We start from the raw sequence: 72,089 nt of genomic DNA on the forward strand, positions 1-72,089 counted from the left end.
TTTCAAACAAATGATTTAAATATTCTCGAAAATACTACTTCAAGTTCTGAAGATTCTGATATTTGCGAGTGTATTGGTAAATGTCACTGTAACAATTTAATGAATGTAATTACTAGTAGCTCCATTAATGTTCTTTCACAAGATGATAAAGATCTTTTAAACTCTCTTGATTCTATAAAAGATAAAAATATCCAAGAATTATTAATAAAACAGATGCTTAATAAAACTAATAACATAACTCTTGCTAATAATGAAAATTTTAATTTAAAAAATATATACGAAAGATTTACTGAAGCAAAACCAATTTCTATGCAAGAACTTCAAGAAGAATTAAAAATAGTAAAACAAGAAATAAAAGAAATAAAAAATAAAATTTTTATTTTAGAAAAGGGAAAACCTTCTACTTTTAAAAACAAAAATATAGAAATTAATAACGAAGAAGAAAATAAAATTGAAAATGTAACTATTGGTAAACTTATAAATAATCAAGTTTCTCAAAAATGGAACACTCGAATCACTTTAGTCAAGGATAATTTTAAAATCAACTTAACTGCTTTAATTGATAGTGGTGCTGATATGAATTGTATTCAAGAAGGAATTTTTCCTACACAATTTTATGAAAAAACTACATCTAGACTTACTGGTGCCGGAGGTACAAAATTAATTGTAAATTATAAAGTTTCTGATGTTCATATTTGTAATGACCAAGATTATTGTTATAAAACTCACCTAATTTTAGTAAAAGATCTCTCTTCTCCTTTAATTCTAGGAACGCCTTTCATTACAAAACTATATCCTTTTATGGTTCATGATGATGGTATAAGAACCAATGTCTTTGGAAAGGAAATTATATTTAAGTTTTGTGAACCTCCTCTATATTCAACGATTAATGTCCTTAATTATAAAACGCAACAAGCCAAATATCTTATTAACGAAATAAATAATGTTCGAATAACTAATCAATTAAATGATAATAATATTCAAAATAAAATAACAGGTTTAAAATTAAAATTTGAAAAAAATGTTTGTTCTAATATTCCTAATGCCTTTTGGAATAGAAAGCAACATATTGTAAAACTACCATATATAAAAATTTTTAATGAAAAGGATATTCCTTCAAAATCTAGAGTCATTCACATGAATAATGAATTAGAAAGTCATTGTAAAAATGAAATTCAGGATTTAATAAATAAAAAACTCATAAGACCTTCTAAATCACCATGGTCTTGTTCAGCATTTTATGTCATGAATGCCGCAGAATTAGAAAGAGGATCACCAAGATTAGTTATCAATTATAAACCTTTAAACAAAGTTTTAGAATGGATTCGTTATCCTATTCCTAATAAACGAAATTTGCTAAAAAAGCTTTATGATTCAAAAATATTTTCAAAGTTTGATATGAAATCAGGATTTTGGCAAATACAACTTCATGAAGAAGATAAATACAAAACTGGTTTTAATGTTCCCTTTGGGCATTTTGAATGGAATGTAATGCCTTTTGGATTAAAAAATGCTCCTTCTGAATTCCAAAATATTATGAATGATATCATAACTCCTATAAGTAGTTTTGCTATTGCTTATATTGACGATGTCCTAATTTTTTCAAAATCAATTGATCAACATTTTAAACATTTAAATCAATTTCATGACTTGATTTATCAAAATGGTTTAGCTGTCTCTGCAGCAAAAATGCATTTATTTAAAAATGAGATTCGTTTTTTAGGACATGATATTGTCAAAAACACTATTAGACCTATTACAAGGAGCTTGCAATTTTCTACTAAATTTCCTGATGAAATTAAAGATAAAAAGCAACTTCAAAGATTTTTAGGATGCTTAAATTATATCCATGATTTTTTCAAAGATTTAGGGATCATATGTAAACCACTTTATAATCGATTAAAAGACAATCCTGAACCATGGACTCAAAAACATACAGATATAATTAAATATATAAAACAAAAGGTCCCTACTTTGCCATGTTTAAATTTACCTCATCTCGATGCCAAAATTATAGTTGAAACCGATGCTAGTGATATTGGATTCGGAGGAATTTTAAAACAAAAAATTGTTAGCTCAACTGAAGAGCAATTGGTTCGATATTATTCTGGTGCATGGAATGATACACAGAAAAACTATTCAACTGTCAAAAAAGAAATTTTAAGCATTGTTTTATGTATTAAGAAATTTGAAGATGATTTATTTATGAAAAGTTTTTTATTAAGAATAGATTGTCAATCTGCAAAAACTATTTTGGAAAAAGATGTAAAAAATATTATTTCCAAGCAAATTTTTGCTCGTTGGCAAGCCCTCTTAGGTAACTTTGATTTCGAAATAGAATTTATAAAAGGAGAAAATAATTCGCTTCCTGACTTTCTTTCTCGAGAATTTTTGCAGGGAAAATGAGTTCGTCGTCCTCTTCCAAACATGATGACAAGAAGCCAATCTCTCAAAATCTTGTTCCAGTCTCTCAAAAGCTAGTTCCATTTCAAAATCAAAATCGTTTTTCTCCTTTAACTCCTACTTCTAAGAATTCACAACTTTATTCTAATATCCTTCAGTCAAAGCTTGTTACTCCAAAAGTTACTTCAACCAACACAATAAGCCCTTTTGCAAAACCTATAACTCCTCAAACTCAAAAATCTGTTACTCCTAGCCCTTCTACAAAAACTCCTTATGTTCTTAATCCAAATTTCCTAAGAGTTCAAATTCTTGAAGATTTTCAAATCCATAAGTTACACCAAGGTTTTCATGTTCTCACAAATCATCTCTTTGGACAAGGGAAAACCTTTTATGTTGATTCGTATAAAACCCGAGAATATTATCAAGCTATTCTGCAAGAATCTGGTTCAGTCAATTTTGTTCATCGTTCTAATTCTAAAGAGGGAAACATTGATTTTAGCAAAGCTCATATTATCAAAATCATTTCTCCAGAAAGTTGGGTTCCAAACCTTCACTCTGAAAAACCTCTTATAAGTTATCCTGCTTATCCCAAATTATCTCTAATTTATAATAAAATGATTTATCTCTAATTTATAAAATGGTATCCCAAATTATCTCTAATTTATAATAAAATGGTATCAGAGCCAAGAAAAGTTTTTGGGGTGGTTATGGATGATATATTTACTTCAAATTTATTTAATTTTGGTTTAGTATCCTATAAGAAATTTATAAGTTTTAATAAGCATGATTCAGAGACAAGACCAGTGATTGGTTGGATTAGCGTAAAGCGCGCAGATAAGGACGTAAGTCGCGGTGCCGGACCACAATCATCGTCGGGACGATTCCCCTCTGCTCACCATTATTAAAACAAGTAAGTTTTCTTATAGAATTTTAAAACAAAATTAATTAAATATGAGTAAATTTTCAGGCATACTATCTAAAAAATATATTCTTGGTAAAAATATCAACAATGAACAAGATAATGATGATAATAAAATAAATTCTATTGAAGAAACCATTAATAACATAGAACAAAGTTTGAATAATTGGACAATACCTAAAACTAATATTAATACAATATATAGAATAGGAACTTTTGATTATTTTCAAGGTTATTCTATTAAAATGACAGAACAAACTTTGTCTATTGGTCAAAACCAACAAAATTTACATTTGTTATCATCACGATCTATTTTAGAGCATAGAACGAAATATAAATTTTTACATGTTGGTTTGGTCCAAATTGCTATCAAGCCTCTATTTAGAATTGGAATAGATGCCCCTGTTCTCCTTATTCTAAGAGACAAGAGACATAAAGATTTTCAAAATTCTATTTTAGCTATGGCTGAAACGAATATTGCTAACGGACCTATTTATTTCAATTGTTATCCAAATTTCTCTGTAGGATTATTTGATAAAAATATTTTAGATACTTTGGTTTTAACTATAGAAACAAAAAATTTAGAATTTAAAGATGATACAAAGCCTTTAGCAATAATTTATCGTGTTTGTTACAAAACTATGACAACTACACTTGAACCAAAAACACGTTTATCAAGTCCTAGAAATGAAACAATTATTTTTGAAGCAAATACTAACCATACCAAAGTTCATACACCGAAAAGATTAAAATGGTCTGATATAACTCAATCATGTAATTGGAACTTACAAAATGTTATTGATCCAAAACCGTTAGACTCTTCAAAACAAATCTCAAATATTATTGAATATAATGATGGTTCTGTAGATATAAATTTTTCTTCCTTAAATATTTCATCATCCAGATTATCAACTTCTTTTATCGCAGAAACAGGCTCTTCATAATCTTCATTATTAAAGTCGAGATCTTTAAAACTAAAAACTGTTGACTATACTAATTCTATTCCCAAACCATTATATCAAGATGATCAAAATAGTGAAAATAGTCTTCCTAGTCCTACTAAATCAGATTTTATTGATGAACTTCAAAATTTTAAACAACAATTATGAGTTCTAAAATACAAATTAATTGTTCACAAAATAATAAGCTTTGGGCTAATATGTTAAAAAGGCATTGGAAGATAAATTCTAATATATGCAAAACCATTCAACATTTAGAACAAACTATAACTCATGAAAATTATAATTTATTCAAAATACCTCCATATACTAATAAATATAATAAACAAATAGAAAAAATTTCTAGGCTAAAGATAGGCATAAAAAAATATGAAAAATCAAGAAGTCATAATTTAGAATCGATAAAGCATATTTCCTCAATCCTAACAAAAACAACCTGTTAAAATGAATTTCTCGAATTTAGAATATCAAGTTGATTTTGATTACTTAAAAGATATTGAATATTATAAAGATTATAACCATAAAAAAAGAGTTTGGCATGAAGAAAATTTTTCATACTACTTAAGATTTCTCCATTTAGGCCTTTGGGAAGATTATGTTTTATCAAATAAAATTCATTCTCCTTTTTTTCAATGGTTTGAATTAATTTATGCCCCTAAACATAAAATAAATTACCCATTTAAAAATGATTCTATCACTCCTATTTTTGAGAAAAAATATAAAGATATTATTTCTAATAAAGAAATTATTGCTAATTTTCCACCAAAAGGAGAAATTATTATTAACGATATGTTTATTGCAACTCCTTTAGTTCAAGCCCCAAACCAATTAACTACTGAAAATGGTCTTCAAAAAATTATTTACCAAAATAATTATGCAAATGAAACCTTATCTAGTATTACCGAGCATTTAGTTAAAATTGAAGAAAAAATTTTCAAAGATAAAAACGTTAACAAGCATGATATGGCAAGCACTAGTAATTTAAGTTTTGTTCCTTGCCAAATCGATGGTAATTTTAATCTAGGAAATACAGATTTAATTAACGAATTAGAAAAAAGACTTTCAAAACTTCATATCTCAAACACTAATAATATTAATACTCTTACGAATGAAGAATCTGAAAATAGTGATATTAATAGTGAAACAAATTTTGAAACTCTTGCTCAACAATTTGATACAAATGATGACATTAATCAACTCACTAATGACTTTTCAAAACTTAATAAAATTCATCAATCAAAGCAAAGCACTTTCGGAAAAAACCCAAAACCAACCATAAGAAATTATTGGAATAGACCCTCTCTTCCAGATGTTCAACTTGAAGAACGAACTTTTCAATTTGATCGTTCTCAATATGATGGTAATTCTATTTATGAATGGAATATTGATGGCCATTCTGAACATCAAATTATGAATATTGTTCAAGAAATGACTATGGCTGCTAATGCTTATAAAACTCATAATAATACTCAACTCCAAATTGTTAATATTATTACTTCTGGTTTTACTGGCAGTCTTAAAGGCTGGTGGGATTTCTATATTTCACAAGAAGAAAAAGATTATATTTTATCTGCTAAGAAAACTATTATAAAACAAGAAAAAATTCATTCTCTAAAAAATGTTCATCTCATGTCTAAAAAATCTCCAAGAGTCTCTCTTTCTACTAGTAGATGTTCAAAGTCTTTAGATTTTCAAATAATTCTTTCTCCAGAAGTATGTACTGATTGTAATTCAAGCCTAATTCAAGAAGGTATTATCTAAAATATTTTATCGTTGTGTTGTTTTTATTTTTCTATGATAATTTCATTTCGAGTTATTCTAATTATTAATTCTACAAGATTTGAAATTTTTGTTAAAATAGTACTCGTTTTTAATAATCAAATTCATGCTTAAATCATTTAATTATGTCTAACCAAATCTTGATGAATTGCATTCCTAATAGAAATATTCTTTTAAAAATACAGCAAATCCAAGAATCTATAAATAACTCTGAGCAAAATCTTAAAAATTCTTATAAAACTACTAATCAAGGTACAAATTTAAACAATAATCATATTCATGATGTTAGACGGTTCATAAGAGCAAGTATAAAAATTCGAAACAAACAGATACGTTATCTAAAAACAAAACTATTTGTTTTCTAAATGACCAAAGACCAAATTATCTCTAATTTATAAAATGGTATCCCAAATTATCTCTAATTTATAATAAAATGATTTATCTCTAATTTATAAAATGGTATCCCACGTTCCTAGTGAACTCTTTGCTTGCTCTTGTGTTGTTTGACTCGGGTGCGAGTCGGTCCTTTGTATCTAGATCATTGAGTAGGGAGTTTGATATGCCTATCGGGGAGTTAGAGTGTCCGTTTTGGGTTTCTATTGCCGAAGAACATGGGGTTTTTGCATCTGCATTATATCAACGCTGTGTGCTAGAGATCTTTAGGGTGCCTTATCCGATTGATATTATCCCTATTCCTATTGGGGATGTGTGTGATAGGGGGTATGGATTGCCTAAGCAGGTTTGGTGCCATGATTGATTATAAGGGCCAGCATGTGGTAGTTCGGACCCTAAGTGGGGGAAAACTAGTTATTTATGGAGAGGGCACCAACGTCGGTTCAAGGTTTTGTCTGGTAGCCAGGGCTCGACGGTATATTCAGCATAAGTGTGCATGTTAGTTGGATTATGTGGTTGACACTCGATTTGGGGATCAGATTTCAGTTTCAAAGGTTCCAGTGGTTAGGGAGTTTGTTGATGTATTCCCGGGGGAGTTACCCGGTGTGCCTCTCGAGAGGCATCTCGAGTTCGGATTGACCTTGTGTCGGGTGCGGCCCCGATTGCCAAGGTATCGTACCTCTTGTCACATCCTGAGATGCAGGAGTTGTCATCTCAGCCGCAGGAGCTACTAGGCAAGCAGTTCATCAGATTGAGCAGTTCTCCATGAGGAGCACCGATACTGTTCGTCAAGAAAAAGGATGGTTCATACCGGATTTGCATTGATTACCGGGAGTTGAACAAGTTAACGGTGAAGAACCGTTATCCCCTTCTGCAGATTGATGACCTCTTTGATCAGTTGGCATTACGCGTTCGTGGTGATGCCATTTGGACTCACCAATGTGCCTGCTGTTTTTATGGATATGATGAACCGGGTATGCATGTCGATGTTCGACCGATCGATTATTGTGTTTATTGATGATAGCTTGGTGTATTCCAAGACCAGGGAATAGCATGAGGAGCATCTTCGAGATCTTATAGGGGTTTTGAGGCAAGAAAGACTTTATACCAAGTTATCAAAGTGCGAGTTTTGGTTACGAGAGGTCTAATTCCTTGGGTACCTCATTAATCAGGATGATATTTTAGTCAATCCGACCAAAATCAAGGCTGTGATGCAGTGGGAGGTTCTGAAATCTCCCTCGCAGATCAGGAGTTTCTTAGGTTTGGCAGGGTACTATCAAAGATTCATTCAGGACTTCTCCAAGATTGTGGTACCTCTTAATCATCTGACGAGGAAGGGGGTAGGTTTCCGGTGGGGCCCTGAGTAGCAGTCGACATTTGAGACTCTTCGGAAAAGGTTATGTGAGGCCCCAATATTGACCCACCCAGAGAGAGTTGAGGATTTTGTGGTATTCTGTGATGTATCCATCACCTGTTTAGGGGTGGTCCTCATGTAAAGAGGAGTAGAGGACGGGTGATTGCTAGCCACCACCACAAGAAATCGACACAAATCACCACCACCAGGAAATTGACATGACACACATATACCTACAGAAATTGACATATACACAAACCCCATCTAGATCTACCATCATCCCCTTCACCTTTTCTGAACCACCATTAACCTAACAAAGCACCACTGTTATCACATTGTTCCAACATTATTTTTTTTGAAACTAACCCTAATATGCTCGATTAAGAGAAAAGGCAGCGGCAGGGGGGGTTGATATTTCAACTTTGAAATCAGTTTCGTCTTGAAATCAAAACAAACTCTTATAAACTACCACCACCACCCATAGGTGAATTTACATGTCACATAGGTGGGTCACTTGACCCACCTTTTAAAAAAATATTATAAGATGTTTATAGAAATAAAAGTTGTGACCTATCTTAACTATTTTTAGTGAACTACCTGAATCTTTTTACAAAAAAATGTACATACAAATTAAGATTTTTAAAGTCCGTATTTTATATTTCAATAATCTAAATAACTAATCCATTCGATGTATAATCCAATTAAAAATAGTCGAATACATTAATAAATAAAAGAAAAAAGAGAAAAAAAATCGTTGAAGGTCGTTTCTTTCTCATATATTGAAAAATAGTGTTTTGAAAGTATTAGTAATGGTATAGGTTTGAAAAATATATCAAGATATAAGACCTTGATGAGTACAATTGTAAAAATTTATGATTAGTTTTTTGCTTACACGACCTGGCCCGGACACATAATTAGTATTTTTTGATTTTTTTTGTTTTTCTATCGGTTTATTTAAATAGTGAACCATATTGTTTTACATTATAGACTCACCACTGCCACCACCACTGTCCACCGCCACCAGGAAATCAACACACACAACACATCTTTATTTCATACTTGCGTGAGGGAGAAAGAAATAGGGACACTCACTCAGAAGATCATCATCGCTCAAATCTCCAAGCCCAAAAACGTCAGAGTTCTTTTTCTGATGGAGGCGTCTAGGGTTTCATCCGAGGGGTTGGTAGTGATGGTTGAGAGCGTGTTGAAGATGGTGTCGGAGATGATGCTGACGGTGGTGGTATTGGCATCAGAAAGTTGCCTTCCTCCCACTTCTCTTCTTCATTTGAAAATCGAAGGGTTTTTTTCACTCCCAGTTCCGATTAGAGAAGACGATGATGGTGGGGGAGTGGAAGCAACAATGGTGTGTGTTTGTGTCGATTCCCCCATAAAGGCCCTCAGGTAGCCCTCATATTTAATTAAAAGCCCTCAGGTAACTTTACCTGGCTACTTGTTCACAACCTGATGAAAAACCAAAAATAACAAAACTTACCCGAACATGAGACATTAATGAACACAAATTTGGACATAAAACATATTTGACCGGTAGGCCACTACTCTGGTGATTTAGACCAGATGTTACACTTCCCATATATTTTGTTTTGAAATAAACATTATTATATTCTTATTTTAAAAAAATTACTTTGCTGTAAAAGTAAAATAAATAATTATCATTTTCTAAAAAAGTATTTCACTTTTACAATAATTACATTAATCAAATTAAGTTAATCTAATTGTATCATGTTTGGAACGTAAAAACTACCAAGCCTTTTTTTTTGGACTTGATGATGGGTCGCTTGAACTTGGTTTGCAAGCAAAATTGTCCTATCTGCCATCTTTCACGTCCCTGTTTACATCCATTCAACAAGCAACAAGTCTTTTTTTGGAAGGGAGTTTGGGTCCCTTGAACGTGGTCTCCAAGAACGGCATATTCTTCATCTTTTAGAAACTTGCTCTTTTCAACATCAACTTCCAAGATAAGTCGAAATGCTTCACATACTTTATTTGATTAGGATAATTACTAAAATATCGTTTTACAATATTATATTTAATAAATTAATTGTATTTTGGACAACTCGTTAGTTGTGAAATTCAAAATTCTAGAAAAAAGAATAGCCACCACTACTTAAAAGTTGAATCTCGAAGTCGTGACATAATATTCATAATTTCATTTGGAATTTTATATTCGTATTTCGCAATTTCGGTATCCTTTAAGTTGCAATTTAGGCACCAAATGACAAACTGCACAAGTCTTTTTTACTTATTGTTCTTTTTATCTTTTTAGTATGCTTAACATATGTATTTCTCAACCCTATTCAATATTGCAACTTGTAGATAAGTTAAATATCTTTTTTTTTTAAACTGCAAAAGATTTATTACCACACTAACAAGATGCTAGACGAAAAAGATCGAATTACAAAAGAGTTAACATCATTAGGTTTTGATTTGAATACATAATTCCACTTCATGACAATCTTATTATTTCTATTGACATCCCAATTAAAAGAACTATCAACTGATATCAAAGATCAATTGCTTTCTATGATTAGTATCACCAAAAACCTTGAATTCCGAAACTGCCAAAGCGCCCATACATAGTGAACATGATAGCCTCCATATCAAGTTTCTTATTCATAGTCATACGTAAACGTAATTCATCTATCAAATGAAAAATATCTATAATTGAGTTCCACTTCGACTGAATCATATCCACCCATTTAAAACGGCATTCAAAGTTCTGGTTGCAATCTCACATTTCACAAACAAATGATCGAGAGTATAATACCCCATTTTCATATTTCCGTAAAATTCAATATAAACCGCCATTTATAAATTTTGAAGTAGAGATATATTACTTTTTACCCAATGTAATTATAATAAACATGTAGCAAATGACAATAAGATTTCTTGTAGATATATAGAATGTCCGAATCCGACTTCGTATGAAGAAGTTATGCTTCTTCGAGATCTAAACGAAAGTCGTAATAGTCGTAAAATACAAATCAAAGATAGATTAATTATTAGCCTTAGAGATCTAAACAAAAGTCATAGTAGTTGTAAAACCGAGAGCGTACATATAAAGAACATCCAAATCTAACTTCGTATGAGGAAGTTATGATTTTTTGAAGCTTCAGCGTAACAGTGTGTGACACAGAAACCGAAATTAAGATCAGTCAATTGTTAGGAAAAACAATCTAAACGAGAGTTGAAAATCTCATGAATATGATTTTGTCGATATAAAGACGGACGAAAATGGAGTCCGTATGAAGAAGTTATGAATTTTAGACGGTCGTTGACAGTGTAATCTTCATAGACTGTTAAATTTAAGATTGGACACGAATTAGCCAACAGATTCTAAACGAAAGTTGTAGTACTCATCGATAGATACGCATGGCAATAAAGAGCGTAAAAAAACAGAGTTCGTATGAGAGAGATATAATTTTTAGAAGATCTATGATTTTACCCGGAATAAGAGGACCAAGATGCGGACACGTGGCAGAGTAGGGGACACCCCACTCACCTACCCTTGGGCGCGGCGCTCAGGGTAGGTAGGCACGACCCACTCTGCCTTATTTCACCTATAGATACTCCTTTCCTCCCCCATCCATTCTCACACCAATCTCTCTCAAAGATCCAAAATTTTAAAGTATTTTCGGAGTTCTGGAGAATTTTAGTTTAATGAAACTATGGAGCATCAGAGGGATCAGGAATTAGAAGCTTTTGGGTTGAAGTTCTGACCATTCAATTCCCGATTTTTGTTAGAAACTTTTGTAAGGCAAGCTGCACTCACTACGCCTTAAGTGTAACTTATATTTATATTCATAGCCGTTGTTATGAATGTACAAATAAAGTTTATTAGTAATTCCAGTCATAATAATGATTGATCTACTTATATGAGAGGTGTCTAGAATGGTCACGTTGGCTTGGTTGTTAGATTTCTGAAAGGCCATATGCCGAAATGGTCCTGCCTCCTAACCAGGGCCGGTCCAGACGGTGGGCAACCCGGGCGACCGCCCAGAGCCCACGACTCCAGGGGGCCCAAAATTTATGACTATGTAGTTTATATATATATATATATATATATATATATATATATATATATATATATATATATATATTACCGAAATGATTTTTAGGACCTAAAGTTGGTTGAAACTCAATTTAGCTCAAAATATAAACAATTTAGTTTGTTTTTTATTTCTAATTGAGAACGTCTATATTGAAGAGTAATGATAATTTTTTGAATCTTTATTATATTTGTATTTGAAAGGCCTTTTTTTTTTCTTTTCGCCCCGGGCCCCATATATGTTTGGACCGACCCTGCTCCTAACTGTCCGATTTTGTTGATCCTTCTTTGATAGAACTCTTAGTATTCATTGGGATTTGTGAAAGATCTATTTTTCAATACCATATCGCCATAGAGATTAATAAATTATAGTATTATAGGTTAATACTTGTTAAGTGTGTTACACGCTAGTTGGATCGCCAGTAGGATCACCCAGATAGCTGTCAGTCGTCTGAGTAATTGTCTATGTGAGTTTTCTCACTATATAATGTGCTCTGGTATGTATCCTATGTATGTTAGGATATAGTTGCCTTGTAGTATGCAAGTAGGTCATTAGACTAGTTTAGTTAGTTGCCTACAGTGTTAAACTATTTGTCTAGTGGATGTAGGTTGATATATTATGTGGGGAGTTGAGGGCGGCCCAACTTTGTTCTGAAGGAGAATAGACTCGGGCGAACTAGCATTATGCTAAAGGCCAAAGTGCCGACCAACTATATGTTGAAGGCAAAAAATGGAAGACCGACTTCATGCTGAAGACCAAGGGCGGACCAGCTTTCTACTGAAGACCATTTTGTGTATGCATTGTGTGTGTGTGTGTGTGTGTATATATATATATTATGGTATATGATATTTTGAGGATCTCTTTAAGCTTCGTGCTTACCCTGTTGAATATAAATGTTTTTCAACTTCAATGATTCATGAAAATGGCAAGGTTCGATTGTACACACACATATTCGTAACATACTTTCCGCGAATGTAATGATACTCTGATATATTTTAATATATAAAAATGAAAAAAATTGGGTTGAAAAGTGGGACGTTACAAGTTGGTATCAGAGCCCGGGTTTGAGAGAATTACAAGAACATTCATGTGGTTCCAGACTCAAACCGATGATTTGAATATCTTAACAAATCTTTTTAAAGAAAAAGAACTTTATTCAAAAGAAAATGTTGGGATTATGATGTTGCGTCTTGGGCTCGTTCCTTTTAGCCTAGTTTTGTAGCCGGTTTGGGCCTGTCCAACCGTGCATTCTTTTATTCTAGGGTTTTAGTATTTAAGGTGCATGCATGCATCCTTAGTTAAAAACGCTTTTATTATTCTCATCACAGTATTGTAAACCCTAGCTCACCTTTACAGTGGAAGTTCTTTATCGAGCTCTGCTGAGGCGTGACTACGTTTGAATCATAAGCTTCATATTGATTCTATATTGTGTTCTTTTTCGTGTTTGATTGAATAGTTTGTTCTTTATTAATATACCCGTGAAAGATCTAAACGATCAAGAGATTAATTCTCATCAATTGGTTTCAGAGCAGAAGGCTGTGTAATTCATACACATCTCTTCTGTTGAAGAGGTTATTAGGGTTTTTCCGCATTGATTGATATTAATTGAGCCGTCATTCCAAATTGGCATATCTCATTAATTGTCGATCTTGCCCTAACGGTAAATTACAAGTCTGATCTTAAGCAGGTTATCGATCAAACATCATCACAATGTCCATGGATGATTCACAATCCAATCCAATCAACAGAAAAGAATGTGATGTGTACAGTCAGTCGGAGCTCAGAAAGGAAAGTGATTCCAAAACTATCCGTATTGTTATGACTGTTGATATGTGAAATTTTAAAAATGCATTCTAGCATGTATGCTAGGTATATTTTCAGGAGTTGCATAAAGGAAAGTGATTCCAAAAATATCCATATTGTTATGACTTTTCATTGAAGTATTTATCACCATCTTCAGTTCTTCTAATTCTGTAAGCAATCACTGCTTTAATCTGGTCAGTGGTGGAACAACTTCATGGATTACACCAAAACATTCATCTCATCCGAATGTACTTTGAACCCACAACATTCCTCCAAAGGTGTTATTATTTCATCAAACATAGTTTGAATGTACAATACCACTCTACATATATTAATACACTATTTATGATATCACTTGATAGATTTTATTTTACGATATCCTTTGACTGTTTATCGATGTCAACTATCGTAAGTCGCTTTATCACTTTGAAAGTTTCATGTCAATTTTAATACGGAAACTCTTAGAATCTGAAATACATAAAATTTCCTCTTCTAAACCATGGTCAGTAATAGACCTTAAACTTTCTCAAATAATAGCAATATAGGTAAGCAACCTAAGGCATGCTATATTTATTTATCAATTAGCACATATTATAATATAAGGCATATCTCCAAAATATTCTAGTGCTTGTGTCCATTTAGGTATTAAACCTAAAATATACTAGATACACATCGTATCATCATTACTTAGTAATTTAAGTTTAAGCCTAGAAATCCTTACCATTTCTAGTTCACTTAAACTAATGCTCTAAAATTTTTGAAGTAGCTAGCTTAGTACTTTTAAAATATTAAGATTTATCATTATCTAATACTCCCCTTACTTCTTTCCTATTGTTTGTATCCATATACTCTTAATGAATCCGTTCATATATTGAACTTTTGACGGTTTAAGTCTAAATACCAATTCGTGGAATTTAGTTCACTTAAACTACTGCTCTGATACCATGATTGAAAGAACCACACTTTCATATTTGACAATTGTTACTCCAAAACATGCTACATGCATATTCACAAAATAATATTTTACATTGATAACTTGTTTACAAACGACTGGATACAAACCGACTATTACAAAGTGTTATATATTACACAACTACCTAGGATACTATAATTTATACATACATGAGTACTAAATACAAAAGTAATAGCTTTTAACTATTCAAAATCTTCTAACAGTATATGACTATATTGGATGCTTATCTCCTGCAATTGTTAAACATTGAGAGGGTAAGCGGTGACGCTTAGTGAGTTCAATATTAGATACAATATAACATTATGCCATATGTATACTTCAATATGGCAGAAGCAAAGAGGAACAAGGAACAACAAAAACATATGTGAATCGTGTGACAAGCTTTCCATATTAATCAATGATTTGATTCAAATATATACAATCAATGAGACATAACAATTTCCATACTTGATATACATCAATAAAGCTTCGGCCCAAATGGCACAGAAGACATACACTTTCTGATTAAACATTTTGGTAGATTTCAGGCTTTCAGCCCTATCTAACCTTCTGCCAATGCCATAGAATAAAAGTCATTCTCTTACGAGACATACTCTACATGGCCAGAGGCTACATACCAATACCACTGTGAATCTAAGACCTTTCACTGATCACATGGCCAAAGGTATAGCTTTGCTATCACAAATAGCGGAAATAATAACAACGGAAAAGCACATAGCACATATAACACATAACATACAATTGTTCCTATATATTGAACACACCGTGAATTAATCGGGGGTTAAAATAGTAATTTGTGCAACACTTCGTTACTATAATTAGCTTTCTTCGATGAAAACCGGGAGCTTTCTTGAAAACTGGGCCCTGTGAGGGTTGAGCTTCAAACCGAAAAGATAAATTTCTCGGGCTCTTCATGCACTTCAGGACGTGTTTCGGGTGTTGGGAATGATTCCGGGGCTTCGGGGGGAAATTGAAATAGCTAAAAATTGGATTTAGGGGTAAAAACTGTGAAATTTCCAAAATTACCCGGGGGGTCTCGCACCCTTTATATAGGTGCGAGCCTCGGATCCAAAGCAAGGAGAAGCGAGCACGTCGCTCGCATGCGAGGGTGCCAGGTGGTTCGGTTCGTAGGCGGACATGGAGAAGGCAGGTAACGTGCTCAGATTAGGCCCGACTTTGGTGCGAGATGGTTGTGACACGATTCGGACACGTGACAGCAGTGAAGCGAGGCCACGTGGCCGGTTCCTGTTCATGCGAAATTTCTCGGTTCCTGGGATTTTCTCGGATTTTGTTCCCCGAACTTCAAAAATCCATAGCTCTCGCATACGAGCTCCGTTTTTTACGTTCTTTATATGCACGCGTAGCTGAAATTATGCCCTACAACTTTCGTTTAGACTCTGTCGGCTAATTTTGACTTCATTTTTAATATTATTATTTGTAATAGACCGCGACAGGAAAATCCGTTAAAAATTCATAACTTCTTTACCCGACATCCGTTTTCGTCGGTCTTTTTACCGTTGTACTACTATTTACGAGACCTTTGATTCTCATTTAGGTTGCGTCGGCTAAAAATTACTCGATATTTATTTCGAGTTTTTAGCTGTCTACTGTTATTCTAAAACTTAGAAAAATCATAAGTTCCTCATACGAAGTCAGATTTTGATGTTCTTTTTATGAAAATTCTCGGTTTAACAATTACTACGACTTTCATTTAAATCACCAAGGCTAAAAAGTAGTTTATCAAAAACTCACTTTTTACGTCATTCGGCGCCGTGTAAGTTTTATCGCGGATCTTTAATTGGTCATAACTTCTTCGTTATAACTCGGATTTCGATGAGGTTTTCGCCTAAATGTTTCTAACGAGATTCTTTACAACTTTCAATAATAAAATTTTACTTATTGAAAATTTTATATTTTCGTTAAATTTTGATATTTGTCTTTTGATTGAAATCTCATAAGACTTCCAATATTTTTCGATTGATTCTAAACATAGTTTTACTTCATTTCTAGTAAAAACCATCTGTTAGAACTCAATACTCAAATTTCATATAATATTTCATAATATTATTCACTTTTAAAATTACATAACACGATAACTGAACGTGTATGTTACACTTTACAAATTCCAAAACTTGAGGGCAAGTTTTGAAACTATTCAAAACCTTTCATTTCTATAACTTATGAGTTTTAATGACTTTTAAGGAAAAGACTTTTGGAATTCCATAACTTGAGGACAAGTTATGGAGTCCATTAAAAGACACTTAGATCAACAATTAAACTAACACGCAAGTGTCAAATAATTTCTACGATCTAGCAAAACTCATAAGTAAGGATAATTCACATCAACAATTTTCAAGAATCATATAAACTAATATAAAACTTGAAACTTTGAAACTTGAAAATTTGCATCCAGGAGCACCAACTCGTCGAGTGCATGAACTGACTCGGCGAGTTGGATGGTTTTTAAGGCTGACTCAGTGAGTCTCACAGTGGAATCGGCGAGTCCACTCTCCAGACATCAGAAATTCAAAATTTTCAAGCTTCAAACATAAGTAGCATCAAGTATAATTGAAAACAAGCCTAGGCTCTGATACCACTGAAGGGTTTTGAGAATTCTAACACTACTAATGTGTGCATGCAACCCTAGAAACTTTGGATCTATGTTTTCTCTATTATACATGCAAACTTTCATTTTTCCAAGGTTTCTTCCTAACTAACATATCATGAAGTTTATTTAATACAAAGATCTAGTAGAATAATAAACCTTTTCTTGTACCTTGGTTCCTTAAGCCTTTAAGAGCCTAGCACCCCAAGTGATATGCCTCAAATGCTTCACACACCACCACCAACAAATGGAAGAACTTGAGAGAAATATCCTTGCACTCAAAATCGGCTAGCCCTCTTTTCTTTTCACATAGACGTCAATTTTGGTAGCCTTAGAGTCTCTTATATAGTATGGCAAACTAGGGTTGCACATGTAAACCCTAATGACCTTCCATATCCCTCATGCTCCATGTGTTAAAACCTCCAAGGATCATCCATGGGTCACCACATGGGTTTAGCCCAACATGAAGAACTATGGATCGTTAGCCCACTTTATAAGAATGAATGATTTACCAAATTAACCCCTTATATTTAATTAGTCTCTTTTGATCACAAAATTAATTCCAAATCAATTCTTGATCAATACTAATTAAATAATACGATTTCATATTAATATATTAGAACTTATAATATATTAATATATCTTAAATATCCTCTTCTCAAAAGTCCATCATTCAGATTTTTTCGGTGTCATGCAACCCAAATAGACCATGTTACTCTCGGGTCAATTACATACCAATTATAGTTATGGGCTTAGACACTAAATCCAATAGTTGTATGTTGACCTCCTAGGAACAATGGATGAAAAAGCGAATTATTAGTAGGAGAAGGATAAGATAGATGAGAGATGTCTTAGGTGTTAGTTATTTAGGAAACCTTTGTAGTAAAAGTTATTAGAATAGGTGGTGACAAGTTCTTTTTATATTAACAGAATGTCAACTACGCACCACAAAGCAGAAAAACCTAAGATTGGGTCAGACAAGGCATCACTACCTGATTGGATTGCTGCTGAAGTATCACATAACTTACTAGAAGAATTAACAGGTGTCGTGGGACGAATCACTAACAAGTAGGTCGTCAGATTCAAGGAACAAATCATGGCCATTCGAATGGGTGCTAATTTTGGGAACCAATATCTCATATGTATATGTTTTTATTCAATATGAGTTTGCTATCCTTCCAATTTTTATATCTTAATTTTTTTACCCCAGATCCATCCCTAATATCCTCTCATGATTATCTATCTTCTCCTAGGCCATATGTCATTTCCTGTATTTTTTGAAGCCCATGTTCAACATCTTTCCTTTTATGCAAGTATATGCATCAGTTTGTAAAGAAACAAAAGTTTGACATTCTTGTTGTATTAGGTGCACCAAAGAATGAGCTAAGGTTTGTGTAGGGGTAAAATGGTCAAGTATGGCTTGTGCAGGATTGTGCTGGAGTTTGACAAGGACAAGAACTTTTTGAGGATGGTTTGTGTAGGAGAAACCTCGATACTTACCTGCTTTTGTTTGTTTCATCGATTGTAGTTTATTTAGAAGATGTTGATGTTGCCACAAGGAAAGATGTTTTCTTTTGCTGCTTCAACTTAGATGTAAAGTCTCCTTTTTATGCCCTTTGGTCCCAGTAGGTCCAGTTGAGTTGGAGTTTCTTGGGTTTTGTGTTTATTTTTTTTAGCTTTTAATGGTTTCTATGTTAAATTAAATGGGGTTGTTGTAACCTGATTAACAAGTCTTCTAATATTTAGATGAACATGCTCTGAGTCTTAGTGTACATATTTCCCATATATTATTTTGCTTCACATATATATCTTGTCTTTGGTTTTCCCTTCCAACTACACATCCACAGAAAGATCAACACTTCTATAAAAATTAGCTTCCTAATTATACATTGTCGTGCCTATCAGTGACCCATTTATGTGTGTGTATTGTTTGAAATTGAATCTTGATAGGTAACATGCAATTACCTAAGTTAAATGACCCAAGTTCTATAAAAACTTAATGGAAGTACTTTTGATTTGTATGTATTGTTCATAAGAATGTATTTATTAATGTAAGTGTGTTGTTAACACACAAAATATATGAGCACTGATATTTAAAAACTAGGTAACTAAAGCTATTTAAGACACAAATTCTAAAATCTGATATTTAGAATAGTTAAATTTTGGATTAAAGATTTAGTAAGATGTCGGTAACCACATGGAATTTAGTATTTAAAACTAAGCCTATTAAGATTTGAAATTCTTCCTAAGGTTATTAGGAATTCTAGCATTTCATTTATGAGAAACATATACAACAAAATTTATTTTATAGACAAACAACTGATTAGTTAAATTAGAAGAAAGATTTGTGGCTTAAAAAACAAATTATAATAGTTTTTACGTAAATTACGGTCGATAATATTAAAACATGATTATGATGAATTTATAAATGAATGTTTGAATATTAGATATCTTTAAAAAAAATTTAAAGACTAATGCGTTCTGTTTTGAATGCAATTATGTAAACCAAAAGGTCAATTTAGAATTTATGTTATGATTAGGATTTTTGGTTTACTTTTTTTTTATTATTATAAACTAATAATGAAGTTTTATATTACCCTTTGTTTGTCATGTTAAAAAATGGTCAAAACTTAAAGATTAATCAAATACATTTCATAAAAACAACAAATGATTTATCTTGTTTATTGACATCCATTAATTTATTGTGATTTTCCATACAATTTTAAATATTATCCATACTTATGGAAAAATATAGTGCCCATAGTATGTATTCGGAATATAACATTTGTCTAAAAAAAGCTGATCATAAAAAAACTATTCATCATCATTGATTTCACAGGAAGATATTTACCGATAATTATGGAATTTAACTGTTGTAAGATAAGAAAAAATCTAAAAATATATGCTATACTTTTCCATAATTAGATATTTTATATATTTATTATTAATACAATACACTTTTTATTTAATATTATTACGATAACATATTTTGAAAAATCAATCAAGTTATAATACGTATACCACAACATCAGTACCCACACCATGGACATCTTCCATAATACACTTGTAATATATAAATCATAAATACTTATAATGAGTTAGTATTAATGTTACACCGCACAAACTATGATAGCAATACACTTTCGTATTTAACCAATAATAACAACATATTATTATTTGTAACCAAATTAACATAATATTATATTTAGACTAAAATAATACAACGTTTTTTGTTTTTAGGCTAAACTACAAAGTTTTAACAACATATCGAAAGAAAATATTATTTGTTAAATGAAACCAATCGTCATCTGCTGCCAAATAAAGAGTAATAGACATAAATTACTATTTGTTGGCCGAATAAAGACAACAGATCGCCGAAAGAAACAAATCACCATAATGAAATAAATCGAAAATAAACGATTTGACGACCGCTGAAATGACACCAACTTTTGTTCGGAAACTAATCGCCGGAATGAAACAAATCGCCGCCGCATTGCGTGGGTACGATACTAGTATATATATATATATATATATATATATATATATATATATATATATATATATATATATAATGCATAAATTCAACTTGGTATAAAGACGTTACGCTTCTTCGAAGTTTCACGATTAAATCGACATGGATCAACGTAATGTAACAAGTGAATTTTAGATAGGTTACTTATTAGTCTAATAAATCTAAATGAAAGTCATAATAGTCGTAAAACCGAGAGCATGCATATAGAGAACATCTAAATCTGACTTCACTTGAGGAAGTTATGATTTTTAGCAGTGCAGGATAACAATGTGCAACACAAAAACCGAATTTAAGATTGGTTGATTGTTTAGAAAAACAATCTAAACGAGAGTTGAAGATATCATTAATAGGAGTCCATCGATATAAGGACGTCAGACGAGAGAGTTATGAATTTTTAACGGGCTTTAACTGTCTAAGCATGTTAAAAATGCAACTTTAAAAATAAAGTCAAAATTAGCCGAAGAAGTCTAAATTAAAGTTGTATATCTTGTTCGACAGCTATGCATAGATATAACACCCGTCGAAAAAAATCATGTATGAACAAGATACAGATTTTCTAAAAAAATAGAATTTCCCCCGCACAGCCGCACGCCCCGACATCATGTGTGGCATGCATTTGACCAACCACAAGAATCAGCCATGTGTCACCACCCAATGCTTTCCATGTTACCCTTTCAAACCACATGTGCGGCACGCACTGATATAGTGCGCGACACGCCTTGATTTTCAGCCTATGTATTCCTTCGTTTTCCGCCCATTTTCTCATAACTTTGTACACATTCTCTCTGTAACACTTTCCACCTTTTAGCCCTTTACTCCCTAGTTCCCGACTACTTTATCGAGGCCTTGCAGCATCGAAGTGACAACGATTAGAAGCTCGTGGGTCAGAGTTATGCCCGCATAATCCCATTTTTTTCTAGAACTCTTTGTAAGTTAGGCTACACTTATTATGCTTTTAAGTGTAACTTGTATTTATATTCATAGTCGTTATGAATGTGTAAATAAAGATTTGTCAGTAATCCCAGTAATAATACTGATTAATCTACACTTACGGGAGTGGTGTCTAGAATGTTCACATTTGCTTGGTTGTTGGATTTAAAAAAGCTATATACTGAAATGATCCTACCTCCTAACTCTCTTGCATGGTTGATCCTTATTTGATAGAACTACCAATATTCATTGAGATTAGTGATGGGACTAGCCTACGTTACCGGATTACCCTTGGGACTAATAAACTCTAGTGTTACAGGTTGATACTTGTTAGATGCTTACTCGCCAATTGGATTACCAGGATAGCTGATAACCATCTGAGAGACTGTCAAGGTGAGTTCTTCTCACTATATTGTATACTCCGGTATGTATCCTCTGTATGTTAGGATATAGTTACCATGTAGTATGCACTTAGGCAATTAGACTAGGATGGTTAGTTGCATGTTATGTGGACTGTTGCTATATGTTTATGTGTATATATGGAGTTGAGGGCGGGCCAGCCTTGTGCTGAAGGCCAATAGACTCGGCTGCACTAGCTTTATGTTAAAGGCCAAGGACAAGCAAACCAACCACGTGTTGAAGGCTATATAGTGTAGACCGGATATATAATGAAGGACAAGGTGTGGACCAACTATAAGTTGAAGGATGTTATGTGTATGCATTTTGTATATGTTGTGGTATGTGGTATCTTGAGAGAATTCACTAAGCCTCGATTTACAGTTGTTGAATAACTACTTTTAGGTTGTTCTTCGGATCGAGGAAAGGCTCCAGCATGATTGTAATATAATGTGTGTAAGACTTATATTTTGAATAATTAAAAATGAAAAAAAATTGACTTGAAAATCAAGATGTAACACGTTACACCTTCACCCTCTATCCCATAACGAATAAATTGTAAGAATTTCAAATATAAAATTGTGGGTTTATTTTTCGGGCTGATGAAGAGACATTTAATCATGCAAGAAGTGTCATCCCTAGTTTGCTAAATTCGACCAACAAGCTTGAAGATCATATTCAGAAATTAAAGTTGTTGCTACTATTTAGTTGGGATTGATTTTTTATAATTATTCTAGTGTACAAGTTGTAATTGCTCTGGTCAATGTAGTTGAACGAAATTGTAATGTTAATCATGTGTTGTGTTATGTAATGTTACTGTAATAAAAATATTTTGTTGTCTAATGGTACTATAATGGCAATGGAAATAACATTTTAAAGTTTCATGTAGTACTTGATTGATAACTACATTTATTGGGATGACAATGGTTTAGGTTCAATCTTAAAGGATATTTGTAATGGTACTAAAATGCAAATACATTGATAGGTTCAATCTTGAAGGATATATTATGAAGTACTTAATAAATGCTTAATTATTATAGAAAGTAAGCAAACTACCTTTTGGATATATTAGAAAGGACAACACAAACAAAGTACTAATTCGATATAATGCCATTACAAACTCTAAATTCAACACATAACAAAGTTCCAAACACCATACATATTAACACATACTGAAACAACCATTTCATTGCACCTTAAAATCATATCAAAATAATAGTTCAATATTTTTAATAAAACACCATATCCCAAAAAAAGAGCAACTTAAAAGTTCACAAAAACATGACATTAGGCAATAAAACTAGACAAGTTCTATTCAAAAAAACATTGTTCCCTTTCTTCCTAGCTCCAAATGGTTTCCCTTGCCTTTGGTGTTCTTTCACTTGCATTGCGCGTGTACTTGTACTTGCACGTGCATTTTAACATTTATGACTTTTGCATTATGGCCTAAATTTTTGCACTTTGAGCATGTCGTAGACTTGTTCTTTCTTGCAGCGCTACCACCCTTCACGATATCTTCCAATTTCATAATAGCCTTCTTTTGTTTCTTTTTGTGTTTACCAATGGGGAGATGATGGTTTAGCGAAAGCAATATGGTATAGTACCATTACACAATATCCCTAACTCTATTCTTTTTATTCATTGTTATCTCAACTTCCCTTATAGTCTCTATAACATACAATCTTATTTTAAAGGTTGTAAATTTCTGAAACACATAAAACGGGTTAGTAACATGAACTTGTTTATTTTCTTCTACCATTCATATTTCTCTAAGTGACTTTCTTCTTGTGCTACTTATCACGTCATCTAGGGTAGTTCAATTAGCATTACGTCGTTGTTAAGCACCTCAACTTCTTTACTGTAACGCTCGCAGATCCGGGCTAGTCAAATTAGAGGCAATAAGTGTCGAAAATGACTTTTCGACAGAAGCTTATAAATAATTTGAACCAAGTTGTAGTATATGTCACTAGGTTTCCTTACATATAAAGAGCGCCGAAATCTGAGTTATAACGAAGAAGTTATGACCCGTCGAGGTTTAGCGACGGAACCGACACGACACCGCGAAGACGTAAATAGCGAATTTATGATAGAGCGACTTTTAGCCTTAGTAATCTAAATGAAAGTCATAGAATATGTTAACCTGAGAACGTCCATAAAAAGAACGCCCAAATCTGACTTCGTATGAGGAAGTTATGATTTTTCGAAGTTTCGGCATAGCGGTGTACATCCCGAAGTTCGAGTTTTAGATCGAGCAGTTTTAGCCGACACAACCTAAACGAGAATCGAAGATCTCGTTATTAGTAGCGTAACGATAAAAAGACAGACGAAAATAGACATTGGATAAAGAAGTTATGAGATTTTAACGGACCAATCCTGTCTTGGCCTGTTAAAAATATAACTTTAAAAATAAAGTCAAAATTAGCCGACGGAGTCTAATCGAAAGTTGTAGAGTACGTCTCCACCTACACGTGGATATAAATAACGTCAAAAACGGAGTTCGTATGAACGAGTTACAAATTATAATAGCATATTTACGTATTAAAATAAAGTATAAATCATATATACATACACACACACACACACACACACACACATATATATATATATATATATATATATATATATATATATATATATACATATGTATATATCATTAGAAAGGTATCGACGATGCAGTCATTATAAGACTAATGTTGAGTTCTTTCGACATTAGTTTAGTACAAATATCATTAAATCCATTTAAAATAGTATTATAAAGGGGTGTTTAGTTGTTTATATAACTATAAGGTCATTAAGTAATTATGGAGGGTAGTTTTTGTAAATTCAATTACTATAAATAAGAGGCTTGGGCTCTCATATTTCTTGCACCATTCTCTTGATTCAAAAGTCTTTCTCTCCTTATCCCTCGAGCATTTCGGTCCCTTGTGATTCGACTTCTCTTTCTGTAATTTTAGTATAGCAAGGTGAGCGCTGAAGCGCTGCACGAATCTTTCTTAGAAAGATTCAGCGACGAAGTTCTGCCCCTGCAGAGCCCGACTCCTAGCTAAAATCCCCTTGTAAGTAAGTTATGCTTACCCTATTTTAAATATAGTTTATATTTAAAATTAGTATTGTTATTATAAATTTATAATAAATATTTGAGCTATTATTATGACTTATATAAGTGTCGTTATAATATCTTTTTAACTACTCACGGTACGGGGAATCTAGTTTAAAGGGCCGCATAGGGTTGTTGGATTTCAGAAGTGCTATACGCCAAAATGGTCCTGCCCTCCGGTGTTTTATGTCTGCCCCTGTCTGTACATAGTGGTTGGAAAGTATTGTTTAAACACTTATATAATAATAATAATAATAATAATAATAATAATAATAATAATAATAATAATAATAATAATAATAATAATAATAAGAGTAATAATTAGTCACGGTAATATTATACTAAAATCTAGTGGTGATAATACTAGGTTTCGTCAAAGGAAATTATTTTAAAGTAAACGAAGCGTTGTCCGAGTACCGAGTCACCACCTTCTCAAGTGAGTGCATAGTTACTTTTAGCTTACACATAGATATGAAGTATTTTATATAAATTATTTGCTATGTGTGCATATTATCTGAATACTTGCTATCTATGCTGGATGAACGTTTTATGCATGTTTTCAATGATTTAAACTGTATATGTATTTTATATCTACAAAATGTGTTGGGTAAAACATGGGTAGATGTAATAGTTGCTGTGTGACAAAATAAAATAATGAGAGGCCTCGTTATAGATGTTAATGATGATACAGTCATCTAGCGGAGTATAGATGACGACCACGGACAATTCTAGACAGTCCAGTGGAACACTAGCAGACTCGCAACCTGTAGGTGTTTATTCGAACTATGTGTTTATTTGAAATGTGTGCTCACCAGATGTACTCCATCCCCCACATGGTTTCCTTAAGGACATTTATTGCTGAGGAATCCCCTTAGCAGTAGTGTCCGTCCCGATGATAATCCTTAGGGTAGGTCCCTTATGATAGATGCTTAGGGACGTAATGTGAGGATAACGGGAACGGGTAATCGGGTTGTTTAATTTAATAAAGTTAATAAACTTATTTATTATGGGTTGAAAACCCTATGTGCTCACCAGGCTCCCAAGCCTGACCCACTCAGTTTCTTGTATTACAGGTAGTGGCGCATGAGCATAGATGTGATGTCTTGGGATGAGAGATTAATGGATTTTAGGCCTGTAAATACGGAATAATGTAGTAAGGCCTATGTTGTATTGTTTATACTTATGTACTGTATCGAACATGACATCCCGAGTCTTTTTAATGAAATACATTTCTACGGAAATGGTTTTGATAAATCTTTATCATAATATTGTTTTGGGACAAATTCCGCAACTCTTTTATTAAAAGATTACTCTGATTTTGAAATAAAGTATAAACAAAACCGGTCTCTTCTGGCCGTGATTTTTGGGATGTCACATTTACATGACATTCATTTTTCTAAGATAATAGTTGACCCTCTAATAACACCAACCCATGCATTCAACATATTTGTCAACATGTAGGGAAAATTCTTATATATCAATATCATTTTGATCTTAGGATGTTGTCATTGTCTATGAAGAAATCATTATCCTCGCTATCACTAAAGTCCTCAGTATGTCCTGCATTGTCATTACTTTGAATGTCCTAATTAAAGGCTTGAAATTCATCTAAGGTATGTTATGTTGTGTTTCTATTTAGTTTTACACTAGATTTAGGCAACATAAGCATTTAAATATAATACTAAGTATACATGCACCTAGATCTAGGGTTTACTATTATAGCAACATACTTTTAAAACTATAAATATAAACTAACAACATGGATAAGATTGCCAACCTTTCAAGTATAATCATGTATGCTTGTAATCCACTTGAAGATCTCAACCCCTTGCAATTACTTGGAAGGACTAGCAGGCAAAGTAGAATGCTTCTAATGACTCACACCCAAAAGACTAAAATCCTAAAATATTTAAGAAATATGATAGAGGTTGGTGAGATATGAAAATCTTAACCTTCAAAGAGGTTGGATCGGTTTCCTCAAAGGTCATAGGGTTCTATTTATAGTTAAGGTAGCTTGCAGACAAAACATATTTGAATCAATAAAATAACCAGATTTAATCCATATTCAAATCATTTTCTTATCTGTTACCTGAAACAATTCTAGAAGGACTTCTAGAGCCTCCAAAATCGTCCATTCCCTTTAGGGTTTCTAGAATGCTCATCTTGCTAAACTATTGAACAATTAACATTTAGTCCTTGCACGATTCATTAAATCCTGATTAATTCTAATTAATTCCAAATTAATTATAACTAATTAATTCAAATTAATTATAACTAATTAATTTTAACAAGTTTCTAATTAATATATTAACATGTAATAAATTAATAAACTATTTTCATCACTCTCGTAAAATTTATTCTAGCTATTTTAGCTCTCGAGGACAATAAAAAAAGGATTTTTTTTATTATTCCTAAAGTCACACCAATTTAGTTATGACATTTGACACATATTTCTAACAAGTTCATGGTTAGTACTTGTAGCAGGGGTGTTTCAAATTGATCAAGAATGTTTTCAAGTTCAAGGATAACAACTATAATAAGGGGTTTGTCAAAATGATCAAGTATATGTTGGCTCATAGTCAAGGTCAACTAGAGAAGGTTTTTTTATACGAAATATCATTAGGGAGGGGGGGGGGGGTGACTCCATTTCTTTAGTTGATCCATTACAATTACATGTTTTAGACTCATTCCATGTCAAGAAAAGCCTTCTATAACACGAAGGTGGTTAGTAATTTCTTCTATCCTAATTGTACTTAGGTTTGGGGACATTGAATACATATGCAACATAGTTTTCACATGCATTGTATAAACTTCAATTAGCTTATGTTTGCTCACAAATCGCCTCAAATGGATAATCAATTCCAATCAACTTTGTTTTCATACGAGTGCCCTCAAATGGTTAATGCCCTCGTCACCGGGCAATGCGAATAACCCAAAATCCAAATTTGCAAATGGTCTTTTAATGTCTAGTGGTCCACTAAGGGGGTGTTTGGGATTGCTTTTTGAACTCCAAAAGTGTTTTTGTAAAAAGTGTTATTAACTTATGGTGGTGGCAAAATGAGTATTTAAAAAAGTGGTCAGATTAGTTTTTGATGTGACAGAAGTCAATAAGTTAAAAAAAATGTTTGGCTTAAAATCTCATTTTTTAATCTATTTTGGTTGAAAAGCTAAAAGTAATTTGAAAAAACCAAGTTTTATATACTTTTTAAAATCTACTTTCTAGAACTAATTAAAAATGTATTTTGAAAAGTACTTTTGAGTTTGCTATTTCTTTTTTGACTTACTGCTTTTTCGAAAAACCAATAAGTCAATAAGTTATTTTGAAAAGCAATCTGAAACATACCCTAAATATTTCTTTATAAGTTAATACCCTTAAATATTTCAATCCGGTTGAACTCTCTACCGTTAAACATTCTGATCGAGAAGATAGTGCTATGGCCGCATGTAACGGAAAAAACTTAAATTTGGTTTGTTAAAACTTACTGATTTTGATCAATCTTTTCAAGACTATTAAATGGTTATTGTAATGTCTTCCGATGTCGATTTCAGACATATCAATGTTGATTCTCTATCCCACCATTGTTGCATTGAAGAAGGTACGAAGCAATTAGTGTTTTCGTTCGTCAATTTGTGAGAAGGTAAGTATTTGTGACATAAACGAGAGTAATGATCAACGATGAAGGAATAAACCCTTGGTTTTCCCCATTGACACTATTAATAAAAAGACATATTTAACGAAGCATGAAAGGCTTATTAATGGACACATCTGAAATACAAATGGATGGAGGGATGAATCATGTAATAAAATAAACTTGGAGGATGGTCCATGTAAAACAAAAAGAGAAATTAAATATCATCCTACCTTTTATTTTTATTTTCCTTCCCATCCCATAAGTGTATAGAGATATTGGAACAAAAAAAAACATCTCATCAAGATATAGAGATAAATTTGACATCTCATCATGTAATAAATTTAACATCTCATCAATATTTAGAGATATAAGAAGGGTTAATATTATAAAAGCCCTAAACTTTTAACGCGTAATTGGAAAAAGCCATGATATTTTTTTTTTCTTATTGTTGTGGCCATAACTTTCTCGCAGAATTATCATTCTAGCCCACTTAACGAGTTTCATGGCTAAGTCGGTTAACTTTTTTGCAAAATTAGTCCTAAAAAGTTCAAATTTAGTCCATGAGGTTTGAAAAAAATTACATCACATGGTTTTTTAACTTTATTTTTCGTTTTTTGTATAATTTATTTATTTTTCGTTTTTTATAAATATATGTACATTTTTTATTTTCTTTTTATATATATATATTTAACTTATTTTCATTTTTTAACTTTATTTTTCAACAAATTTTAAGCCTTTTTACCTTTTTTTTTTCTATTTTTAGTGTATATATAGAGTATATTAGAGTTTTTTTTAGGTTTTTTCATATTTATTTTCGTATTATATTTTATTATTTTTATTTTTTTTCTTATTTGTTTTCAAATTATTTGTTCTTTTTTTTGTATTTTTATCTTTTTATTGACATTATTCGAAAAATATAAAATGTATTAATATATTAGAGTATATTACAATTTGGATAATTTATAGTTTTTCTAATTGTTTTTTATTTTTATTCAAGTAAATAAAGTAGTTATGTTTATATTTGTAATTTCGGTCTAACTTTTTTTCTTTTTTTTTTCTTTTTTTTTTCGTTAGTGCTATTATGTTTATGTTACGAAAAAATGAAAATTAAAAAAAAAATAGTTTGTTTACTAAGAATTAGTGTTTCAATGTGTTATATAACTTGCAAATTAAATTCAAGATAATATTTTTTAATTTGATAATAGACTAAAAATAATAATAATAATAATAATAATAATAATAGTCGATCGTTATAAAAAAAACTTGTTATAATAATTTATATTGAATTCAAGTTCGTTTACTTGAATCAAAGTAAATAAAAACATTAGAAAAACCGTAAATAACTAAAATAGGAAAAAAAAAATAGAAAACAAAAATTGGAGTAATATGAAAAAATCTTTGAAAAAATATTAGAAAAACCATAAATAACAAAAAATAGAAAAAAAATAAAAAAATAAAAAGGCGAAAAATTAAAATATAATACGAAAAGAAAGATGAAAAAACCTAAAAAAAACTTTAGTATATTCTATATATACACTAAAAAATAGAAAACAAAAGGTAAAAAGGTTAAAAAAAATTGTTGAAAAATAAAGTTAAAAGATAAAAATAAATAAAGTATATATATAAAAAGAAATAAAAAATGTACGTATATTTAAAAAAAAACCGAAAATAAATAAAGTATACAAAACTCGAAAAATAAAGTTAAAAAACCATGTAGTGTAATTTTTTTTAAATCTTAGGAACTAAATTTGAACTTTTTAGGATTAATTTTGCAAAAAAATTAACCAACTTAATCATGAAACTCGTTAAATGGATTAAAGTGAAAGTTATAACCATAACAATAATAAAAAAAAATATCAAGATTTTTTCCAATAACGGCTTATATGATATTAAACCGAACAAGAAAAACAAAAATTAGCACCAAACTTAACTTACAAGAGCCGACCCACCCAAATCTGCCGGGGTCTCTTTTACCTCCACCCAATCTGCCGCCGCAATAACCCCGTGATCACAATCAGTACCCCGACAACGAACCCCTTCAGCCTAGTTCTCTTCGTAGTTGTACATCCTCCACTTCCTCAGTCAAAAAGATTCTATCAGAATGTTTGGCGGCGCTGATTATCAATCCCTTGTCTTCCCTCCTCATATAATCTTTACCCATCGTGGTCTTCGAATTCAAGTATTCTTTTTCAGACTGTACATCTCTTTGTTAGATCTTTCTCTCTTAATTTGCAGAAAATACTTCAATCGATGGCCTCCTGGTGGTGCCTAACATGGTTCTTAACTTCTTTAAACCCAAAGGTATGATCGATCATTATCATCTACATATATATGTATATACCTGCATTTAGAAAGTTCCCTTCTGCTGTTATTTTTGTACTAGGTTTGCGATACTCGTTTTATAGGTTTCTTGATTTTTTGTGCTACGGAGTGGTTCTGATTCTCCGTTGGAAATTCTTGAGTGTATTAAAAGAAATTTCTTTGAATTGGGATTACTAAGTGCATGAGGGAATGATCATATTGGTGGATTGCTATATGAAAACTTTTCGTACCAATCTTTTTTACCTTTTACAATGTTAGTGTTAGATTAAGAGTTCCAATTTCTTGGGTTTCTTAAACAAATTAGAAGAACGAGTGATCTTCGACCAAGAAGTTAATGGTGATATTCCAGATTAAGACTAAAGGATAGCTAAGAAAAGAAAATGATTTTCTTAGTGGTAAGTTCTCTTGTCATACAAAAATGGAAATGAATCACAAAAAGATAACAAGAGGTTTTTGTTCTTGGTGTGTTTCTATGAAGCATATCGATTTGTATTTCCTAGAATCTATAGTCACTATATTCTATAAACACCATGTACTTTCTCAACAATATGAACAAAGTCTACCAATTATGCAAACTTATCCATTATTAAGATAGATGATATATGTAAAACAACTACCAAGACTAATCATTACGAAGTTCCATATAATCAAAAAATGTAGGAAAAAAGGGTCCATGAGTAATTACTTCTGAAATTTCTTTAGGGAATGAAGATCATATTTAGGCCTCTTTTCCATATATGTGCATAGAAGGATTTACATGTCAGAATTGGGGTACTTAAATATGGAAGTAATGGTCAAACGTGCTATGTAAAATTGTTAATAAATGCTTAATTGTTCTACCAAATCTATTCAAAGTTCAAACTATCAAGAGAGAGTATCTAGAAAGTTATTAACTTCCCTCTAAACGAGAAAAATAAAAGCTATCATCAATTGTGGTTTGTGTGAAGGTGAGAATCCATACATAAGGTCCATCATCTTGCTTGGGACATTGTTAAAGGATGTCATTTATCCTTTTACATGTTTTATGCAATGTGATTGTCAAAATAGCCCTTTTCTTAAAGCCATTCACTTAACTTGATATCTACCTTACCTTATTCATATCCTAAAACAATGTGGTTGGGGTGAGACGGTGCTTCGGGACATTTTGGTCTTTTTGCTAGAAAAGAAGAAATTTGAAAATCATTAATATATAGATATTTAATTAATGGCTAAAAAACAATGTTAGCTAAACATAGACTAGAGAGAGAGAGAGAGAGAAAAGCTGAAGAGAGTAAAGGCAATTCAATCGGTGGTGGAGTAATCTAGGATTCTAGGTTGATCTGAATCTTGATTCTCCTTTTTGGTATGTGAAGAGGACTCTTGGATTTCCTTCTACTAATCAATCAATCAACAATTGATTTCTCTTTCTATCTCGTGAAAGGTATAGCATCGATTCTTGAGTTTCTTGTGTTTTTTGGTATCTTCTTAGTAGTTGTCTCATAGATTCTTCCATTTGGTGCAATTGATCTTTAGATTTTCATACACAATTAGATTTGAGCTTTAATGTTTTTCAATGCTCTATATAATGCTTGACTTTTGTTAAAATTTTAGTCTCTTACATGCTCATAGTTATTTTTTAGTCTATTTATTACACAATTGTCGTCGATGAAAGGGGGGGATTTTGCCCTTTTAGTTTGAAGGAATCTAAGTTTCAATGAAGCAATTTTACACTTAATCAAAGTCTTCGATCTTCGATAAAAGAATCGGAAACTCAAATCAATCAAGAATTAGTCAAATTACGTTGATTATTGTGACTTAGGTCATAATAATCAGTTCGTAGTGTTTGGCAAGAATTGATTATAATTTATGATCATGAGTCATGCCTTTCTTGTATTTAGAGTCAAAATAATCGAATTATATGATTCTTCAAGTCACAATAACCATTTTTGAAAATGCTCGCCGAAACACCCCGTTTAACTATAGCTTTTTGGCATGATATTACAAACTATGAGGTTAACATATGTTTTTATTTCATTTTTCATTTTTTGAAGTTTTTGAGCCATGGAGAAGACACCACACTCTTTTCCTGAGCCAAGTGTCAAAGGAATAATGCAACGAATATTACTTGACTTGAACCAATTGCCATTGGATATAAGTGAGGAACCAAAGAATGATGTGCCTCCACCTCTCCGTTTCTCTATTGACTTGACTTTCCATAATGAAGATATGGAAGTGCTCAAAAAAAAATATAAGGTAATACCCAAATTTTAGATTTGAAAAAAATGTGTTCTTTTTTGACCTTTTGTTATGATTTTGACATTTTGTATGTTGTAATATTTGTTTATTGTGTAGGTCTTGACCGCATCATCATTTGTCAGCAGGGATTACTTGAAAAACTTAGGGTGATGTTTCATTACTTTCATCTCAATTTGTACTTATTTTTACTTCACAAAGTTTTTTCCTTTTCCTTTTCGTTTTTCTTTGATTTGATAGTTGATTTTATTTTATCATATGATGTTGTAGGTTTGAAGATGGTTGCGCAACTATGATGCATATCAGAAATAAAAAGGTAATCATGATTTCTTTCTCTATGTTTGTCTCAACATAATTTGACCAAAAATTAAAAATTTTGACCAAAAATATCAAATACTTTTATGGTGATGTTGCTTCTTTTATATACTTGTAGGTTAAAATGCCTAGAAACTCCAACCATGCTCTTGCTCGTTCTTTGTTCAAGGAACTCACTAAGAAAAATGAGGTTGTTTTCATGGCTACCCTCTATATTCTTCTCATAAGTTCTATCCTTGTTTTGTTTTCATGAAGGGCATATTAGTAAATGATCACATCAAAGGAATTGGTTAGCTTGCCTAGAGTATTAAGAGGGAATGAAAGTACATTGCTATTTCATACATTTAGTGTAATCACTTTTATAGAATCAAACATTTGCTTTCTGGTTTATATTTGGAATACAAACATAATCATATAGTTTATGCCAAAATTATAAGCACATTCTTTCTCATATTTCCTTGAGAATAATATTAATATTTTGATTCACAAACACAGGGTGAAGATTTGATGGTGTCACTTTATGAGCCTATAGAAGGGAACAAGAACAAAAAGAAGGTATTTACAATAGTATTAATAATGATAAAGTCATTATTATTGTTTATATGATAATTTATTATCATTGACATTATAAAAAAAATAATACATTTGATGATATACAATATATTGTTCCTCAGGGAAAAGATCAGGTTGCGCATCGTTTAGCTGCAAAGAGCCTTTTAAAGGAATTTGTGTTGCAGTCCAAGGATCGATACAGGTATTCTTTTCTATATTTTAATAGGCCCAACTGAATGACTGGTTATATTGTGTTTGACATGAATTGGACTGGAAGTCTGGAACTATACTAACATTGGGATTGATACCATTAAGACAAAATTTTAATTTTCTCCCACTCAAATAAGATGGGATAAGGACGCGCTCTCGATCTCTTGTATGTGAAAAAGACGAAAATACCCTTGTACTTGAAAATAGCCCTAGAAAGCTTGTCCATTCCAGAGTCCCATGTAACAAACGCAAATCTTCATGGTTAATAGTGAATGAGTGCGTGGCATGTAAATGAGGCATAAATTTACGATTCTACCCTTGGATGTTGGTTTACTTTGCTTGCAGTGTAATTAGGAAGAAGAGGAAGAAGAAGGTTCGTTTTGATTGTGGTCCTCTTGATGGGATATGGAAAAAGAAGCTTCCTCCAAAGAAGCGAAGGGGCATAGTGATATTTGACAAAGAGTATAATGCTTGAAACTTTCAAGTAGAAAGTGGTTGAAACTAGAGTTTGATGTTAATAGTTTTCATCTTTATGTTTTGTGGGATATGATTTTCAAGACTTGATCTTATTTTGGGTTATCTATTGAGATGTTTTGGAGTAGAGTTGCAAAACAGGACTAATAAAGACTAGTTTTTTTGTGGGGTATTTTTGGAAATTCATTTTCATTTCCTTAATTACTACTTTCATTTTGTTAATATCTACTTATCTTGTCTAGTAATTATTTAAATTTTGTTGCCAAATTTCATAAAAAAAAAAAGATGGCCGATCGATTTTCACAATTACAAGGATTTTAACAAATAAAAACTTTGGATGCCTATTTGGAACATTTTGACCCCTTTAAAAAAAGATTGTGGATTTGGCGTAATGTCATAATTGTGGCAAGAGTCAAGATTGTGATGACTTAGATTTCTTGAGGAAACTCGCTTTCTTAAGTCGACATTAGTATGTAAGCATTTAAATCAAAGAAAATGATAAATTTTGTTGAAGTGAACAAGCATTTTCTAAGAAATAGCCAAATAGCAAATTGATCTAAATAGTCACAATTTTGGTAGGTTATTACTTGTGAAAATCTGTGGTCTCTATTTTTTTTTTATTTTTTATTTATTTATTTATTTTTGAGATTTTTGTAATGTACACCTTTGAAAATGTAGGTTTTCATAGGTGCTGACCTCCAAAAATCTATCTTGTATTTTAAAAAAAAAATGTATTGTCATGTCTAGTGGATAAGGAAAATCTGTACCGTAATTATTTTACAAGACATCATTCTGTTAAAAAAAACTCTCCACTTTCTCTGGTTGAATTTGTAAGCAAACTTTTCCACTTTCCTTTGTCTCATTTTGTTTAGCAAAATTCACCTGCTAATTTTTTTTTTCTGGCTTTATTAAAAAAACATGACTTCAAATATTACATAAGAGTATTTCTTGTTGTTTGCATTGGTGGTTATGTCAATTAGAAAAAAAGAATGTATATACGTAGATAACTTGTTAAAACTTCATGTTGAAATGCCGCCAAATATATATTTTCCAGATTTATTAATTTTGGTCGAACAAAAAACAAGTTTGGAAGACAGACCTCAGTTTGTCTTTTCAACATTTTATATTGAAGTATTTTATAAATTTAGTTAATGAGGGTGATGGATCTCATGATCGGCTACAAGCAAATTGCTGGTGTCCATAAGATATGAGATTATGATTTACAACTTTCCAATGACTTGTCTATGGTCTTATAGTGGATGGCTAAATTCCAAGTGGATGAGATTTTGGAGCAATTTGACGAAAAGTTTTATGATGAATGTGAATCCTATTTGTTGGGCAACATGAAAAAAGCATCATTCACAGGTACATGTGAGAGAAGATAAGATTTGTCAGAACTTATACACACAAATGAATGCGGGTCATTCAGATCCACCACTAGATATGTAAATAGATACTTTTGTGACCTTTATTGACGATTTTAGCATGTAAATGTATGTTTATCTGATTAAACATAAGTTTGAAACCTTCGAGGTGTTAAGGACTTTCCAAAATGAAGTAGAGAATCAACAAAAAACAAGATTAAGATCCTCTAATATGGCAGGGGTGGTGAGTATCTTAGTCAAGAGTTTTACAAACATCTTAGGAATTGTAACGTCTCGAAAACATGTATAAAATTTTCATTTGTAATTTAATTGAAAACCATCAAGTGTTCATAGCAAACCCATACAAAGTATGTCAAATGAGAGAAATCATCATAGTACAAAGAAAATGTAGAACATGGGTAGATGCATTGCGATCATGTTGGACCCTTCCCTTTATTACCAGAAGTACCTGGCACCACAAACATAACTGTAAGCACAAAACTTAGTGAGCTTCCACAAAATACCACATACATCATACACATAATATAACATTACGTGGCTGTATCAGATCCGTATTAACCCCCGGTTCGTAGCAACCCCAAATAACAACAATCAGCTGTGTCGAGTCGGTATCAACCCCCGGGTCCGTATCAACCCCGAGTCCATAATGACTCCGAGCTTAGATTAGCTCCATACATAAATCATGCAATCACATCAGTCAAAGTCATACAATAACATACATTTTACTCATACAATACAATGGGTCGACCTTGGTGCCTTAAACCCACTAAGGTGGTAAGAAGACTCACCTATCGAATGATGATCAACTGCAAATGCTACTACTGCTGTGAACACAGATGCTACCAACCACCTATACTGCCATATAAAGTACACTCTTAGCTTCTCATCCAAGACTAGGGGTTTGACTACGGTCAACGCAAGTCAAAAGTCAAAGTAAATGGCCAATGTTGACCTTCTATCTCGTGGTGGCCATTCACCACGTCGTGGTCCCTAAAGGACAAACAAACGATCTGACCTCTAGTCGCCACGACGTGGTGATCTGACACCACATCGTGGTGACGGGGTTCCAAACAACTTAATTGATTAAGTTGTTTTCTTCAACCTATCGAGCTACAAAGATCAGATCTCACTAAATACACGATCTTGAGGGATAAAGTTTCTAAATTTACCCCTAAGGACCATCCAAAAAGGTCCAAACTCAAACCCTAGGTTCCATAAAGCATGAACTTAACCATTAAGCACTTATTCCTTTAAATCTAGAGTCCATCTTCTCCAGTAGTGTTTCTAAGACTAAAATCAACATAAAAGTTGGTGCTTTATAGACATGCATGTCTTGAACCCATATTATGTCAAAATGAGAGTTTATGACCTAAATCTCATGCTTGCTTACAATATGCAACTACACTTCAGATCCAAGCCACCAATTTCACCAAATGTCTTAGGGATTCATAAAGTTGCAAACTTTATGAAAACCCATCATTCTAAATAACAAGAATAAGAAGATTATGGGACAAAACTTAAGATCTAGCATCCTATCATGATAAAAGTCGAGCTTTGGATACTTACAAGGGTCCATAAGAATGACAAGATAAAGAATGGAGGCTTGCTTGTTGGATTCTAGCTCAAAAATTCCTCCATCTCCCTTCAACAACTTCCAAGACTACCAAAAATGAGCACAAGAGCACCAAGGAGGATTAGGGTTAGAGTTGCTGGGTTAGAGGGTGATGGAGGCTAAAGGTGGGAAACCCTAACCTCCCCATTTTCCTTTAAATGCCCGAAAATTAGGGTTTCGGCCATCAGGTCACCACCATGTCGTGGCCACATGCTGCCACGCCATGGTGACTAAATGAAACACGCGATCTAATCCCGACCCGCCATGTCGTGGTCCTTCACCATGTCGTGGCACCCTTGAACATAGAAGAAAATAATTACCAAGTACCTCAGAATCTGGATGTTACAGGAATCATCTTAGAAATTGTGGAATTGTCTTAGAATTAACTCCACCCGGGACACCATAACATAATGGTGTAGATGAAAGAAGAAACTAAAAATTACTTGATATGGTCTGTTCCATGATGCATCATACATTGCTTCCAATCAGATTATAAAGATATGCCCTAGAAGCTACATCTATAGTCATTAATCTTGTACCAGAAAAAAAAAGGTCTCTAAAACACCACTAGAAATATGGAATGGTTCTAAACCATCTGTGTTATTTTAGAGAGTATGGGGTTGTCAAGCTTACATTCTTCATGAAGCCTAACATAAGTTTGATGTAAATGTGGGACTTAGTTGATCAAAAACTTGGTTTGTAAACCAATTTGATGTAAATGTGTCTTCAAAAGGTAGTATGGCATGCATGGTAAATATTAACACCTATATAACATGATTGGTTGTGAAAGGTTACACTCAAACAAAAGGGATTAACTATGGTGAACCCTTTTCACCAATAGCTATTCTAAAGTCTATCTAGATAGTAATATCCATAAATGCGTTTTGTAACAATGAAATATGGAATATAGACATAAAAAACGCTTTTCTTCATGGAAAATTTATAGGGGATGTGTATATGATACAACTAAAGGGCTTTGCTTTGTACATTCAAATTATATGAATAAGGTTTGTAAGCTTAAGAAGTCTATTTATGGACTAGCAAATATATCGAAGTTGGAAAGTGTTTCTCTATGAAAGATATGGGAAATACATAATGTATCTTAAGCATCAAAATCTATAAAGATAGATTAGAACGCCTCATCGGGTTATACCATAGTACATACATAGTAAAATTATTAAAGAGGTTTAGGATGCAAGAATCCAATAACATATTAATACCTATGCAACATGGGTTGGAAGTATGAAAAGCTTAGTCTCCTAAAATGACCGATGAGCTTGAAAGAATGAATTGAATCCCATATTCTTCAGATCTAGGATCGATCATGTATGTAGTATATGTACTATACATGATGTCTTGTGTGCCTTGAGCATGAGAAGTCAGTATCAAGCTAATATTTGAGAAGCCCACTGGATGGTAGTTAAGAGCATTCTTAAGTATATAGGAAGAACGAAAGACATGTTCTTGATATATGGTTGCGAGGGAGATCTTAGAGTAAAGGGTTACACTAATGTGAGTTTTAAATTTTACAGAGACGATTCATGCTCGTAGTTATGACTCATATACTTATTGAATAGAGGAGTAGTGACTTGGAGAATTTCCAAGAAGAGCTCCATAGCAGACTTAACAATAAAATCTGAGTATATAAAAGTAAATGAATCTTAGAAACAAGCTATGTGGATAAAGAAGTTCATTAGAGATATTGTTGTTGTCCCCCAACATAGAAGAGCTCATATGAATCTTCTGTGATAATGACGGTGCAGTAGATTTAGGTAAAGAACCCATGGCACATAAACATACACAATATATACTTAGAAAATATAATTACATTCGAAATGTTGTTCAAGAATAAGGCATCATAATAAATAAACCATCTTCATGTTAGAACTTGGATGATATATTCACCAAGTCGTTACCCATCGTGAATCATGACTCTTACACTATTTCAATAGGTATTAAATATGTAAACCGGCTAGTGTGAATTATTAGTTGATTTGAAACCTGAACCGATATTTAATGAAATTACCAAATGATGTAAAGATTATTAAGTGGTGAAGCTAATATATGATATTGATATTTTATTTATGATTTGATTCATATGTGTTTAAATTAGCATGTTTTATACTTTCTAGATTGAAAATGGAAAACATTCATAGTCGATCATACTTAAGGAAGAAAGTAATGAATTAAGACTAATATGGGATGTTGGTAATTTATCCATGGTGATAGATATTTCATAGTGATTATGATAAAATGCATGTAATATCCTAAAGAATTTTATGTAACTAATGTGTCATCATAATTTAATAAGTTAAATCATGTTAGTTTTACATAGATGTAGCAAGTAAACGAGAAACAAGCAACATCGTTAACCCTTTTCAGATGGAAAAGCTAATTATTTTAAAAACAACCTCAATAGATCTTGGGGTCATAACATTACTGTGTATGACTTGTTAGAGTCTATCGAGGAGCTCGACAACATCTTGCGTAAGGAAACTGAAAGTATCAAACGTGTGTTGATTTTTCATGCATGCTTTTTCATGTTTTGCCACTTTGCATAAGGAATCTTTTAAAGCAACCTGCCCCATAGAGAAAACCCCACTCCCTAAGCCCATAGGAGGGAAAAACCTTGTCAGCTCCACATATGTGTGCTTCCCTCCTTCCCATCCAAAATCTAAAATGTCAGTTGGTCTAAGTGTTGATCTTCCTTTCAACGGGTAAGCCAAAAAGTTCACATGTGCCTATTTCTTGGTAGAAACCTCAACATTCCAACTATATCGAAAAGAACATCTCTAACCAGATCGTATCGTACTTAAAAACTGAGAGCTCATTATAATGAACAGTATGCTCCCCAAAGGAGTCCAAACATTCCTTGCGACAAACAGGGCATGTCTCCTCAAGCGTAAATAAGGGAATCAAAAGGCGATACTCGAAAATATCATGATACTCCATTGGCGACATATGTTGGCCATGACCATAAATAAGAATAGTCGTAGGAAAATGATGAGTAGAAAGTTGTATGTTTAATTTAAGGCAATATGGTCGAAAAAAATTATGAAACATTAAGTATTTTGTTTTTTGATACAAAGTAATAGTTACTTTTCACAAAGTAGTAAGGTGAGTTATATAGAGCTTTTCTTTTAGGAGTACATGGATTAATAAATTAAGAACCTTGTTCAAAGTTGATTCTCTACATGTTTATGCTTATATGATTTGAAAGGAATGAATTATGTGATGAAACCCTTTTTAGAATGATTTAATTTATGTATGTTTTATTTGAATTTTCTCAATGATTGTTATTAATATTATTTTTTCAAAGCATGTCATTTTGTGTAAGTGATTCTTGAAAAGAAAAGTTTGATCATGCATCATTGAGTGATTTGCATAAATTAAGGTAATGTAAATGCCAGCTTGCTAAGAGGTCCATATAAGGACAAATTTCCTAGGAGTCTGTATTGGCACTAATGAGACTCTGTATTGGCACTAATGAGACTCTGGTGGGAGGGTACATGTCGTCATGGAGTAGGAGTCTTGATTTTTGGGCCACATCAAGATGATTTGTTCTCCTATGATGGTTTGTACTTGAAATTACGTGATTTGATTCAGTCCAAAACGAATTATGAAATTAAATGTAATGAAAAAGGAATACGGAAACATGGTTAAACCCATAAGCTTGCACTGTGTGATGGCGTGCATTGATAGCCATTAAAACATTTTAAAGCTTATGAAAGTGATATGTGTATTAGCATTGTAAATGTTTTGGGTGTAAAACTATATGACTCATGATATATTATTATCTTACACATGTTTTCATTTAATGCAATGTATCCCAAGATCATATGCAAAGAATTAGTGATTGTAAAGGTTAGCAGCAAGCTCTTGAAGAGACTAGAGTTAGTTTCTTATTGTATATGTCTTAGCTACTATACTATCCTTTTGTATGAATCGATTATACACCCAATTATGTTTCTTTTGCAAATAATTACAAACTTTTTCTTGATGAACTAAACTTGAAAGATGTTTTATGTCATGTTGAGTTCATATTGTTTCAAGACATTAAAAAGATTGATAGGGATTAACCCTAACTTGACTCATTTAATTATCATGTTGTTTCAAACGAGAACATTTCTTATTTCGAGAATATTTGAAAACAAATTTGGATTAGACAATTTCTTTTAGACAAAGTTACAAAAAAAAATTTCTTTTTCCTTATTTTTTTAGTCTAAAGCCCCCTACCCCCCCCCCCCCCCCCACACACACACACACACACATACACACACACTCAATTAAATTAATCAGCCTCCATAATTTGTATCTCGCTTTGAAGTTGCACCACCTAACACAACCGGATGACCGTCACCGGTAAGACCGGAACATCGCTAGATTTCGAACTGAACACTGTCGGAACATTGCCTCTCCACTCTCTCCAAATCCTCTATTTACATCCTTGTTTCACCTCTGAACATTAGCTTGTGGGGAATGACCTATGTCTATCTCTACTCTTCTTGAACCACTTACTTGCCTTTGCCTCTCCTCTCCCTAAACTTCCACCTTAAACCACCTCATTGGAATCATCCAGAAAATCACCTCATAAGAACTATGTTGGCGGAAAACACATCTTTCTCGTCTCATCTATGATCTTGTTTTCACCGGCCACCAGATCTGGTTTAACCGGATATGGATATAAAGTAGAAAGCCACCAGATCTGGTCCCCAATCTAGTTTCATCGTCCACCGCCGTCGCAACATCATTTTGAATAGCCTCTGGATGAAATATATCTTATATCATGGAAATCACCTCATTCTCGTCTCCTTTCCGATCTCGTTTCGTCACCGGATCTTATTTCATTCGCTTCTCACACGACGGGATCAGACATTTCAAACAATGGTCGTCAACGGTGATTTGAAGTCGACGACCCCTTTCCGAACAAATGTCAATGGGTTTTTGCTATGACACACGCTCCAACGACTATCGTTGTCTCTCCTACATCATTTGTTGACGTGGCAGATCCTGGATCAGGTTGGGGAATAGAGGAGCTCCACTGTGGTCGACATAGCTACATCTGTTTACGTCGATGTCATGGAGGAAGACGTGATCAGGTCGGTTTATTGCAATCGTTTCCGAGTTTTTTGAGTTATCTCAACTCGACCGAATCAATTCAATATGACTATGTCATCTTTAGCGTGTTTTTTGTTTTTAGTTGGTGGTTACATTCTCGATATATTCAAAATCAAATTAGATCTTAAACTTTCATATTCTCAATGCGTGTTTAATATCGACGACAATGCACATTTAATAATCACAAGGAAATTGGTGATTAATGATGATGTTTTTGATTTGTACGTCTGCTTAAACTTAATTTGTGTTAATCATCGTATTGTCAAAGATAAATTAATAATAACAAATTAATAAAAACATATTTTAATATTAAAAATAACAAAATAAAGATTTTTATTATAATTATAATTTAAAAGTCATGGGTCATATCACATATGGGGGCTCATCCGCGTAGATTCATTTTAATCGTTTTAAAAATATTATTGAACGTAAAAAAATGAGTAAGTTTTTAGTAAAAATATCATTTAAAAAAATAAAAAAAATAATGTCATCAATATTTATAGGTGAATAAGATAATTACATTGATTAAATACACAAAAATAACTATTGAATAAAAAACGTGAAAACGAATATTATCGAAATAAATCATATGTGATTAAATAAATATATTAACATGCGATTAAACACACATAATCAAATATTATTGATAACAGGAAAACGAATATTGTTCACATAAATCATATGTGATTACATACGTATAATCACATGAGATTATATATGCCTAATCACATATGATTTATGTGGAAACATTTTATTTTTGTGTTGTGGATTCAATAGTTGGTATCGTGTATTTAATCATATACGATTAGTCGGTTATACATATCTAATCACATATGATTTATATGGACACGATTTGTTTTCGTGTTCTCTATTCATAGTTGTTCTAATGTATTTAACCATATATGATTATATGTATTTAATCACATATAATTTATATGCACAATATTTGTTTTCACATTCTCGATTTAATAGCTGTACTTTTTTTCCACATTAATTATATGTGATTAAATACATATAACCACATGTGATTAAATACATGAAAAAAAATTGTTGAATAGAAAATGCGAAAACTAATGTTGTCAATATAAATCATATGTGGTTAGATACATCATACATATAGTCATATGTTATTATATATACGAGAACAACTATTGAATCAAAACGCGAAAACAAATAGTTTCCGCATACATCATATGTAATTAGATACATATAATTACATGTGATTAAATACATGAAATCAATTAATGCATTGAAAACACGAAAATGAATAGTGTTCACATAAATTATATGTGATTAAAACATATAATCACATGTGATTATATGTGTCTAATCATATATGACTTATGTGGATAAGATTCATTTTTTTATTATGGTGTATTTAATCATATGTGATTAGATATATAAATCATATGTATCTAATTACATGTGATTAAGTACATATAATCACATGTGATTAGATACATATGATTTATATGGAATAGATTGGTTTTTGTCTAAATAAATCGTATATAATTAGATACATATAATCACATATGATTAAATACACGATATTAACAAAAATGAATCTTATCCACATAAATATATATAATCACATGTGATTAAATACAATTTTGTTATTATCATGCTCTCGATTCAATAGTTGTTCGCATGTATTTAATCACATGTGATTATATTTATCCAGTCACATAAGATTTATGTGGACAAGATGCATTATCACGTTACCGATTTAATAATTGTTCTTTGTCCACTTTAATCTTGTGTTATTAAATATATCTAATCATATGTGATTATATGTATGTAAGCACATATGATTTATATGGACAAAAAAGAATATTGCCAATATAAATCATATGTGATTAGATATATATAATCACATGTGATTATATACACAAGAACTATTGAGTTAAAAATGCAAAAAAAAATTATTTTCACATGTGATTAGTAGTGGTGGTTGTGGTCGTGGGTGGTGGGTGATGGAGGTTATGGGTGATAGTTGGTTTATGGTAGTGGTAGTGAAGGGTGGTAGGAGTGACATGTAGTGGGTGGATCAGTGGTGGTAGTGTTGATGGGATGTGGTTTCATGTGGTAATGGTGGTAGGTGGTGGTGGTGGGTGGTAGGCGATGATGATATTGGTAGGTGGTGGTGGGTGGTAATGGTTGGTGGTGATGATGGGTGGTGGTGGGGTTGGCGGTGGGTGGTGGTGATGGGTGAATGATAAAGGTGGGTGGTAGATGATGGGTGATGGAGGTGGGAGGGATGGTTAGTGGTGGGAGTAGTCGTGGTGGGAAGTAGGTAGGGTGGTGGTCATGGGTGTTGGATGTGTGTGATGATGATTGGTGGTGGTGATGGTGGGGTGGTAGTCGGGGTGATGGTGGCAATGGTATTGGTAGGTGGTGGTGGTGCTAACTGGTGGCGGTAGTGGTAGCGGGTGGTAGTTGGTGGAAGTGATGGTGGTAATGGGGGTGATGCTGGGTAGGTTGTGGTGGTGGCGTGTGGTGGTGTGGTGACGGTTGGTAACAGGTGATGGATATGGGTGGTAATGATGAGTGGTGGCAAGTGATGGCGGGTTGTGGTGATGGGTGGTGGAGGTAGGTGGTGGTGATGAGTGGTGGTGGCAGGTGGTGGTGATTGTAGGGGTGGAGGGGGTGTTCGGTGGGTTGGTGATGGTTGGTGGCGGTGGTGGGTGGTAGGGATGGTGATGGTGGTGACGGTTGGTGGAGGTGGGTCATGGTGGTGTGTGGTGGCAATGGGTTGTAGGTTGTGGTGATGGGCGGTTTGTAGTGCTGGTGTGTGGTGGTAGGTGGATGGTGAGTGGTGGGTAGTGCTGGTTGGTGGGATGGTGGTGGGTGGTGGTTTTGGTTAATGAGTTTTTTAATTGTCTTTAACTATTTTTATTATTTATATGAATATTATTTAATAGTTTTAATTAAAAAAAATTGTATGGTCCAAATTTGTTCTTAAATGTTCTCGATTGAACGCTCCCTTTTATATATATATATATATATATATATATATATATATATATATATATATATATATATATATATATATATATATATATATATATGGTCAAAATCTTTTGCGAACCCATATTTTTCTGTTAACTCTGAGAACTTTTTCGTGTGCATTTTTTTTGGAAAAAAAATGATTTCAGACATTAAGTTGGTCATATAGAAATGCATTCGAAAAAAAATCGAAAATAATGTGCACATATGAAAGTTATTTTTAACGAACATATGCACTTCGACGTTTGTGCATATATGTATTTTCATGTGTGCAAATTTTTTTGAGATTGTTTTTTTTTGCGAATGCATTTCTATATTACTGACTTAATGCATTATGTCACTTTTTTTTTCAAAAAAAAATCAAAAGAAAAAGTTCGCGGAGTTCGCAGGAAATATGTGTTCATAAAAGATCCTAACTAACTATATTATATATATATATATATATATATATATATATATATATATATATAGAGAGAGAGAGAGAGAGAGAGAGAGACATTTGTGTGAATGTATGTTTAATTTTGGACCAATCATTTGATATAGGTATTATGGTAATTTAGTTAATTAAATTTATTATATATATATATATATATATATATATATATATATATATATATATATATATATATATATATATATATATATATTTTAAATACATATATTTATGGAAGATATTTGAATTTCAAAATTGGAATCTTATATTGATGAAATTCTTATCCTTGTCATTTTAACCTTATACATTTAAATAACAATCTGCCATCATCTTCTTCATTCCTACGGCGTCGCCACTAGCCACATCCCTCACCACCAACGACCATCATATCTCTATTGCCACCGATCAACATCGTCAGCATTTATATTCACCTCCAACAACCACCATATCTCTATTGCCACTGGACAACATCGTCGACATTTATCTTCATCTCATATTGATGTCATCAACACCATTGTAACCATCATCATCGGGAGATCATCTTCGTGTTTTATTTAATCACAATCACCAGATCATCGTCCTCTTATTTTTTTTTATTTTTTTTCAATCGTAATACCAGGGTATCATCTTCATCTCTTTTTCTTTTTCTTGTTATGATTTTGAGTTTATACAAATTCTATTTATTATCTTTCTCCTTTTATATGCAATCATGTACCAAATTAAACTCGACCAAAATGCTATCACGATATATTGTGTTTACACTACATTGAAAGAAGATAAAGCAATACAGAAACATAAGTTCCACTTCCTTCCTTTGTTCATCCGGTTTAATAATCGAATCCGTATCCCAAATTTCGGATACAGATTCGGATATCAAAAATCAATTATCCGAATTTTAACACTCCTACATACAATTACACAATTTTTACAATTTATATTTAATTCTAATCCTATATATATATATATATATATATATATATATATATATATATATATATATATATATATATATATATATATATATATATGGGTGAGTTCCATTGAGAATTCATAGTTTTCCAAGAATTCGATAACTAAAGGTGGAACGTTAGATCAAAATTAAGTCATTAACAGCATGATCGTCATCTTATCAATCTTATTAAATGTTTAATTTTTTTTAAATATGAATAAAAATGTCTAAAAAATAACGTTATAAATCAAATTTTCTGATTTTTTTTAATCATAAATATAATAAGTTTCGATTTTTTTTTAAAATGCGGATATTTTAATTTTTTTTAGAAAAGATTAAATTAAAAATAAAATGAATTTTTTTTTAAAAAAAAAACTGTAATTTTTTTTACAGTAAGTGTTAAAAATCAGTAAATTAAAAAAAATAGAACATTAAAAAAAACAATACTTTTTTAACTAAAAAAATCAACGTTTTAGATGCATATATGCATATTTTTTCAAGTGAATATATACAAATTTTTTATAGTATAATATTCGTAAGTAAATTATAAAAAACTCATTTTTATTACTAATCTAAAACACAATACTACGAGCATTTTATTCGATACAAAATAAATATAAAAAACAAAAATGCTATAAATTTTCAAAGCTTTTTCATATATTTATGTCAAGATTTCTATACTTTTTTCAATTGATTATTTTTCACCTCTTAAATATTTTTCAGGAATTCTTCTAAATTTAAAAGAAAATAAAAAAAAGAGTAATACAAGAACACTTAAAAAAATGCATATGTATATATTATGTAAGATTTACATATGATTATATCAAGCGAGGTTCACATGTGATTATATAATGTGATATTCACATGTGATTGTATCTTTTAAGATTCAAATGTGAAATTCACAAAAAAATAATTTTAAAAACAATTAACGAAGAACACTATACAAAATGCATGTGTACATATAGACATAATTCATATGTAATTAACTTGTGAGTTACATACGAATCATATATAATTCATATGTGATTCACTTGTGATTTACATGTGAATTATATGTGAATTACATGTGATTTACATGAGAATCAATTGTAATTCATATGTAATTCACTTGTGATTTACATGTGAATCACATGTAATTAATATGTGATTTACATGTGATTCATATGTGATTCACTTGTAATTTACATGTGAATCACTATACACTTGGAATGTTGCAGCGTATAATACGTTAACTAACTAGCAATACTCAACTAAAAGATTATTGAATTTTGAATAAATTTGGGAAGGAGATTTTTTAAGGGCTTGACTCTTACCAAAAGACATGTGCAATATTGTTTTTACTCAACAATCAACAGTACGAAATGCTAAAAGAAATTCATGTTTTTGTTATAGGTATGATGATAAATCCAAATCCATCCAAAAACATATTCACAACTTCACAAACATACAGACATTCTAAATTCAATGATATTAGACTTATACAATATAAAATCTTCTAATTCTATAATCAAATAATTTACACCTCGTGTGCGCAAATCAAGATCAATAGTTAGTAGAAGTGTACCTCTATTATCATTTATCAGCTTATTGTTATTGGAATTGCCTTTTTCTATATCTCGATGAACTTCCAAGAATTCATTAGACCATGAACTCAAAGAATTAGATGATTGCCATCTTTAGGGCAGGTACCTTCATTATAGTTCTATATGGCAATTTCTGAAGTGATTTGTAAAAACAAAAGATTACATCGGTAAGAGTGCCCAAACAAGTTTAGCAAATAAGATCAAATATCAAGATAAGCCAATTTGTAGTGGTTGTGTGTGCATATGTGTAGTTTAGATAGTAAGTAACCTTATTTCTAGATCTGAGATGTAGGACTCGGTTCCTGGTATGTAATGTAACAACGTAAATTTTCAAACAATTTTTTTCATTTTTAAAATCATACTTTCATTCATAAAATATCATAATAATCCAACGTATCTCATGTTATCACCATAAACAAATCCCAACATCTCAACTACATAAATCCTCTCAGTGTGTACGGATCATGCCGACGCCTTCTCACGGTCTTCGCTAGTACCTGAAACACATAGCACAACAACTGTAAGCATAAATGCTTAGTGAGTTCCCCAAAATACCACATACAACACATACACCTTTCCATGCCATAAATCTGTGGGACCCTCCGGTCCGAGTGTCTTAGGGGACTTTCGTCCCAAATCCCGGTAGACCTTCCGGTCCTACCTGTATCGACCTTCCGGTCCGTAACCTCCTGACCTTCCGGTCCATGTCCTCTCGACCTTCCGGTCCATATCATCTTGACCTTCCGGTCCTTATCATACATAACATACATAACACATACATATCACATATCAACATATAGAACATATATCTCATAGCATATAAGATCTTCCGGTCACACATAGGTACCCTTCCAGATACTGTATAGTGAGAAGACTCACCTCGGGTGACTCGGTAATCTCGAACTCGGTAAAACCCGGTCTAGCCTCCGCCTAGTCACATGGAATAAGCACTTTGATCAATACAACTCTCAAGGCTAGACTAGATCCCTCTTTTAGCACTCTCAGAAGGGTAAAAGACCATTTTACCCACCTCAAGGCTTAAAGACCCTAACATTGACCAAACCCTAAAAGTCAACCAAAAGTCAACTCTTCGGTTACACTACGCGTACCAAACCTTTATGCTGGGCGTACCCGACATCCTCACAGAAATGGGGAACGCGACCCCCTACGCTGTGCGTATTGGGATTATGCCCCGCGTAACTCCCAGTTTCAGACTCCTAAGCTTTTGGGGTCTTAAACATTTAAGACCCATGACCAACTTTCAGATCTGACTACCTCTAAACCTCTTAATCCATAAAGTTGGTGGCTTTAAGCCTTTGAATGGTTGTGAGAGTCACCAACCCCTAAATCTCTCCACTTCCAACACTCTAAAGCTCATAACTCAAGCATGACTCCATAACAACGACCAAGATGGGATTTTTATGGATCAATATCACACATAACACTGAAATGGGACAGATCTAGGTCCATGGAGCCCCTCTTGCTCATAAAGTCTCCACCTTTGGGACTTAAACCCTAGAAATGGACCATAAATCACCAAACCAAAATAAAGAGGAAAGTTCTGAGCTTTTTACCTCAAAGTGAAGCTCCTTCCTCTGAAAAACTCAGATCCAAGCTGGAACTTCAAACCCTAGCCTCCACAAGCTCCTCTCCTCCTTCTTCACTAACACACAAAGGCACCTTTAGCTCAAAATACTCACACACAAGCTTTAGGACGAAGGAAATGCTCTCTTAGGGTTTCACTCTCTGAAATGGTGGCTGAGGATAAGGCCTTAGCATTCCTTTTATAGTGCATAAGCCTTAAATTAGGGTTTGCATCTGGGCCCGCTATGCCCAGCGTAACCCTGGGTACGCCCAGCATAACTAGGCGAGTCCGCGTCCAACTTAAGCGCATGAGTACGCGCAATGTACTTATTTGCAACACTTTCCCACTCAAGGGCCATTCTTGACAACTTGACAAAGGAGAAGGGTTAAATAGTTGTACCTGAATTTTGTGATGTTACATGTTATTTATTTTGTTGTATTTTGCATTCTTGGCCTGGGACTCGGCGAGTTGAAGGCCCAACTCATCGAGTAGGAGTGAAATTGGACACATGACTTAAGTGATGGGCTCGTCGAGTCGGCGGCTAGACTCGACGAGTAGGCTCTAACTGGATAAAACCCTAATATGAGGGTTTGCACCCTATTTAATCATCTCTTTCAGCCACCACTCGCCCCTATTGCTCTCAAAGACTCTCCATAGCAAACCCTAGCCGAGTGTGTGAAGATCTAAAGGCATTTGTAGTGATTTTGGTGGTTTTGTTCACAAGGAAGAAGGAAGAGCATAGAAGGATCAAGAGGAAACTAGAGGATTCGAGTTTGGTTCATCATTTGTAGTCTTTGAAAGGTATAAAGTTTTTACCTTGCTTACTTGTTTGTTAGATCCCTTTTTAGGGAGGATTTAAGGCTTTTAAGCCATAGGTGGTGACCAACCATGATTTGCAAACATGGTTGGGGGTCAAGACTTCGGATCTAGCACTTGGGGAGAGTCACAAGGCAGATTTGGGTTGCTTTTGCACCCAAGGAAGGCCCCATGCAACAAAAGAGCCATTTTGGCTCAAAAGTCCCATGCATGCATGTAAAGTTCGTAACTTTACGTGCTAGATCAGGCTTAGGGGCTTGGATATATCATTTGGACAAGTGTTGTACATCAGAAATCGAGGATTTAGGGTGTGGACGTTATCGACTCAGCGAGTCCGTTCTTGGGACGCGACGAGTCCAAGGCTTTGAGTCCTATATCTGTTGAGGGACAAAGAACTCAGTTGGGTGTTAGAAGGGTTGTAGCAGGACAGAAAGAGTGAACCAACACATTTGACTTAGTTTTAGACCTGGAGTTCATGGGACTCGACGAGTGCTAGAACAGACTCGACGAGTCCAAGGCAATCTTCTTTTGTTTGAAGATGACCTCGACGAGTTGCTCATACAACTCGGCGAGTCAAGGTCAGGACTTGTTCATCAGATGAAGGTGAACTCGACGAGTTGTTCATATGACTCGGCGAGTCGGATGAAGGTTCATTGATGTTCGTAAAGAAGGGGAACTCGTTGAGTCGTTTCCAAACTCAATGAGTTGAGTCGTGGATAAGGACGAGTAAAAGGAAGGGACTCGACGAGTTGACGGCCCAACTCGGCGAGTCGGGTCAATTGGAAGTTGAATTTAACTTGGACTTGGTTGGGGGTAAAATAGTGATTTTACCCTAAGAGTAGATATCAGATTCTGACTGAGTGTTTTGTGGGGATTGTAGCCGAAGGATTTCCGAAGCAGCAGCAGACAGAGGTTTCCCGCACAGATTATCAGCAGCTACTCGTACGAGGTGAGTTACCTTCCAGTAGGGGTGGGTCTAAGGCCACAATGACGGCCCACCAAATAGGGGTATTTAGAAGATGATTGTCTTTGTGATAATTATCTTGGTCTGGTTATGTGATTTGGTCATGAGTTTTATCTGTATGGTATGTTACGTGTATAATAGGGATTAGTTTCCCTGACAGCGATCCTTAGGACCGAAGGGTAGGTCAGTACCCGGATATGCCTGACTGTATGTTTATATCTTGTTGTTGTATGCTAGTGGTAGGGGGTGGAATAGTCCCCAGTTACCGGTTGAAAGATACCGATGACAGTTATCGGTTGAAATATACCGTTGATGATTATCGATTGAAAGATACCGATGATGATTACCGGTTGAAAGATACCGACGATGATTACCGGTTGAAAGATACCAATGGAAGTTACCAGTTGAAAGATACCGATGATATTGTATGGTATGTGGTATGATGGGGGAACTCACTAAGCTTCGTGCTTATGGTTTCGGTTTTGGTTTCAGGTACCTCTTCGTCTAAGGGGAAGGAGCCGACGGCGTAGCATCGCATCACACACACACACACACATGATTCCGCATCAGACTTTTTGGGATTGTACTATGATTTTCCTTATTTTTGATGTCATGGTTTGGGGACACAACATTATGATTTTGTAAGGTGTTGCTTTATTGACAATGTTATGGTAAAATGTTTTAAAAATTATTAATTTAAAAATGAAATTTTCGGGCTTGAATTTTTTGATGTTACATAAGAGTAGGGTTCTAACCACATCATTTCCCCTTGGCCCTCCTTTGCATAAACTAATGAGCAAAAAATAATGCAATGGAGTTATAACAATGTCACCATGTCAAGAACAAGGAACACTCAAATAATAATCTTTATGTTTATTATGTGAAGGTTTTCATTTAAAATGATAGAAAAAAATATTTTAATTTGAAAATGAAAAACTTTAGCTCTTATCATTTGTAATAGCATCAAAAGTCACAAAAAGTAGAAATCATTGAAAATGGGAAGGTTTGTTTAGCTAATATTGTATTCTATAAGGGTTATCTCCCTCTCTCATATATTAAACAACACATTTTTGCTTTCTTTACACTAGCCACCATGGTTTGCGAGATTTCATGACTTTAGACAAAAACTTGATATGTGGATGCAAAAAAGAGCATCATATGTGGAATATGCTGTCTAAGGGGTGTTTGGCTTAGCTTTTGAGAGGCCAAAAGTCCTTTTAAGAAAAGATCAAAGGTAAAAGATGTTTGACAAAAGACTTTTAAAGCTACTTTTGGATTTTGGATAGAAGGAAAATCAACTTTTTGGAAAAGTTAGAAAAACCTGACTTTTTGCAACTTTTCCAAAAAGGACTTTTACTACTTTTGGATTTTGGATAGAAGGAAAATCAACTTTTTGGAAAAGTTAGAAAAACCTGACTTTTTGCAACTTTTCCAAAAAGGACTTTTGGCCTCTCAAAAGCCAAGCCAAACACCCCCTAAATTAGTTCAAAATAGTCTTCTTTTTCAACATTTAAGTAAGTATAACACCTTGCTTGTGAACAAAATCCAGCAACAATGATAAATTTATTGATAAATCATCTTACAAAATCTATAACATCGATAATGATTTTCGAAGTCTGAATAGCACAAACGTTTTGGAATCACTGCAAAGTGACTTGAAATTGTTAAAAAACATTACAAATCAAACAAGGAAAACAAAACAAGCAAACAAACATGACTACTCTCTTGACTTAACTACTTGAATCTGTTTAATAAAACTGGAAATAAAAAGATAAAAAAAAAAGAAAGATAGATTTTGAACGAATTGAAGGATGGACATTTGATGATCTGAATGCAGAAAGCGGGGTAGAGAATTCAAAACTCTGAAACGTCATATATGCCCGAACTATCATTTTTGGATCTTAGAAATCAAACAAAAACTTGAAAATTCAATCGATCAAAAGAAATTATCTTTATTGTGATTAATTTTAGAAGTGATCACCAAATGATCACAAAGTAATCAATGTCGACAATCTCCTTCATGCCATCATCAATTTTTTTCACATACACTTACAAATTGTTCATATTTCAGACATATTCTAACGAATATGCTTGATAATTTCATCCATCGGAAATGTGCAATGATGGTTATTCGTACTTGTCACTGGAGAGAACTAAAGACACAAAATCGTGCACCAAAATTGATCGATCTACAACCCTCTAGACCCAACGATCACTGCTGAGAGAGGGGGAGAAGAAGTAGGCGTCACCATGGGAGAGAGTACGGAGACAGTAGGGACGACGTCGTGATCGAGAAAAAAGGCTTACTGATCTGAGAGTTTTATTCTCATACCCAATTTACCCTTATTATTTTTGTTCAAAAACCATATACACCATTTAAACTCTTAATAATTACGAGATTGCCATCTTAGATCTCTACCCTTAGCCCTCTTTTAGTTCTTGGATATATATATATATATATATATATATATATATATATATATATATATATATATATGAGAAATTAAATATCTTCTATCTTTTGTTCATACATATCATCCTACCCAATTAAATGCTAACATGTGTCATATTAGTATCCTACAATATCATTGGATTTTATTAAATTAGCATTAAATGATACATATGTCCACATTTAATTGGGTAGGATAATATGTAAGAACAAAAGATAGGATGATATTTAATTATATATATATATATATATATATATATATATATATATATATATATATAGGGTTGAGATTGGTTGAGAACTCAAAGTTTCCTGAGAACCCGAGAACTAAAAGTGGAGCGTTGGATCAAAAGTAATTCATTAAGGACATGATCGTCATCTTACCACTCTCATTTAATGTTTAATTTTTTTGTGTTATTTAATATATTAATATAAATGTCTAAAAATTAACAAAATAACTCAAAATTTTGGATATATATTTTAACAAAAAAATCGATTTTTAAAAAAAATTTCGATTTTTTATTTTTTTTTCAAAAAACATTAATTTTTCAAAAAAAAAAATGAAAAAAAAATATTTTTTAAAAAACTGCATTTTTTTCAAAAAAAAAAAAAAAACTCCGATTTTTATAAAAAAAGTGCAATTTTTTTCAAAACTACATTTTTTTTAAACAAAATCAACGTTTTAGATGCATATATGCTTATTTTTTCAAATGCATATATGCGTATTTTTTATACTATAATATTCGTAAGTAAATTATAAAAAATCTCATTTTTATTAATCAATCTATAAACATAATACAAGTATTTTATTCGATACAAAATAAAATATAAAAAAACTACAAAGATTTATAGTGTTATCATTTCTTCATATCAAGATTTCCATATTTTCTTCAATTTATCACTTTTCACATCTTCAATATTATCAACAAATTCTTCAAAACCTACCAGAAAATTTTAAAAAATTGATCAATGCAAGAACACTTTGAAAAATGCACAAGTATATAGCATGTAAGATTCACATGTGATTATATCATGTAAGATTCAAATGTGATTATATAATGTGATATTCACATGTGATTGTATCTTTTAAGATTCAAATGTGAAATTCACAAGAAAATTAAAAATAATAATTAACAAAGACCACTTACACAAAATGCATGTGTGCATATTGACATAATTCATATGTGATTCACTAGTGATTTACATGTGAATCACATGTAATTCATATGTTATTCACTTGTGATTTACATGTGGATCACACGTAACTGATATGTGATTCACTTGTGATTTACATGGGAATTACATGTGATTAATATGTGAATTACATGTAACTTATATGTGAATCATATATGAATTACATGTGAATCACATGTAATTCATATGTGAATTAGATATTATATACATGAAAATCACATGTAATTCATATGTGATTCACTAGTGATTTACATGTGAATCACATGTAATTCATATGTGATTCACTTGTGATTTACATGTGAATCACAAGTGAATTATATGTGAATTACATGTAATTCATATGTGAATTACATGTAATTCATATGTGAATCACTTGTGATTTACATGTGAATCACACGTAACTCATATGTGAATTACATGTGATTTACATATGAATCATGTGTGAATTACATGTGACTTACATGTGAATCACATGTAATTCTTATGTGATTTAGATGTGAATCACATGTAATTCATAATTACATGTGAATCACATGTGATTTACTTATAACCGTCACACCATGATTCAGACAAATACAAAAATTCAAGAAAATTCGAACATGAACCATTATCAATTATGATTTACCTGATAGAAGAGTTGTTGGATGACACTTTGAATCATATCCACATGGAGATCCTTGTTCTTCTTCCGAGTCTTGTTCTTCCATTTTTACAGTTGAGTTCTCATGCATATATTATTGTATATTGCACCGCTGCCCGTGAATGGAATCTATAAAACATGCTTCCTTCCATGCATCTCCGAAGACTTGGTATGTAACATACATGAAAATAAAAAGAATCCCCTTAATGACTCCATCAATACATTCAAGAAAGACTATATATGTATATTCACCTTTGTGTCATCAGAAACTCCATCTCCAACAGCACCAAAGCTATCAACATTCATAAGAACCCTGACACCATGTTCATCACATGACCATGATGGCAAGTCAGAATCATCTTCTATTTTTAAACTTTTATCCTCAAGCATGTCCAAGGAGTCAGAAAAATTGCTTTCTGCATACTCACAAACCAACAAAAGAGACAGAGAAAGAAAAAGAAATAAATACAAGAGTGCTCATGATTTTTTTGTTGTTTGTTTAGATTAAATCATGTTTTGAGTCACCAAATAAGCCTCAAAACAATCTTTCAAAGTCCTTCTATGAGAATTGGTGGTGGAAGAAATCCAAGCTCCTATTTGTGCAACCTACTTTGTTTTCCACCAAATATTTTGTACCTTGATGAGTGGGTTGTGAGTGGGATTGATATTTTTATTGTTTTGAGTCACCAAATAAGCCTCAAAACAATCTTTCAAAGTCCTTCTATGAGAATTGGTGGTGGAAGAAATCCAAGCTTCTATTTGTGCAACCTACTTTGTTTTCCACCAAATATTTTGTACCTTGATGAGTGGGTTGTGAGTGGGATTGATATTTTTATTGTTTGACATGATACGTCTGTTAAGAGGGTAATTTTTACCCTTATGGGTGTTCTTAGTGATGACATAATGTGTTAAGTGGTCAAAAAGCCTTTGAAATCCAAAGCTGGAAAATTCAACAAAAATTACAAATCCGTCCCTGTATTGGAAAAATTATAGAAAAATCACTATGAATCGGATTAATGATCCATAAACTTTCAAAGTTTCCATTTTGAATCTAGTTTATCCATTAATTTTCCATAACATGTTGTTGCTTCTAACTTAGGTGAAAATCACATTTTTCACCAGCTGGTCAAAATTTAGCTGCATTGACAGGCAGTTTTGTAAAAATCATATAAAATTGTAGAAAAAGCGTTTGGACCTTCAAAAGTACATTCTGAAAAGATAAAAGTCCGAATTTCTGGAATATGAAATAAAAACGGAAGTTATATAGGTTTCAAGTGTGCTAAAACAGCTTTAAACAATGGCTGTTTTGGGTCCAAAACTGAAAATTTTAATTGTTAGTTGATTTAGGTGTTTTGGCTCTTGATTTATAAGTTGTGAATATTGTTTTTTGATGTATAGAAATAAAATTTAGATGTGATATTTTAATTTATATATATTAATTAATTAATACATATAAATCAAATGGCTGAACCAATAAAGCCAATTGCATGCCAGATGTGTTTAAAAGATCTGAAGTGCAAGGAATCTAAACAAACAACAACAAAATCAATCTTACATTAAAACATTTCACAAGAAAAGTGGATGAAAATGAAAGACATTAAGACAAAATGTATCACCTGATTAATGGTGCACCTCATGTACCTATGGCTGCAATTTCCAATATCCCTTACAATAAAATCACTTGTAGCAGGCTTCAATATCAGTAGTCAATAGGCTTTCTTTCATGCACATTTACATGACTTCCACCACCCTTAACTAACTGGTCACATCCCCATCTAAAATCCCATAACTACCTCTATGTTTTCTTGGATTTTTCTTTTCAGTTCATCTCTCGAGTCTGATTCAAGTGTACCCTTTTGACTGTATATAACAGGTCAGGTGAGGTGAGGTGGGGTGGGGCCATATCTTATGAAAGATTCAAAGATGAGTTTTGATAGGAGGTCTACATTCATATCCATGGGTTTGGGTGGTAGTACTAATCATTTTGATGTGTTGTTAACATCTTCCTACCAACTAATACCAAGCACAAGAATAGCACAGACCACAACACTCAGGTATGTGTCAAGATTAGATTCAGAGCACAATCTCAATGATCATGAACAACTTTTGAAGATATGCTTCAAATTAAGAAGCACTATATGTGGTCATCAAAGAAACCATTCATTGTTAGCTTGTCACACTTTCAAACTTCACATCAACATATGCAGTTATGACAACTTTAGCTAATTCACTAATAATTGGTTTCAATAATCGATTGCAAATTTGGATCGATAGATTAAGAGCGATGATGTAGTTTCACTCGATCATCATTTAGATTTCATTAAACTCAAATTCAATAACGATGGAGTCAATGAGTGTATCGTCGGTGGAGGATTCATATAGATCTTCCAAATCGATTCAATATTTATATTGAAATCAACACCTGAAAAAGATCAAATGCAATAAAAGAAGAAAATCAAACCTAAAGACTAGATCGATGTTGAGGATACTAGATTAATTGAGGCACATGTGATATTTCTCATTGAGGCATTTCCTCGAACATGTTGAGTGCAAACAAATATCTATATTTTTCAATAACACAGATGTCTATTTTTATACCTACAATCAACAAAAGGATTTAACTCTTCTTAAAAACATATTGACTAAACAGGTTCAACTTAATGATTAGGCAAAAACAATTCATAAAAGTCAAACAAAGGTCAGGAGTCAACTATAGAAACAGATGATACCTAAATTTTGATCGACAAGGGATCATCTTCTTCGTTCAGGTCTTCAATCCACAGTGGAGGCTGAGATGAAGTCGGCGATTACGGTGTACTCCGGGGAACGAATTGATGGAGGATAAACGATTCAAAATCAAAGCATCTTCAGTGGATTTTTTTCTATGAAGAACGTGAGATCAAGGAGTTCAGCAACAATGAAACTTCGATCGTTGGGGGATTTCATATTCGTGTGAGTAGAAGCAATTTCAGAATCGAAAGCATGGAATTGGAAGAAGGATTTGAGGCAATTCGACGGAGGTGAGTCGTCGGAGGATGGATCGTAGCTTTGAGCGAGAAAGGAAAACGGGGAGGAAAGAGAGAGATGAAAATGTAATTGATCAGATATTAGATTTAAGAAATCATTTAATTATACTTTTATTCCTATAATACCCCTGACTGAATTAATTAAGATACCCCTCCTTTTTTGTCTACTTATTTACAAAAACGCCACATTTCATCTCGACCCTTTCTTTTTTTGATCAAACGTTCCACCTTTAGTTCTCGGGTTTTCGGGAAACTTTGAGTTCTCAAATGATCATTTCTCTCTCTCTCTCTCTCTCTATATATATATATATATATATATATATATAATACAACGTTAATATGAAATCACATATATGAACCGATTTATTACAAAATTTAAGAAAATTACGTGTTAATTTCTCGTGTAATAGATTGAATTGGTAGAGTTGTTACCAATAAGAATCCGGTTCAATTAATAGTAATCCCAAAAATTAGGAAATTTGTTATGTCTTAGAACGAGATAGACTGATAGTAGCCGGAGGTGGTATAGCGTGTATAAGATTCAAGGGGTCTATGAAAGGATGCCACGTGACAAAGTTGATGTGTAGAAGGTGGATATATAACATGTTTATGTTTGTTTAACTAGGCGAATGCCCGCGCGTTGCGCGGAAGCATCTATATAGCTGAAATCTTTACAAATATATGTTTTTTTTTTAAATATAACAATAATGTCGTTGTTAAATTTGATATAATAATTCGTATACTAAGTTGATATAGTATATTGATTATTTTGAATTATATGATAATATATACATCTATTAAAACCGCATAATCTCAATCTTTTGAATGACTTCTACTTGCGGGTTACTCATGAATAAAATTAAATATAATATATGGTTTAATATTATTTATAGTTTTTGTTATTGTTAATTCATTCTTAAAATTTGTTTGCTTAACGTTTTAATTTCTATTAGTGTAATTATTTAAAACATCAAACAATTTTTTTTTTATTTTAAAGATAACACTATAATCATTTATATAAATTTATTTTTAACTATTGTTACCGTAAGTTATTTCAAGTTACTTATTTCAAAACTTTTAATGATTATAAAAATATATTTAGGAAATATTTTAGTGAATTGATATTACAATTTAGTTTTTGCATTTAGCACTACAATTTATCACTTTTCAATGTTCACAAAATATTTTTTGGGTTTTTTTAAGTGGAACTGAAATTTATATTGAAGTTGACCATGTAATGTTATATTTAAATTAACAATTTAAGTATTTTGTCCATATAGTTCAAAAGTTGTATCTTTAAACTGATAATAGTTTATATACAACAACATATTAAATCTAATAAATTAAGTATAATATGTTAAAAGTCAAAAAGATAATTTTATAAGTAGAAGTAAAAATATTATTTTAATATTGAAATTTAGTTTATTTTTTATTTCACTTTAGGTTTGATATTTATTTATCCTTATTAACCAGTTTATAATCATGATTAGAAAGACACTACAATTTATCAATTTTAACTATTTACAAAATATTCTTTGGGTTGTTTAAGTTGAACTAAATTTTATATTTAAGTTGATCCTCTAAGGTTATATTTAAATTAACAATTTAAGTATTTTATACAAATTGATCAAAAGTTGTTGCTTTAAAATGATAATGGTTTACATACAACATATTAGACCTAATAAATTAAGTATAGTTTGTTAAAAGTTAAAAACAAACTTTATAAATAGAAGAGAATATATTTCTTTAATATTGAAATTTAGTTTATATATGATTACACTTTAGGTTTGATATTTATTTAACCTTATTAACCAACTTATAATAATTATTAGAAAGAAATTGAAAAGTCATGAGAGTTTCAAATGGATGTAGTGAAAAAAAAAATACATGAGAGTTTCAAATGAATGTGGTTCAAAAAAAATGCAAGCTTTATAAGTATATAATAATAATGATTAGAAAAGATAGAGTAGTCAACTCCTATTATCTGTTATGTCAATTACTATTATTTATTATGTTTGACATAGATAGACATCAAGATTAATTCCTTATCATAATAAGTTGAAAAATAAGACATTGAATAATTTTTAGTGTATTTAAAAGAAGTGGCTTTCATGGCAATGGATCAGTTAGCGTTAAATTAATATTTTATGTCATCTTTTTTCTCACTTTGTAACGACATAATTATTTATTTTATTTGCTACAAAAAGTCTACGAAATTTTGTTGATTATTTTTTGTTTGCTATGTAATTTTATCAAAGTGATTGCTATGTAATTTGAAAGATAGCATTTGACTAACAATCATTAAAACAAATATGGAGTGAATTTCAGATATCCCATATAATATTTGAATACATATCTAACATTTCATATATCGTTCTACATAAAAGTTATTTTATGTAATTTTATATATTTTAAGACCTTCTATTTATTTTTATTAACACTTATATACGAATAAAAGTCTAGCTTATAGCTACCAATTAGTTTTGTTAAATATGTATTAAGGTCAAGTATTTTTAGACATAAATCTGTCTAAATAAAAATATATAGTTGAACAGATATGCAATACTCAAATCATCACATGACTTAATAATATTTCTTTTATTATTGTTACAAAGTCAAAAGTATTAAGTACCCGTATAGTATCACTAATAAAGTAATGATAACTAATATTAACCTCATGATTTTCAAATAATCATTAGAAATAACAGGAAATATAACAAAAAAAAAAAGAAATATAGATTAATACTGAATAACGAATTATACAACGAATTATTTTATATATTTTTCGAAAGGAGAAAAAGTAACGAAAAGGAGTTTTGCTTTAAATTATTGTACCATATTTGTCTCCTTGGAAGGGGAAGGAGCAGGTTATATGCATCCAAATGATTGAATAAGGTGATTACATAAATTAGGTATGCATAACAGCACAAAATCAACGGAGTTGAATATAATAATAAATGGAATGGTCACTTGTGCACATTTGGATGAAGATTAGATCACGCATGTCTTTTCAATACCAATCAATAATGGGCGTGGTCGGTTTTGGATTGCATATAAACGGCCCTACTATGATGTGATAGCCAGCAATCGATCCATCATCAAACCGACCATTAATTCTTTATAAAACTTGATGGCCCAACGCACTGGTCTTCCATTGAATTCCAAAGAGAGTGTGGACGTTCAAGTAGAGCATGATTTTTATCAATATAGGACAAAAAAAGCGTGATACGACCAAAATCCGGTTTTTGATAGGTATTTGAAGATAAATAGATAATAGTAGTGTAGAGAGTCGCTTGGAAAAGAAGCTTTGTAGGTTTAGATCATGTACTTTTGGGAGAAGCGACGAGGACAGCCCATTCTAGATCGAAGCCTCTATGAGTGTAACAAGCCCTCACTACAGAATTTGTAATGACAGATAATAGTGCGTTGTCCATGTGGAAATTTAAATGTGCTTGCATGAATATAATCTATAGATTCAAACCCCACGTTAGAAAAAATTAGAATGACAAGTACCATCTCATACTTCATCAAAACCTCATATGACAATCCACAACTAAAAATGGTTAATAACACTTCCCACATATAACTCGTTATTCCTTTTATAATAACGAAGTTATATTATAGACGATCGACTAGCAAGAGGTTAGCCAAGCGACCACAAATTTACATCAGAAAGAAAGCTAAATAAGGGAAAGAAAGGCTTTGTAGCGGTTAGATATCCAACTAAACGGTTGCAATATGATAGCCTTAAACATATAGCTCGTATGTGCACGTGCATCCTACGGAGACGAATGCATAATCGGTCGACTTAAAAATGTTCAAGGGAAATCTTTTTGATTGTCACGATGAAATAGATTCGATAAGTGGAGAAAAATTTCCTATCTTGTGAATGCATCATCAAAAACCGAACTTTGCTTACACTTATAAAGTGGAATGTCAAATCCACAATGTCATGTTTGATTTGAGAGGATTCCCTTGAATAAGGTACCTTTCATTGACAAACTCATACCTCAGAAGAAGACAATAATCATACATTATGTCGCGGATGTGTTATGGGATGATGAATGTCTAGCTAGTGATGACATTTGGAGGATGTATAAATCTCAATTTGCATTAAATCTTTTATCAACTCATATAGTATATTTATCATGTCTTCTACGACCAAGTTTTTTTTTCAAGAAGGTGGAAAGGTGAATGATTTTTGTTAAAACATTTACATCTAGATTTGCTTGGATCCCTTTGGGTAGCATTGTTTTGCATAAGGATGTCAAAATCATGAGACTTTATCCTACTTATATTTAAATCATTAATGATAGCCTTCCGATGAATGTTTGATCCCAAACCATTATGTAGTCTCATTCATTTTATAATTTGAAAAAAACTAGAGTAAGGAGGATATGGTTTTACAATACTATTCTCTTTGTTTTAAAGCCACATGTCTATCTATTAGTAGTAAGCTCAAGTGGTCAACCCGGTAAGCTTGAGTCAGCCTAGTTACTTAAGTTTCTGGCCCAAGTTAAAAGGCCCATGTATCCTTTGTTATGTAATATTCGGTGAAGAGAGGTAGGGTTTAGAGTTAGAGTAAATCTTATGTATTGTAGAGGAAAAAAGTGAGGTCAATCTATTAACCTAATACAAAAGGTTCTCTCTTCTGGTGTGGATGAAGACAAGCTTGCCGAACCACGTAAATATGTTGTTATTCTCTGTTCACTTCCATCTTGCTTGGTTATTGTCATTATTTGTTTTTGGGTCAAGGGCAAAAACGGGAATCTTACTAAACAAGGTTAGTTGCTGTTGATTTTATGTTTCTATATTGTTTTCTAATGGAACAATAATCGTTATCAAAGCTTAATATCAAATTCGGGTGCTAGAGCTCAGATTTAAGGTATTTAGGTGGTATTTTGTGTTCTGCAGACAAGGTGTTTCATAAAAGTCTTGAGAGAGGGAGATTCTGAAACAAATGGGTAAATGACGTCTACGAGCGAAACGATTAAAGTTTCGAAGTAAGAATTAGGGAAGCTCAATGTGAAGAATGATTTTTCTTATTGGAGGATGCAAATGAAAAGTCTATTAATCTCGTAGAAGTTACACAAGGCTTTGGCGGGTAAGACAAAGAAGCACATAGATATGTCTAATGAGGATTGGGAGGAGTTAGATCTTAAAGCACGAGCATCGATCATTTTATGCCTTGAAAAGGATGTTGCTTTATTGGTAGGTCATGAGGAATCAGCAGCTACAGTGTGGAAAAGTTGGAGGCAAATTTGATAACGAAAATTCTAACAAACAAGATTTATTTGAACTCCAAATTGTTTAATTGAAAAATGGATGAAGGTTCTTCAATCCAGGAACACAACAGTAAATTTGATAGGTGTATATCAGATTTAAAAGATATTGATGTGACGGTAGAAGATGAGGATCAAGCACTTTTATTGCTTCTTTTTTCGCTGGAGTCTTATGAGAATCTTGTACAAACATTGATGCTTGTTGGTGACAGTCTTACGATAGATGAGACTAGAACGTCAATTCCAGTAGTTGATCTTTAAAAGATTACAACTGGTGACATGGCTGCTGCTAGTGGTAACAAAGACCATAAACAAGGACTGTTTGCAAGATGTAGAAGTAATGAGAGAAAAAATATCTAGTAAATGGATTCTTGATCAGGGTTGCTCTTACCATATGTGCGCAAATAGGAAGTGGTTTACAAACTATAGAAGCATAGATAGTGAAATCGTGGTAATGGGTAATAATCATTCCTTCAAAAGAGTTAGGTTTGGTTCAATAAGAATCAAAATGCGTGATAGAGTGGTCAGAACTTTGTTGGATGTGAGACATGTCCATGAGTTGCAAAAGAATCTCATTTTTAAAGGCGTATTGGACTTCGGTGGGTGTAAGATAGTTACATGTAAAGAAGGTTGTTCGTGGTTCTTTGGTTGCAATGAAACGTATTCGTCAGTCGAAACAAATGATAGTGGTGGTGACCCATGTGAAAGCACTCGGTTATGGCATAAATGGCTTGGGCATATATCTGAAAATGTTCTTGATTTGCTTGGTAAAGAAGGTTTGTTGAAGAATTTGAAGAAGCCTTACCTGTATTTTGTGAGAATTTGAAGAAGCACATCGAGTTCAGTTCAAGTCCAGCAAAGACAAAAGCAAAGGAATTTTAGACTATGTGCATACAGATGTTTAGGGTCCTGCTTCAGTTACTTCCATGGGAGGTTTTAGATACATTGTCACTTGTGGGGATGATCATTCTAGGTTTGTTTGGATTTAATTTTTGAAACATAAGAATGAGGTATTTGACACGTTCAAGAAATGGAAAGCAATGGTTGAGAATAGAAAAAGCAAGAAATTGAAGACACTCCGATCTGATAAAGGTACTGAGTATATAGAAGGTGCCTTCAAGTAATTATGTGATCGGGAAGGAATTGATAGAAATTGGACAGTTAGGAAAACACCACAATAGAATGGGGTTGCAGAGAGTCTGAATGATATGTTGGTTTGGCAGATTCGATTGCTACAAATTGCTACATTATCAATCGGTCTACTTATGTGTCTCTAGATGGAGATGTACCCTGTAAGGTATGGTTAGGGGAACATGCAGATTATGAGAAACTCAAAATCTTTAGGTGCACAACCTATTATCATGTTAGTGAGGGAAAGCTTGAAGCAAGAGCCAAGAAGGCAATTTTCTTTGGATATGCATCAGGTGTGAAAGGCAATTGTCTTTGGTGTTTGGAACATTCCAAGTTAATAATCAGTAGAAATGTTACATTTGATGAGAAATCAAACATAGCTTGTTCGAATGATACGATGCCAAATGGTGATGACATTAAGACGGTCAAGTCTTAGGTAGTTGACATAAAACCTAGAAGCCAACAACATTCTAGTCGTGTTCCCGAGGAATATCTTGGTGGTATTCATGATGATATTGAACATGAGACGGTTCAGCAAGAAGATGTACACGAACCATAGGAACAAGATACGGGGACATTTCGGTCTCTACTGGGTCAAGGCGAGCATATAAGAAAGTTCAAAAGTTGGGGTTTAGTCAACCCTTGAAGCACTATCGACAAGAAAATTTGGTGAAGTACATACTCTCGATGGAGGAAGATGAGATGGTCTCATTCAAGGAAGTTATTCGCAATGGTCATAATAAGAGTTGGTTGGCTATGATGGACGTCTCTTTAGAAGAACCAAACTTGGGAGGTCGTCCCATTGCCTGTAGGGAAGAAATCTATTAGTTGTAAGTGGGTACAAGAAAAATGAGGATCCTTCAAAACTCGGTGGTACAAGGTACAAGGAAATTCTAGTAGAAAAGGGGTTTGCACAAAGAGAGGGAGTAGATTATAATGAGCTATTTTCTTCGGTATTGAAACACACTTCCATCCGCGTGTTGTTGAGTATTGTTATTCATGGTGATTTGGAGCTGGAACAAATCGATGTAAAAATTGCTTCTTGCACAGAGAATTGGATGAGGAAATCTATATGCATCAACCTGCAGGATTCAAGGTTGTTGATAATGAGTTATTTTATTGTAGTTTGAAGCCTTGGACCTTTAAGAACTTAGTGCCCCAAGTGTTTCACCTCAAATGGAATCACACAACACCACCAACAATTGGAATAACTTGAGAGAAGATTATATTGCACCAAAATCGGCTAGCCCTCACTTGTGTATCCTTAAGTGCCGATTTTGCTAGTATGAGGCTTCTTTATATAGTTTGCTTGTTATGGTTACACCATGTAACTCATAACTTTCCACATTACTCATGATCCATGGGTTTTAACCTCCATGGAGTATCCATGGGTCACCACATGGGTTTAGCCCAACATGAAGAACTATGGATCATAAACCCACTTTATAAGAATGAATGATTTACAACCTCGATCCCCATTTATTTAATTAGTCTGTTTTGATCACAAAATTAATTCCAAACTAATTGTTGATCAATACTAATTAAATAATATGATTTCATAGTAATATATTAGAACTTATAATATATTAATAAATCATAAATATCCTGTTCTCACAAAAGTCTATCCAAATTGTTTCGATGCCATGCAACCCAAATGGACCATGCTACTCTCAAGTCAAGTACATACCAATAATAGTTATGGCCTTAGACACCTAATCCAACAAGGGTTTTAAGGTCATTCAACCTCCATCATCATGTCAAGCACTGAAACCCTAACCCCATCCTCCATACCTCTTGAAAGTTCATTCTTCATTCTTTGTTGGCATTTTTGAAGGAGAAGGAAGCCTTTGGTGAGGATTATCATCTTGAAAGCAACATATTTATCTTCTAGCTTCCCTTTTGGACTTGAGTGAGTGTTTACGACTCAATCGTTTCTTTGTTAGGTTGTTAGATCTTAGATTTGGTCCCTTTTCTTCATGCTTGGTGGATTTTGGAAGGTGAGATCTCATAAAGATTGCAACTTTATGAATCTCCGGGCCATTGGGAGCATTTGACTCTTTGGATCTGAAGTAGACTTGAGTTTTGAGACCATGCATGGAGCCTTGTCCTTTTTGACCTTGTTTTTCCCTAAAAATGGAAAGGACATGCATTAAACATGCATGTCACTAAAGCTATGATTTTTATGGTCCAAAAGGTGTTGGAAACCCTTATGGAAACTATGGAGAAGTAACTCTAAGGATTATGTGCTTAATCAGTAGTATGCACTTTATGCTTCCATTAAGGACTTAGGGCTTTGGATCTTTACTTATTGGAAAGGCCTAAAGGGTAAAGTTGGAGACTTTATCTATCTAGGTTATGGTTAGCGGTTATTTTGCGGTGCGGTTTTGTTTTTTTTTTTTGTGTTGTGGTTATTAACCGCATGGATTTGGTGTAGTTATTTTGTGTGGTTTTTAACCACAATTTAGAGCTCAAATGGTTTTGAGAGTTGAAACATATTACTTGTAATAATAAAAAAAAATCATAATGTATAAGACAATTAACTTAAATCACAAACAATTAATATCTTAAAAACGTCAAATCAATAGTAACTAATAATAAATTTCTTAAAGTTGTCTAAATTATGCATTTTTCAAAGTTAAACATAATAAAAAACCATACTTCTGTCTTCTAGTATTTTATTCATCTTTCATTCATGAAACTTGTCTTATTTTTAATATTTAATATATTAATAATTAATAAAAAAGTTGTATATAATATATGCGGTGCGGTGTGTGTTTTGAAAACTAATAATCGCACCGTACCGCAAATTTGTGGTTTTTGAAAAACAGAAAACTTCACCATCAGTTTTTATTGTAGTTACGGTTTATTTGTTGCGGTTTATGTGGTTTTTGCGGTTAATTTTAGTTGTGCTGTGGTTTTTGCTCACCCCTACTTGGTGGGTTGGGGTGGTGAGATCTCATAAAAATTTGCAACTTTATGAATCTATGGGACATTTGGGGTATTTGATGCTTGGGATCTGAAGTATGAGTGGGTCTTGTAGACATGTATGAGGTTTTGTGTCACAAACCCTTATTTAGACTTAAAATGAATTCAAGACATGCATTAGACATGCATGTCTATAGTGCACCAACTTTTATGTTAATTTTGGTGTTAGAAACTCTTCTAGAAAAGATGAACTAAGGACCTTAAATAATAAGTTCTTAATGGTTGAGTCCATGTCTTATGTTGCCTTTATAGAACCTAAGGTTTGAGATCTTGAACTCTTGAGCGGTCTTAATGGATAAAGTTGGAAACTTTATCCATCTAGACCATTGTATGGAACAGATCTGAGCTTTGAGGTTCTTGGGATCAAAGGATGGCCACGACGTATAAGTCGGCTAATAGTGACTTTGACTTTGACCGTTGACTTATAGGGTTGACTTTTGACTAGTGTACTTTTAGTCAAATTATGAGTTTTAGAAGGGAAAGTTAAGGGTTTTCCTTGTGTTATTATATCAATGGTGTTTAGCACCTATGATGAGAGCTGAGAGTTTGTTGACTGTTGTGATAAGTTGCAAGGTGAGTCTTCTCGCTATACTCGTGGGTCGAAGGCATCAATGTCGGTCCAATGGATTTTGTATGTAACATACTGGCTATCTTTATGACTCTTGCATGTGTATGTATGATGGGTTGGGCCAAAAAGTATGTATGTTGGGTTGAGCTCATTACTTGTTCGTTATGTGGTATTTTTGGGGGAAACTCACTAAATTTTTTGCTTACAGTTTTGTGTTTAAATGTTTCAGGTACTTCCGGGTCAAAAGGGAAGTGTGTGACATAATCGCATTGCACACTCCAGAGTTTTATTCCGCGTTATCTTTTGTATTTATCATTGATGTTTGAGGCTAAATTATTATAATCTGTTTATTTGTAACTGAAAATGAATGGATGTTGGGTTTTGTTTATTTTAAAAATGAATTTTTTACCTTGAATTGTTGGGACGTTATAGTATTTCATTCATTCAGAACATCATATTGTACTTTTTTATCCTTCGACCAAAGTTTTTGTCCCGGGCAGTTTTCTCAGTAGCAATTTTAACGAGGAGAATGTTTGATTTATTATGAGGAGATACAAGACAAAGAAGTGCATGACTAAATTCGACATACACACACACACACACACACATATATATATATATATATATATATATATATATATATATATATATATATGAGGGTTCAATTGAGAAAAAAAAAGTTGAGAATGGGGGAATCATTCTCAGTCACTCATTTATTTTTTCCGCAAAAGCATCCGTCGTACCAGCGGAAATGGGAAATGAATAGATATGTGTTTCCCAACAAAACATATTTCCTTAAACTATGATAATCATTACCTTAATATATACAAAAACATAGTTTTTTCGTTTTTTTATTTTTAGAAACTATTTTTATCAAAAAATGATTTTAAATATACCAAAATTCATAATTTTTTATTCTTTACAAATAGACATCCATATTGATATAGTTTTAAGATAAAATATTTTTTTTTATATTTTCAGCTATCGTTATTCAAAAGTGAATAAAAAGGCATAAGGTTTTATTACAATACATTCGTTATTTACTTATGAACAAAAAGTATGATTTTTTTTTACAATTTAAGTATCATTCATATATGAATATAGCATATAATAAGCATAGTATATTCATATTTAAATATTGGACGATGTATTCACTTGTGAATATTAACATAGTATATTACTTGTGAATATTAGATGGTATATTCACTTATGAATATTAAATGATATTTCATATGTGAATATTACATAGTATTACATGATATATCACATGTGAATATTACATAGTATATTCACTTGTGAATATTCACTTATGAATATTACACAGTATATTCACATATGAATATTACAAGATATATTCATTTGTGAATATATTCACTTATGAATATTGGAAGTTATTTTGATAAATATATATAATTTTTATTTGTTATTCACATATGAATAACATACAGACTTGCATATTTGTTTTGTGTTTTTAATAATCATATACTGATTTAGGTGAGAAAACATATTCATATGTGAATATAACGTGGTAATTTAGTTTATGCATTTCATCAAACAGTTGGAGTGCATACAAGTTAACTATTTTAAAAATGATAAAAACATCAAGTTATGAAATCATCATATACTTCCGATTTCGACTTCAGATGCGACATCCTATATCTGATCGATTTCTCATTTTGATTTTGATTTACGAAAATCCGATTGGGAACCTATGAGTACCGATTATGAGTCCTTCAATGTCGACTGTGACTGCGAGTCCAGAACTCCGATTCCAATTTCATGAACAACGAAGAAATTCCGATTCCAACTAATTTCGTTTGCTAATCTCGGAAATTCCAGTTCCAAATTTGTTATGAACTTTAACAAATGCTTGCAAGCTACGAACATTCGGAGTATTCAACAAAGAAATCGATGAAATTGATGAATTTGGGTTACGAATCTGTCTTGAACGGCGAACCTCACAGCCACGAATATCGATGATTGATTAACACTGGATGACATTGATGATGGTTTAGTTGAAGAAATCTAGATGATTGTTTAAGGTTGGAGGAGAAATTTTGATGATGAACGAACTGTTATCGAATTCTCTATATTTACGCATTTTAGATTGAAGGTTATTAACATATTTACTAGTTTGTCACCGTGTATTTTTATGCTTAGATTAAATGAGTGGCTGAGAATGATTCCCCCATTCTCAACCTTTTTTATTTTCTCAATTGAACCCACCTCTCTCTCTCTCTCTCTCTCTCTCTCTTTATATATATATATATATATATATATATATATATATATATATATATATATATATCCATGAGAATATTGAAATAAATGACTGAGTTAAGCTAGTTTTCTAAACAAGGGTTACTTGATTTTTATCTGAAAATGAACGTATATTATTTTTAGTATATTCGTACTT

General features: G+C 32.5%; 1 protein-coding gene across 1 annotated transcript; it reads left to right on the plus strand.

The window, feature by feature from the left end:
- The first annotated feature begins 30,764 nt into the window (after positions 1 to 30,764).
- On the plus strand, positions 30,765 to 35,119 carry LOC111890403 (uncharacterized). The gene is made up of 8 exons (XM_023886525.3): positions 30,765 to 31,143; positions 33,195 to 33,396; positions 33,496 to 33,545; positions 33,667 to 33,712; positions 33,830 to 33,901; positions 34,207 to 34,266; positions 34,386 to 34,465; positions 34,819 to 35,119. Exons 2-8 carry the CDS (start codon positions 33,205 to 33,207, stop codon positions 34,946 to 34,948), a joined length of 630 nt encoding a protein of 209 aa, XP_023742293.1. The 5' UTR covers positions 30,765 to 31,143; positions 33,195 to 33,204; the 3' UTR covers positions 34,949 to 35,119.
- Positions 35,120 to 72,089: the final 36,970 nt, after the last annotated feature.

The sequence above is a fragment of the Lactuca sativa genome, chromosome 7 (assembly GCF_002870075.4).
Source record: "Lactuca sativa cultivar Salinas chromosome 7, Lsat_Salinas_v11, whole genome shotgun sequence".
Lineage (NCBI taxonomy): Eukaryota > Viridiplantae > Streptophyta > Magnoliopsida > Asterales > Asteraceae > Lactuca > Lactuca sativa.

Coding starts and splice junctions, on each gene's coding strand:
- LOC111890403 (XM_023886525.3), top strand. CDS start 33,205: ATGGAGAAGACACCACACTCTTTTCCTGAGCCAAGTGTCAAAGGAATA. Junction 33,397..33,495: donor TGCTCAAAAAAAAATATAAG/GTAATACCCAAA, acceptor TTTATTGTGTAG/GTCTTGACCGCATCATCATT. Junction 33,713..33,829: donor TGCATATCAGAAATAAAAAG/GTAATCATGATT, acceptor ATATACTTGTAG/GTTAAAATGCCTAGAAACTC.